Raw genomic sequence first — 72,089 nt, 5'->3', positions numbered from 1 at the left:
AGTTAAACTCTCTCTATTTATTGATCACACCCATTTCCTCTCATCTCTAGTTTCTGTCTCCTCTTTATAGAATTCCAACAGTTGGGAACTGATGGGATGATGTTCACATGTTTTTATCATGTGAACATCATCCCAGCATTTCCCAACTGTTCACAACTTGCCTCTAAATGTAATGTGTGGTTCCTTATAAACTTGTCCTTACCTGTCATGTAAAAAGTAACACTGTCTCTTTAATCAGTATACCTGTCAGGTAAAAGTGACATTTTTTCTTTAATCAAGTATACCTGCCAGGTAAATGTTCACCTGTTGTAATTAGAATGTACAATTTAATCCACTTAACGAAATAATTCTCTTTACCTGACATTACCTATTATCCTTCAATCAATATCAGTTTTACATTCTAATCTGACGTCATGTTATGTTGTTAATTAATTCTATTGACCAATCACAAGCCAGTATCACAGCCAATCAAAGATAGCACAGGTATCATTAAGCGTGGGAGACGTAAATGTAATATAATCTTGAAATGTCATATACTGTCGTCAACCCTCATCTGTTTGTCGCATGGTTTACCATTGTCAGTGATACGGACCTGACAAAGAAACAATGTGTAGTTGTTCGGATGGGACAAAAAAATAGGTCCCATATACGCATTGGTGTGCACGTAAATTTTGAAAAAGAGAGTTGGTGTATGCTCATTTTGTAAGCCCAGTCGGTGCGGAAAAGTAGAACGTTAAATTCCATTTCATTTCATTTGTTTGTTGACCACAACTGTAGACGAAAGGTGTCATAAATTGATTGGCAGATACAGTGTCTATGTTCAGGATATGAAGAAGCCTATTGATTTTACATAACTTCTGATTTTTACTTCTAGAGTTGTGGCCCTTGCTCACATAAAGATTGTCTGCATTCAATTCAGAGGCTCAGGATATGATTTGATAATTTTTTTATCTTTATGATGGATTTTCAAAGATGACCAGTTATTAACTTGGACACTCTAGACTTGAAATAATGCACTATGTTTTCGAAGTTTGATTCTTATTAGTAATTACTTTCAGACCAGCGTTATGGCCTTTGAACATTTAAGAAAATCTTTTGTATGCTCTATTAGGGGTTTGTCATTATTTATTTAACATTGACTGGAAACGTATACACAGTGTGTATTTTCAAGCCTATCAAAAATTAAATGTGGGCTTAATATGTCAGCGGGGGTTTGGATGGCCGAATGGTTAGCATCTGCTTGCAGTATTATAAGGTCTGTCATTGAGTCAACTGGTGTGGTTTTTCTCTGGGTTCTCCGGTTTCCTCCCACTACTAAAGACCCATATGTGCAAGCGAATTATTGAAATAAATTGAACCATATGTTAGTCCCGAAATGACCTAGTTTGAGTTAAGTGGACGTTAAACCACATTTCTCTCTCTCTGACTTCTCTAGTCCCGAAGTGACCTAGTTTGTGTCAAGTGGACATTAAACCCCATTTCTCTCTCTCTCTTCTCACTCTAGTCCCAAAATGACCTAGTTTGTCTTAAGTGGACGTTAAACCCCATCTCTCTGTTTAAAGATTTCTTGTAATCAATTTCAGAGTTACGGGACTTGATCACTTACAAATATTTTCTGCTTTCTCAAGAGACTGAATTTATCATCTGAAATGTTGATACAGTGTTTTATCAGCACTAACCAGTATTGATTTTTGTTCAAAGAATTTATTAATCAGCTGGAGGTACCAGGACTACTGGTGAAACTAATTACTTAAGATGATTAATAAAATAGAATATAAACTGTATTGGACGTCATGCTATTTAACTATAGCTTATATTAAAGTACGGTAGACCGGTAATCATTAAGACAATCCCAAGCATATTCTTATTTATTTTAAAGTAACATATAGATTTATACCATATTTCTTGGTGTATATTAGACACACTTTACCAATTAATTTTCCTGTGTGGTTCCCCCTTGTCAGTGATGCAGGACAAAGGTCCTGTGTACACATTGATGTGCACGTTAAAGATCCCTTGACAGTTGGAATTCGATATACAAGAAGGTCGTAGTGCCGCATTCCGGGCAAAATTTCCTTCATAGTGTATGCCCATCTTCATTAGCCCAGTTCGGAGCAGAACAGTAGGACGTTAAACCCCATTTCATTTCATTTCGTTACCAATTATTAGTATGTTTTCTAGAATGGGCGTGTCTTTTACATAATGTGGGAGGTTGGGTGGTCTAGGGGTTGAACACATGCATGTGAAATCATATGGTCTGTCATTGTACGTGACAAGGAGTAGAGTCACCTGTCCAACCTCATGGGTTTACTCCTGGCCCTCCGTTTTTCTCCCACTGCTAAAGACCCCTACGCGCAAGCGAATTATCGAAAAAAAATTGAACTATATATATGTTATTCCTGAAATGACCTAGTTTGTTTCACGTGGACATTAAACCCAATTTCCCTCTATATATATAAGGTATATATAATAATGTTAAAGACTCTTGGTTACCCTTCAGATTTTTCAGACAAAATTCAATTTTCTATGACTTAATTCCTGCTAAATTGTACTCAAAATGAATATTGAAAATTTAATTAAACATACATTATGCAAGAGCTGAATCTGCCAATTGCAGGCCTTTCTTTTGGCCTGAAATGTTATATAAACTATTAATTAGACATTAAATTAACATGAAAAGACCTTAATCAACTCTCAATGCCATCTTATATGTCAGATTTTCATTGGATTTGAATCCGATCTGCGGCTCAATGCTCATTGATGATTAAATCCAACAACATCATAGTATGATATTACTTGTTAAAAACATTACTGAAGTAATGTGTTGACAAGACATGCCCCATCCATTCCATTCCCCATTCCATGCCCCTTTCCATGTCATATTCCATCATGCCCCATTCTATGCCATATTCCATGTCCCATTCCATGTCCCATTCTATTCCATGCCCAATACCATTCCATGCCCCTTTCTATTCCATGCCCCATTCACTGCCCAATTCTATTCCCCAGTTTTCTCTCATAAATTTAACTTCTGTACCTCATGAGTTCAGTTGGTTCAGTGGATGGCCGCTGGTTTACTAACCTGCAGGTCCCAGTGTTTACTGAGAAAGTTTCTCAGGGATTTTTCACCTCAGTCTATTCTTCCATCCCGATTTTGTTTATAGACAATATCTCATAAATCATTCACAATATCTTTGTGAAACTTTGTACACACATCAAACTATATGAGTAGTTGTACCACTGCCTTTTGCTATTTCGCAAACATGTTGAAAGTATGGGATGTTGCATGTCCCTACAAACGTCTGGACATTGCTAGATTGTCTGCAATTCCCGAACTTATAGTTTTGTTATCTCCCTTAATCACTGACACGTGAACGATAGAGTCCAATCAAATGTTGTGACACAAATATACTCAAATCAAACTTGTGACCTCCACGGAAACTTTGACATTGAACAAACCTTAAACTTCGCAACTTGACTATCACAGGTAGACATTTTAGATGGAAAGCGCGAGACTTGTATTCGCTAGGATCGACAAATCTGATAGGCTTCCCAGCTGGGTCAGTACCCAATCGAAATTTGTGCCGAAATATGTTTTAGGTTTATGAAACTTTGTACAACATACATCAACCTATTTTAATAGTTGTAGTTGTGCATTTTGCTAATTGGTATTATCAGGGTTGATTATCTCTGTACACTTATCTTTCGAAAACATGCGATGTTAATGCTTGCATCATCTTGTTATGCTTCTTTGTTTCAGGTTTCGAGTGATGTCTTGTCAAGTAATTTAGTCATCTGGTTTTGCTTCTTTGTTTTAGGTTTCGAGTGATGTTTTGTCAAGTAATCTAGATTATTTTACCAATCATGCTGATAAATTGTGTCAGATATCGTCGTTGGCGGCCGCAAGCTCAACAAACAGTAAACGTAAGTAACACGTTACAAATTGGTTATTGTGTATAGTTGTTGGGATTTTCCGACGTGGTTTCCCCTTTTCAGTGGTGCAGAATGGAGGGCGTGACAAGGACAGCTGTCTAATCATTCGGATTATACGAAAATCTGAGGTCCTGTGTATACATTGGCTGGCAAGCACGTAAAAGATCCCTTGGCAAAATTTCCTTAATTGCACACTATATGACGTATATGCCCATCTTTGTTAGCCCAGCCAAAGCAGAACAGTAGGACGTTAATCCTCATTTCATTCAATATTGTGCAACATAATTTTTTTATAGGACCCCATTTAATGTGGTCGGAGGGGGGGTGGATGGCCGAATGGTTAGCATGTACGCGCTGTATCATAAGACCTGTCATTGAGTCAACTGGCGTGGTTTCAAATCCCAGGTTGTACGTGACAAGGAGTAGGGGTCTCCTGTCCAAACTTGTGGGTTTTCTCCAGGTCCTCCGGTTTCCTCCCACTGCTAAAGACCCCTACGCGCAAGCAAATCATTGAAATAAAATTAAAACCATATGTTAGTCCCGAAATGACATAGTTTGTGTTGAGTGGACGTTAAACCCCATTTCTCTCTCTCTTTTAATGTGGTCAGTCTGTCCAACTTTTCTTGTGAATGCTCTACTTACTACAGTTCTTGCCAGATTTCTAAATTCCGACAGAGATTAATTCATTTTGAATGTAAAATATCAAATTTGGTGCTGGTGGGCACGTCATCATTGGTAATCTCTACGTTTTTTTTATTTGCAGGTGTTCGTGAGATCCGATCTTCTGTTTATCGATTGGAGAAACTAGACCCAGATATTGTAGCTATTGTAGCAACAGTTGTCAAGGATACCAGCAATATGGCATCTGTTGAGCATCTGAAATTATTGGTTAAAAGTTGGAGATTAGAGTTATCCTCTCTTGTTTCTACATTAGATCAGATGTCTGATCCACGAGTTTTTCTCGATATATCAGGTATGTTGAGAGATAGAGAAAAGGATTTAACTTAATTAACGTCCACTCAACACAAACTAGGTCATTTTGAGACTAACATGGTTTAGTTTTATTTTAAGAATTTGCTTACACACAGGGGTCTTTAATTTTTGGAGGAAACCGGAGGAGTTTATAGACAGGCGATTCTACTCCTTGTCACATACAAGCTGGTATTTGAACCATGCCACTTGACTCAATGACACACCCTATTTTCTAACATGCATGCGTTCAACCAATCAGCCACCCAACTCCACAAGTATGTTGAAGATTTTTAGTGAGTTACTTACACAGATATTTTTGGTTAGTGAATAACCCCGCCTTTTCTTGTATTATAAGAATTGCATGTTCAGCATCATTTTCACTGTAACGTTTATATCATTGACTAAGCAACAAATAACTGTTATAAATGAAAATATACGACACTAATAGATCAAAGATGTCATTTTATATACATTATGTGTATTAGTTAGTTAAAATTGTTAGTAATCAGGCAGTTGCCATTAAAGGAGCTAAATCGCTAACATTTGGGACCTAGAAATTCACAAAAGTGGGTCGCAATGCATATAATACTGTAATATGAATGTATATAAACTGATTTACATTTAATGGTTTCCGTTTTTACTCCAATTTCAAATCAGTTATGTTCGGCGAAATAAGTCAGCAATCTCAATCGAGTTCAAATTTCTAGCGTCTAGTTATTCTAGTCTACATAACTCCATTTGATTTGGTGCAATGTGTCTAGCCTCGTCCTTCGAGTCTCTCAATACAACTGGGGCTGAAGCGCATTGTGGTACACGATTCGTGTACCAATGTTAAAAAAATTATTTTATCTTAAATATCAGATATCAGAAGCTCATCTTTTCCCGGTAAGTTTACATCATCAATGTTGATTTAAATTGACCAATAATTCGTGTTTTTGATGTCGAAGATTTTGGAGGATTTTGAGTTACGGACTTAGGTCCTTTAAGTAGGTGTTATAATGTCACTACGATGTTAAAACTGTGACTATATTGTCGATGTTGCTGTATTCAATAGTGATGGGTGTTATAATTTAATTATATGCTTTTACACAGCCAGTAGTGACATCATTACAGCTAGTTACACACCTGCTAATTAATGACTACTTTATAATTTTAACCACTTTCTATACATACTAAACATTAGTTTAGAATACTGACCACTTATATGATTTAATGACAAAAGTCATCATTACTAAAAGGCGCACAGAGAGAGAGAGAGAGAGAAAAGGGGTTTAACATCCACTTGACATAAACTAGGTTTCATTTTATTTCAATAATTCTCATGCACACAGGGGTCTTTAGCAGTGGGAGGAAACTGGAGGACCCGGAGAATAACCACGAGGTTGGACAGGTGACCCTACTCCTTGTCACTTACAAGCGGGGATTCAAAACCACACCACTTGATACAATGATAGACCCTATTATCAAACACACACGCATTAAACCCTTAGGCCACCCAACCCCTCTTTTTATAACCGAGAAGAAGGTACTGTTTCTCTCTTCCACCAGTACTTTTAATTATTTCTTCTATTTTAACAGAGAAGAAGATACTAGATGGTTTAGAAAAGTGTAAAATGTCTATAAGAATTCAAGATGTCCTGATGTTTAAACGCAATCTACGGGACAGTTTGAACTACAGTCGACGTGTCATAGAGATAACCAATCGAATCATTGATAATCATACAGATGCCCTATTTAGAAATGGTTTCTTGGTCTTCGTTAAAAAATTACAAACAGGTGAGTCATCTTCAATGATTAAAATTTAAAATGTTGGGTCTACGGTAGTCGAGTGAAAGGTCATTGGCCTAGCGACTAGAATATCATAGGTTTGAATCCCAGTGAAGGCCAAGTAAAACCTTCGAGAATTTGCAAGCCTGATTCTCATTGACATGTTGACAAGGAAGAAAAAAATTGAAATGCTGCTGTTTTGGAAAAATTCTTTTGCTTTCATTTGTATGCATAACCATAAAAATGAAAATTGCCTTACATTAGTCTCAAGGGGGGGTGGATGGCCGAATGGTGAGCATGTGCGCTCTGTATCATAAGGCCTGTCATTGAGTCGACATTGGTTTTTAATCCTCGGTTGTACGTGACAAGGACTAGGGTCGCCTGTCCAACCTCATGGGTTTTCTTTGGGTCCTTCGGTTTCCTCGGACTGCTAAGGACCCCTACACGCACGCGAACTATTGAAATAAAATTAAAAACCATATGTTAGTCCCGAAATAAACTATTTTGTGTTGAGTGGACGTTAAACCCCATTTCTCTCTCTCTCTCTCTCTCTCTCTCTCTCTCTCTCTCTCAAATTAGTCTCAAGACCAACGTATTCTACATAGACAAGACAATAACCCCATTCCAGATATGGGTCTTGTGGAGCTCTCTCTCTCTCTTAAATGTGAATAAGGAAAATGATTATTGACTTTGGGGTGCCATTAAAGATTTGTTGAATTTCAGCTCGATGTGATGTTAGTGAAGCAGGAAATAATTTGATGGCTGAATTTACCAAGCCTTTACTACAAGAGACAGCTGTTCGTAGATTAAACATACTGGAAGACTGTGTCACAAATGTCAAGAAAGGATTATCCAGTGAAAATCACTTGCCCCTGTCCCATCCAGATCGTCAAGTTGTTCGTAAACCAAAAACGAAGAAAAAAGGTAAACAAAGCGAATATATTAATTTACTTTTACACTGTAAAGTTGATATCATTTGACTTATGGACAAAAAACTTTTTAAATATTTGCCACAAACAGGGCCTGGCTGTTTGGATGGGACAAAAAACTCTGATGCCCCTCTTCACGAACAGAAAAGAGGACATTAAACCCCATTTCATTTCGTTTCAACAAGCCGTCACTCATCGTCTTTATCAAGCATTCCGTCATGGTTTCCCCTTGTCTGTTGTGCAGGACGGAGGGCTTGATAAGGACAGCTGTCTAGTCGTTTGGATGTGACGGAAAATCAAGGTCCTGTGTAAACATTGCCGTGCGTGTAAAAGATCCCTTGGCATTTGGAATTCGATATAAGAGTAAGCTGTAGCGCCGCTGTCCGGTCAAAATTTCCACCAAGTCACACTGCATGGAGTATGCCCGTCTTCATTATCCCAGTTGGTGCATAACAGTAGGAGGTTAAACTTCATCTTTATGAAGCAATAGCTTTCTGTAGATATTTCATGAGGCTACAAGCCATTGATTTGGTTGCCTGTAGAATACAAGGGGGGGGGGGTTGGATGGCTGAATGGTTAGCATGTCCCCGCTGTATCATAAGGCCTGTCATTGAGTCAACTGGCGTGGTTTGAATCCCCAGTTATATGTGACAAGGAGTAGGGTCCCCAGATATGTGTGACAAGGAGTAGGGTCGCCTGTCCAAACGGGTGGGTTTACTCCGGGTCCTCCGGTTTCCTCCCACTGCTAAAGACCCCTACGCGCAAGTGAATTATTGAAATAAAATTAAACCATATGTTAGTCCCGAAATGACCTAGTTTGTGTCGAGTGGATGTTAAACCCCATCTCTCTCTCTCTCTCTCTCTCTCTCTCTCTCTCTCTCTCTCTCTGTAGAATACAAAATGGTGATTGGTTTTAATTTACAGGTATACCTGTCGTTATTTTTGTGGTAATAACAAACACTAAAATACATCATTCTCCATAACATATTACCAAGAATTATTTTTGTTGATGTCTAGTTATATTAAAGGAAATATAAGCTTATAATTAACCCTGGCCGGTTCGTTTCAAAATGGGTTCAGAACCCTGATTATATCAACTACATTATTCTTATTTTTTAAACTTTTCTCAGGTAACAAGATGGCGCCAATGCCACCTGGAATGTCTAGCCTTAATCCACACAAAAAGATGGCCCCTATGCCACCTGGAATTTCTCGCCTTAATCCACAAAATAACCTAAATACAAAACCTAGTAGATCAGATCCACAACAGAACGGAGGATTTATTACATCAACAGGCAAAGAAAATACAGCCCCTTCGAACAAGATGCCAAAACCAACAACTAGTATACCCCAAATAAAAATATCTAGTTCTTCCTCGATGGTTCCGATAGAACAAAATTCAAAGCAGATAGTCCCAGGAAACCAAAATATTTCCAATATTTGTAGACAAATTGACCAAATTTCAGAAGTTCCGAGGGAAATCCAGAATGTGTCTACTATTTCTAGTCATATAGACCAAATAGCTCATGCTCCAAGAGAACTTCGAATTATTCCTAATCCTAGTCAGCCGGCTTTTAACAACCTTCCAAAACAATCAGTAATTAGACCTAATTTAAATTCTGCACGTAATCCATATCATGCGTCTGCAATGTGTGAAACTATGGCAACGACAAGTTCACAGTCTGCGGGAACAGCACAAATTCAAGATCGCGTTTCAGCAGCAGATTTGAAGCCCAGAAGAAATCCAAGGTTTCCAGTTCCGGATAAATCTGTTAATTTTCGTCTTCCTGAACAAACACAGCATCATCGAAAGTCTGATAAGCAAACTTCTGATGCACATTCTACAGAATCTCTTCCTCATGAATCAGAAGATAACCCAGATGAAGTCACATCTTTAAGAAATCCAGCCAAAAATCATGTGAAAGAAAGAAATACAGAAATTAATAGAGGTCAAAGTTCAGTAGATCCCTTAATTACTGACTCAAGTAAGACTTTTAAGGTTAACTTTCAGGGTTTTAATAATAATAATAATAATAATAATAATAATAATGTACATTTATGATTGCGCTCATTCCATCCATATTGCATGTTCTACGCCTGGAAGATAATAGCTAATCCTAGTAACAAACAAATGAGTTTTGAGTTTGGATTTGAACACAGCTAATGTTTGAGAACTCTGTATCTCCAATGGTAAGTTATTCCATAGGCGCGGTCCACAGACACTGAAGGCTTTATCCCCATAGGATTTCAGTTTAGCTTGTGGCATAACCAGTGAGGGCTTATTTTGTTGGCAAAGTGGTTGATATGATTGAATGAGATCCATGAGGTAAGATGGGGAAAGTCCATAGAACCAATTAGTAATTCTTTTAATCCTGCAAATAATATCAATCTTTAAGTGGCATTTAGAGATTGGGAAACACATTAACAGAACACAGTTTTTATGGGAAACACGACGTTTCAACAAGTATCCTCTTATCGTTATCAAAAGAATGCACCAGTGATTGTTTCCCATAAAAACTGTGTTCTGTTAAATAATATTAAGTTGAGTAAGCACAAGAGTTTATATCAATGCGTCTGCTTGGCCAATCACAGTAGCTGAAATAATTGATCATGTCACATTTCTTCTAACTCCTCATTATCCATTATCGTCACTGGAAGAATTGTGTCATGTCAGTTTCCATTCTGTGTTACTCGATTGCAATTTTGTCAATTGGTGGCAACAGTTTGTTAATTTGACTTGTTGAAATAAGACTTGTCAAATTAACCTAGTGAAATCGTTCAAATTAACCTAGTGAAATTTTTCAAATTAACCTAGTGAAATTAACCTGTTGAAAACAGTCAAATTAATTGTTGAAAACAGTCAAATTAACCTGTTGAAATTAGTCAAATTAACCTCTTGAAATCAGTCAAATTAACCTCTTGAAATCAGTCAATTTAACCTGGTGAAATCAGCCAAATTAACCTAGTGAAAACAGTCAAATTACCCTGTTGAAATTAGTCAAATTAACCAGGTGAAATCAGTCAAATTACTCTGTTGATGTTTATTTCTTAATTTTAGATAAACAAGATGATTTCTCAACTAAGTCAGTTTTACAAACGTTTATCACAGCAGCAGTAAATAGAGATAGGTCCAAGATGGACACCGTCACGGCAGATATTTTGAGATTGACCAATCATATAGTAGAATGTTCTAGGAATCTTATTAAACATTGTCCCCAGTTAGAGAGAAAACAGTAAGTAAATGTTTAATGTCTAATATGGGGAGCCACAGTGGCTAAGTAGGTAAGATGCTGGCTTGCTAGCCTGGAGGTCGCGTGTTCGATCCCTGTATTGGCCAAGAAAATTCATCAGTATTTTCCAACGTGGTGCAGGAAGGAGGGCCTGAAAAGGACAACTGTCTAGTCGTTGGGAAGATTTCCTGTGAATACATTGGCATGCACGTAAAAGATCCCTTAGCAGTTGGAATTCAATATAAGAGTAGGCCATATTGCTGCTGCCCGGGCAAAATTTCCCTCATAAAAACTGTATGGCATATGCCGGTCTTCATTAGCCCAATCGGAGCAGAACATATCATTTCCTACTGCAAGCTATGGATACATTTATAACCAAACATGCACGGCTGGGATCATCTACTTTAATTGTCCATTTGATTACAGGGAAATAAAGATTCTTTATAAGGAAATAGAAGAAGTGTCACCAAGGATGGTAGAGCAAGCACGATTTGTTAGCGCTGGGGATGGACAAGCGTTAGATGAGTTACATATATTAACAGACGATTGGTCAGCTAAGGTACGATAAACACTGCACAAGCTGCGTGGTTGTATTAATTTGTCTAATATTCCAGTAAGTTGAGGACGTCTGCAGCTCACTTATTTGCCATAAGTGTCCACTGCGCTGTGCAGACATACAAAACCTAATTCCCCAACATTTTAATTCTTTATTTAGTTGAAAACACCATGACCGCTCCCCTTTACACAAATAGTATAATACCAAGGTTGTGGTTCCTCTAGAGGTCATAATTTTTATCCGATTTTGATGAAACTGAAATTGTATGTTTATATCACAAATATTGACCCATGTCAGACCGTAACATCCTGGATTATGACCCCTGATTGTAAGAAAAATTGCTTTTTTTTTCTTTAGCTTTTCCTCCGTCCATCTCTTGTAAAATGTGAGTGTATCTTGCATAGCAACCGCTTGTTTAATTTGGTGACAATTCAGGACATAGATCTATTCTCGAAGTACATAGTTCTCAGTGTGCATGTAAAATAAAGTGCAGGAGGACTGCACCACACCTAACTAAATAGAAACCTGCATAAAATCAAGTTTACTGGATCTATAGAATATTCCATTACTTGATATTGTTTGATGCAATTTAGTTGATTTAGATATATTTATTGTTGTATTATTTAGTATGAGAGGTTGATATATTTATTGTTGTATTATTTTGTACGAGAGGTTGATATATTTGTTGTTGTGTTATTTAGTACGAGAGGTTGAGAATATTGATAGATGTTGCTGTTGATCGGTGGAGTAAATATACCTATAAAATCCACCAAACTCTACAAGATAAAAATAGACAGGCTCTTAAATTACAGGTAAGTTTTAATATTACACCTGTTTAAAGATAGGATAAAAATAGACAAGCTCTTAAATTACAGGTAAGTTTTAATACACATCTGTTTAAGGATGCATTATGTAAGATTTAGATGAGGAGCTGTCCGTTCTTGCTAAAATAGTCAAAAACATAGATAATGTAAAGGGAATAGATTGAAAACTTCATTCAAATTACTTTGTTATGTGCCAAGTTATTAATGTATCAATCGTTTTTTTATAGTTCAAAATTTCGTTTTATTTGTTTGTACTACACTAGGATCTGGAAGAGTTGTTATATAACCCGCGTTCTGGATTGCATGAGGGATTAGCCAGTGAAGCCATCTGTTGCGGCGACTTCTTGGCATCTGACGTCATAGGGTCAAAAGCCGCTCGAACGACCCCTAACTGGTCAGATCTTCATGTAGTGTAGGCCATCGAATGTATAAAAAAAAACTAAACTAAATATAGATCATATTTTAATCAGATTGTTAATGTATGAAGTTTTGACAATAATGGTGTAGTCTTGATTGTCATTGCTAAGATAATAAACAAAATTTTGATTTTCCATTTTAGCTTTATCCGATAAATGGGTGTATGAGTTCTAATCAAATTAATACCGCAGCCATCTGATGATCTAGAGAGTTTATTCTGGGTTTCTCATATAAATAAATGTCTAAATTATAATTTATGTAAGATTTTGTTGGTATTGCTTTATACAGTTATGCATTCTACATCACTTTTTTAATTTTACGTTAATATCTTAAGCTGCACGTGTGACGTTGCACTGTGGGACAGCTATGGCGGGATATTAGGTAACGCAGCTTTTATCTTATATATCATGTGTGTCATGAACTGTTGATGGCTGGTAATCTGTTTGTCAGATGTTTGTTATTATTATAATATACTTTCTCATTTGATGACCATGTTGTTGATGTTGTTAGTTTGGCCAAAACCCTACAATTTGAAGCCTGGAAAAGGCCTGCAATAGGTACATTTAGGTCTTGCATAATGCATCTTTTACTTTGTATTATGGTTAGATTTGGTCAAATGACAAGTGTACGTATGGGCTCCCATATAGTGAAGTCTAATTATAGACACCTTCAAGTTTTTTCAAGCACTGTCTTCACGTGGTCGGGGTGGCACCTGCATGGCTGACCAGTAAGATATGCAAGGTTATTTGAATGGGAAGGAAAATAAAAGTCTATTCATGTATACATGGCGTGCACGTTAAACAACCTTGACATGTGGAAATGAAGAAAAATAGTTGAAAGAACATTGCTTTACACACTAACCATAGAAATGAAAATAACAATGTTTGTCTTGAAATGACCAAAATATTGTGTTAATTTACTGAACACATAAATAAAATTCATGTTGCTAATGCTGTACATAGTACTTAAATTGGCGAGAAATTTGTCAAAAACTGTTTGATTGGACAATAGTGTTAATCTTCGACTACAATCTTGTCTGAACTTGGCACCATGCATCCATGAAAGAATGATGTTTAATGCCTTTCTTCTCTCGACTTCAACTACTTGAAAAAGAAAAGCGAAGTATGTCTGACTTGTTGGGGGGGGGGGGGGGGGACGAATGGTTAGAACGTGCGTGCTGTATCATGAGACCTGTCATTGAGTCAACTGGCGTGGTTTCGAATCCCCGGTTGTACATGTATGTGTCAAGGAGTAGGGTTGCCTGTCCAACCTCTTGGGTTTTCTCCGGGTCCTCCGGTTTCCTCCCACTGCTAAAGACCCCTACGCGCAAGAGAATTGTTGACATAAAATTAAACCATGTGTTAGTCCCGAAATGACCTAGTCTGTGTCAAGTGGATGTTAAACCCCATTTTCTCTCTCTCTCTCTATTTCTCTCTCTCTCTCTCTGTGACTTGTTGACTTGACTGTGCACATGGACCTATTGTCTCATAAATGTAAAATTGTTATTTGATAACTGTCTTCCCTAGCTTCAACAACTTGAAAAAGAAAAGCGAAGTATGTCGGACTTGTTGACAGTGGCTACCACCCTTCCATTTCAATCGTCCAGTAATGAAGATGTATTAGACTTTTTAACAGAACAAGGTAAAGATATGGAGAACCTAACAGCAACAATCAACACAACCTGTGATATCATCTTACAGTCAGGTAATTTGCTAATTAAAAAAGCCATTCATCTAAAAAATTGGGGAGGGAGATGATATAAATGAAATGGGGTTTAACGCCCTACTGTTCTGCTCCAACTGGGCTAAGGAAGACAGGCATATGCAATACAAATGTGCTATGAGGGAAATTTTGCCCGGACAGCGCCACAATGCCTACTCTTATATTGAATTCCAACTGCCAAGGAATCTTTTACGTTCACACCAATGTGTACATGGGACCTTGGTTTTTAGTCCCATGTGAACAACTATACATTGTCCCTTGCTGGGGGGGGGGGGGGGGGTTGGATGGCTGAATGGTTAGCACGTGCGTGTTGTATCATAAAGTCTGTCATTGAGTCAACTGGCGTGGTATCGAATCCCCGGTTGTATGTGACAAGGAGTAGGGTCGCCTGTCCAACTTCGTGGGTTTTCTCCGGATCCTCCGGTTTCCTCCCACTGCTAAAGACCCCTACCCGCAAGCGAATTATGAAAATAAAATTGAACCATATGTTAGTCCCAAAATGACCTAGTCTGGGTCAAGTGGACGTTAAAACCCATTTCTCTCTCTCTCTCTCTCTCTTGTCCCTTGCCAGGCCCTCCATCCTGCACCACTGACAGACCAAGCCGAAAATCCCGATGAACTTTCTCTGCCAACAAATGGATTGAACACAGGACCTCTAGTTTAAAGAGCCCAAATCTTACTGACTGAGCCTCTGTGGCTTCCGGGAGAGATGGAGAGAGTTATTATCCGTTCTTCGAATCTAGACTAACACATTGCAATCTTTCGATTAGGAGGAAACCAGAGGGGGTTGGATGGCCGAATGGTTAGCATGTGTGCACTGTATTATAAGGTCTGTCATTGAGTCATCTGGTGTGTTTTCAATTAACCGATTGTACGTGACAAGGAGTAGGGTCGCCTTCCTACCTCGTGAGTTTTCTCTGGGTCCTCCGGTTTCCTCCCACTGCTAAAAACCCCTACGCGCAAGCGAATTATTGAAATAAAATCGAACCATATGTTAGTCTCGAAATGATGACCTGGTTTGTGTCGAGTGGACGTTAAACCCCATTTCTCTCTCTCTTTCTCTCCATATTCCTTTTTGCGAGCAAGTGTGGGATCACAATCTCTACTTTTGACTATAGTCCTTATGATCTCAAACAGCTTACCTAATTATTACAGCAGCTAACTTTGAAAAGAAATACTGCCTGGATAACCAGGGCTATATTTACATGTGATATATAGTTTGTCTTGATTAACAAGACCCTGGTGTGGTCACATCAACAAATAGGTCACTGGATAAGGTCTACAATCGGAATCTGGGCCTTTTTTCATAAACTGGTTGAGAATTAAATGCAATGAAAATTCTGCATTCTTAGAAAAATTGAGTGGAAGATTTCGTGAATAAAAGGCCCAGGATGATAAACCTATATTTACCTTGTTTTGGCATCCTATCGTTGGAACATATTGACCACCAAAATCGTAAGTTTTTGTCTCCATAGTAAATTGCATTTAATATTAAGATTTTGTTTTCTTAAGGTTCTTCTGATGAGACGAATAAAGATGAAATATTAGAATTATGTCGGGAGTGGAATGTCTGTATGACTTGTATAACCAGTGAACTAGAAACTTTAACCCAGGGTATAATATCCATTGGCAGTAATGCTTTACCCACTTTAAGGGAGATAACTCAGGGAACAACGGCCAAAATCAAACTGAAGTTGACGAAGGAAGCTGAAGTCTTAAAAGAGCTGTTACTGATGGTAACACAGGGGTATGTGATTGTAATGTTCTTATGTATTCAGGGGGTTGGATGGCCAAATGGTTAGCACATGCGCGCTGTATTATAAGGTCTTTCATTGAGTCAACTGGCGGGGTTTTGATTCCCCAGTTGTACGTGGTTTTTTTCTGGGTCCTCCGGTTTCCTCCCACTGCTAAAGTCCCCTACTCGCAAGCGATTTATTGAAATAAAATTGAATCATATGTTATTCTCGAAATGACCTAGTTTGTGTCGAGTGGTGGTTAAACCCCATCTCTCTCTCTCTCTCTCTCTCTCTCTCTCTCTCTCTCTCTCTCTTTTTTGTATTCTGTGCACCAGTTTTGTTTCTGGAGTGTATGATTTAGGGAAAAGCAAGGCTTACTATAAGACTTGGCGGGGGGCGGGTGGCGAATGGTTAGCACTTACTATTTATTTATATATTTCATGTCCCCATGCTTATTGTTTTATACATGACTAAAGTATAGCTCCATGAATATTGAACTTAAAATCGTATCTAACTTAAGTTATTAAGTACTTTTCAGCTCCTGTTATTGTTAAATGCGCCTGTCCAACCTCGTGGTTTTCTCTGGGGTTAAATGAGCTTTTTATTTCAGAGATGCTACAGAGACAGAGAAGGCGAATGACTTAGTGTTTGATATGTCTCATATACCAGAAGAACTGGAACTAGACGATAGTCCCGCTAAAATACGAAACGCTGATATATACAAACAATTAACTACAAATATCATCATCTCTAAATGGATTCTAAAGGTAAAAACCGGGAGACATGGTCCCGAGTTCACAAAGCATTCTCAGACTTATGTTAAGAATTTACTCAAAATTGTGGTGAGTGGCGGGGTGTTAGTCTAACGGTACGGAACTGGCCTCTCGACCGAGAATATTCCAGATTTTAATCCTGGGTGGGTCAAGTAGAACCTTTTGGAATTTTAAATCAAGGCACTGGTTTCACAAAACATTCTCAGACTTAAGATAAGAATTTACTCAAAATTTTTGGCCTTATCTTAACAAAAATATATCCCTTCATAAAACTTTTGTTGTTTTAATATATCAAATACATCAATAAGAAACTATGTGCAAGTTTTGTGTTTCTGGATCAAAGAAATGAAATGAAATGGAATGGGGTTTAACGTCCTACTGTTCTGCTCCTATACTGGGCTAATGAAGACGGGCATACGCCATACAGTGTGCTATGAGGGGAATTTTGCCCGGGCAGCGGCACTATCGCCTACTCTTATATCGAATTCCAACTGCCAGGGGATCTTTTACGTGCATTCCAATATATACACGGGACCTCGGTTTTTTTCGTCTCATCCGAAGGACTAGACAGCTGTCCTTGTCAGGCCCTCCTTTCTGGACCACTGACAAGGGGAAACCACGTCGGAAAATCTGGATGAACTTTCTCGGCCAATGCAGGGATCGAACACCCGACCTCCAGGCTAGGGAGCCACCCTCTTAACCACCCAGCCACCATGGCTCCTCTGGATCAAAGATATTTTTCATAAACAGTGATTGAAAGTTGAGTAAATTTCTTAAGTACAGTCTTAAGACAAACAATTTTGAGTAAAATCTGAACTTAAGTCTGAGAATGCTTTGTGAACTCGGACCTGTTGTTTCATATGATTAATTATTTGATGTCTTATACAGGTGGGTGTATTAAGGGGTGTGACAAGCACCTTTGGTATTTTCTATGATTAATTATTTAATTTTTTATGCAGGGTTTACAGTCTGTTCGTGTTATAACATCAGCTACATCTGATTATACGGTTCTTATTGATGATCTACTGGACTCGACCCACGATACAACAACACAGGCAGATAGTAAGTTCATATTTAAACTGCACTGGCATGATTACAGATCCCTCATCGACAGTAATGGCTGTTTCAATGTGACATGGTTGCAAAAAATTGTTGCACGTTAAACCTATTTTGACAGAATATGTCATTATCCAAATTGCACACTGCATATCGTATTCTCAGCCGACTTCATTAGTCTGGTTGATACAGAAAAGGCAGTGAGTTCAGAGACCCCCGATTATAGGTGAAAATGGATATGGGTTTCTTCACCTTTTATGTTTATATCTCTTTTCTGTAAACTGTCTTCATTAGCCCAGTCGGGGCAGAACAGTAGGACGTTAAACCCCATTTCATTTCATTTCTGTCAAAAAATTAACTGTGAATCTTTTTGTTTCAGTGAAGAAGAAAATAAATGATTTTCAATCCAAGATGGCTGCCATAAGACAAAAAGTATTACAAGGCATAGTTCTCTCCCCTGATTTAAATCAGCGAGCTGTTGTTAGAAAGTGTCTGGATGATATTACTGATATTCTACCATCTCTTGTAGACACTATCCACCAGTCTGTAGATGATGAAGGTAGGTTAATCAGTTTTTTGTCTTTTTTTTGTGTTCTTTGCGTTCCTAACCCTTGTATATCTAATCTAGATAGACCATTTTATAACACTACAATTTGGGTATGTTTAGTTCTACTGTTTTAGGTGGGGTTGAGGGCCGAATGGGTAGCACGTGCGCGCTGTATCAGAAGGTCTGTCATTGAGTCAACTGGCGTGGTTTCGAATCCCCGGTTGGATGTGACAAGGAGTAGGGTTGCCTATCCAACCTCATGGGTTTTCCCTGGGTCCTCCGGTTTCCTCCCACTGCTATAAAGACCCTATGCGCAATCGAATTATGGAAATAAAATTAAACCATATGTTAGTCCTGAAATGACCTAGTTTATGTGAGTGGACATTAAACCCCATCTCTCTCTCTCACGTCAACCAGAACGAGGGATATATAACAACTCTTCCAGATCCTAGTGTAGTAAAGACAAGGAAAACAAAATTTTGAACTATAAAAAAAGGAAGCGAAATAGAATCTGTGTTTTAATCGGATGGGACAAGATTATATTGGTTCTGTTATATTTCAGATGAGAGATCTACGTCTATTATTTGGCCATTAAAACATAAGATTGGTGCGAGATTACGAAGAATTGTTTGTACATTAGAAACGATGACAGAAGTTAAACACAAACTATTACAAGGTAGGGTGTCTTCTCGTAAGGATCTTCTCTCTTGTCATTTGGAGCCACGGTGGCTAAGTAAGTAAGACACTGGCTCGCTAGCCTGGAGGTCGCATGTTCGATCCCTGCATTGGCCAAGAAAGTTCATCAGGACTTTCTGATGTGGTTTCCCCTTGTCAGTGGTGCAGGATGGAGGGCCTGACAAGGACAGCTGTCTAGTCATTCGGATGATACGAAAAACCGAGGTCCCATGTATACATTGGCGTGCATGTAAAAGATCCCTTGGCAGTTGGAATTTGATATAAGAGTATAGGCCTCAGGGCCACTGCCCGGGCAAAAGTTCTCTCATAGCACACTGCATGGCATATGCCCGTCTTCAATAGCCCAGTCGGAGCAGAACAATAGGACATTAAACCTCATTTCATTTCTCTTGTCATTTGTTTTTCAGACATGGAGGGGGGTTAGCACGTGCGAGCTGTATCACGAGGCCTGTCATTGAGTCAACTGGCGTGGTTTTGAATCCCCGATTGTACGTAGGATCGCCTGTCCAACCTTGTGGGTTTTCTCCGGGTCCTCCGGTTTCCTCCCACTGCTAAAGACCCCTACGCGCAAGCGAATTATTGAAATAGAATTAAAATCATATTATGTTAGTCCCGAAATGACCTAGTTTGTGTCTAGTGGACGTTAAACCCCATTTCTCTCTCTCTCTTTCAAACATGGAATACAATTACTGCTTATTACTGAGCGATGTTTCAACTTGGCATCTATAGCCATTATTATCTTGTCATTCAGTTGATTGAATTTCATCAATTTCTGTTGATTACTTGTGAGCTTATGGCCCTTGTTGGACATTGTGAATACTAAAACAACAAAAGTTATCATCTGATCTGTATGACTTTTATATGCATCATAATGAATTTCAGCAATTTTCGTCGATTACTGCTAGAGTTATGGCCCTTGTTTTATTTTTTTGAACTTTGTGAATGACAAAAATTATAAATCCGATCAGTATGAAAATTTATACACATTATTTAAATTTGTAAAATCCTGTCCAATTTCAACAATTTCTGTATATTACTTCGAGTTAAGGCCCTTGTTTCATTTTGTAGAATCGGGTGAACCCTCAAACGATGAAAAATACCATTACCTACAAAAGAATAATTATGCCACAACCCTTGTTGACCGCTCAGATGATTTAGCTGGTATGTTGCATTGCCTGGCAACCTATCTTTTGATACAAGAGGTCTGAAATCCTCATTAGTTGTTTGCCTCAGGATACTTAATTTGAAATAATATTATCATTGAACGGTTTAATTATTAGTGCGTTTTTTATTTTCAGAGCTGAAAAAACTTCTTGATCCATCAAGTGATAACTCAAGATATCAATCCAGAACAAGTTTGAGTTTGACACCTTCCCACCTTAAATCACCCTTTTCCACACCCTCATCTTCTAAAAAGACGACACCACTGAAAGTCTCTCCTTCCACTCTGTCAAATCCGAAATGTCCACGAGTTGCTGGGTCAACGCTGAGAAAGAAATCGTATGGAGATAACGATACATCCTACTCTATGCAAGCATTACAACCAATTTATGATGATCAAGACTCAAAAAGTCCTGGACAATCTCCATACCTGTTTAAAAATTTACGGTGAGTTTATAAAAATAAGCTGAAAATGTTATTTTGTCTGTAGTTATTGTCATGCTATGTAGACTTACAGAATGTTTTCCTTGGGTGATTTTCATGCTATATAGACTTACAGAGTGTTCTCTTTGAGTGATTTTAATGCTATAGAATGTTTTCCTTGAGTGATTTTTATGCTGTAGACTTACAGAGTGTTTTCATTGAGTGATTTTCATGCTATAGACTTAAATAATGTTCTCTTTGTGTGATTTTCATGCTATAGACTTACATAATGTTCTCTTTGAGTGATTTTCATGCTGTAGATTTAAAGAATGTTTTCCTTGAGTTATTTTCATGCTCTAGACTTACAAAATGTTTTCCTTGAGTGATTTTCATGCTGTAGACTTACAGAATGTTCTCCCTGCGTGATTTGGATGCTGTAGACTTACAGAATGTTTTCCCTGCGTGATGTGAATGATATTGACTTACAGAATGTTCTCCCTGTGTGATTTTCATGCTATACTATTACAATGTGGATGCTCGATTGTCAGTCGAGAATGCTATCAATTGAGATCCTGTACTATTGTAATATTTGAGATGTTTTATAATTCAGGTCAGAACAAACATCTACACCTAAAGATGACATCAACAATTCCTTTGATCAACGTAGAATAACACTAGATTTAAAGGTACTCTATTTATAAATTGTTTAACCAGCAATGAGTAACTGACTCAAAATAAAACATGACTCAATTATATGGAATACAATTTACTTGGATGTTTATATCTGTCGAGGAAGGGTGGATGGCTGAATGGTTAGCACATGCATGTTGTATCCTAAGGTCTGTCATTGAGTCAACTGGCATGGTTTCGATTCCCCAGTTGTACGTGACAATAAGGAGTAGGCTCACCTGTCCAACCTCGTGGGTTTTCTCCGGGTCCTCCGGTTTCCTCCCACTGCTAAAGACCCCTACGCGCAAGGGAATTATTGAAACAAAATTGAACCATATGAAAGTCCCGCAATGACCTAGTTTGTGTCAAGTGGACATCAAACCCCATTTCTCCCTCTCTCTCTCTCAATCTGTCAAGGTTCAACAAAATTTACCTTATCTTTATCAATTGTAAGCATGATATTATGGTTTTAAGAATGCTATTATAGCGGGAACTGTCAGCTTATTATCTAACCTTACCTAATGCCCTTTTTAGTAGCCTACCGTACACACCTCGCAACCGCCAGTTAACTATTATAGCGAGAACTGTCAGCTCTTTGTATAAACCTTATCTAATGCCCCTTTTAGTAGCCTACCGTACACACCTCGCAACTGCTAGTTAACTATTATAGCGAGAACTGTCAGCTCTTTGTATAAACCTTATCTAATGCCCTTTTTAGTACCGTACACACCTCGCAACCTCTAGTTACCAATTATAGCGAGAACTGTCAGCTCTTTGTACAACCTTACCTAATGTCCCTTTAAATAGAGGGAATGGAAAGACATGACTTTTTATGTGAAATTATACGATGAGTCTTTTCACCAACATTGAATATCAACAAATTACTGCTGATTTTTAATAAAATTTAAAATATTTCTATTTTTAGAGTAATGTAAATTACATTGAAAGACAGATAGAAAGATGGAACGAGAATAACAATCCTGTTGTTATGGTAACTGTAGAGTTAACACATTACGTTACTAATATGGTGAAATATTGTGTCGGAGAAGGATTAATTGCTGTAAGTTGATCAGATCTGCAGTATAATGAAATAAAATAATGTTTAACGTCCTACTTTTCTGTCCAACCTCGTGGGTTTTCTCCGGGTCCTCTGGTTTCCTCCCACTGCTAAAGACCCCTATACGCAAGCAAATTATTGAAATAAAATTAAACCATATGTTAGTCCCGAAATGACCTAGTTTGTGTCGAGTGGACATTAAACCCCATTTCTCTCTCTCTCTCTCCCTACTTTTCTGCTCGTATTGCAGTGTCCTATGAGGGAACTTTAAGGCGCTATGACCTACTCTTATCTCGAATTCCAACTGTCAAGTATTCCTTTACATGCACACCAATGTGTACAAAGGACCTCAGTTTTTTGTCCCATCCCGAGGACTATACGTTGTCGCCTCTAGGCCCACCATCATACACCATTGACAAGGGTGAACCACGATGGAAAATCCCAATGAACTTTCTCGGTCAACACTGGGATAGAACAGGAGACCTCAAGGTTAGCGAGCCAACGTCTTACTCACTGAGCCAACGCAACTCCCACATATACAGCATAATTAAGATAAGACCCTACTTTCATTTTACAATCAGGTCTAACAACATCTTTAAGATCATTTGCTTGATAAAGACGACAGTTTCCTTGTCGAAGCGTCACTTAGAAATAAACTCAGTAATTGTGTATCCATGAAATTGTGTCTATCGTTTCTGTTAAACTGATCTAACTTGACCCGTCAATCAGCTAATGAAAAAAGGATCATCATTGAGCAATAATCATTTTAGACAATCTCATTGGCTTAAATCAAACTTCACAAAGTGAACAGAAAAGTGGTCAAGCACTAGTTAGATCTTATATATGTAGCAGTGAGAGGAAACTGGTGGACCCACAGAAAACCCATAGAAAACCCATAAACAGGGGATTGCAATCACACAACTAGGCTTAATAACAGACTTTATTGATTTAAAGCATGCACATTAGAACTGTATGAAAATTATAATTAAAGGCTGCAGGGAGCATAGCACGGGACCCTGGGCCTTTAAGATGACTATCAGACAGATTTATTATGGTTGTAAATATCTATTTATTATCAATCATATACAGAATATTGAAGAAAGGATAGAATTCTCTCTCTCTCTTTTTTTTTCTCTCTCCCCCCTCCCCTCTCTCACTCTCTCTCCCCCCCCCCCATTCTCTGTCTCTCTCTCTCTTTCACACATATTATTGTAAACATCTGTATTATAATTATACAGAATATTGAAGAAATGATAGAAGTCGCGGGTCGTGTTGTAGATTGTGGTGTTAAATTACGAGATTTTGCTGTCACCGTTGCTAATTTAGCCACAGATTCAAGGTAAGGGAATTGAATTAACATCTTTTAGGAGGCTGTTATTTTCTCATTTCAAGCACTATCTGATAGAGTTGGTTTTATTCTTCAAGATATACTGGAGGTTTTTCCATGGGTTTATTTTGTATGACTTAAAGAACTATAGCTACTAACACAAACTGACAGGGACCATAGATACTAACACAAACTGACAGAACAATCATAGCTACTAACACGAACTGACAGAGCAATCATAGCTACTAACACGAACTGACAGATCATAACTACTAACACAAACTGAGATCATAGCTACTAACACAAACTGGCAGGGACCATAGATACTAACACAAACTGACAGAACAATCATAGCTACTAACACATACTGACAGAACAATCATAGCTACTAACACAAACTGACAGATCATAGCTACTAACACAAACTGACAGAACAATCATAGTTACTAACACGAACTGCCAGAGCAATCGTAGCTACTAACACGAAGTGACAGAGCAATCGTAGCTACTAACACGAAGTGACAGATCATAACTACTAACACAAACTGAGATCATAGCTACTAACACAAACTGCCAGGGACCATAGATACTAACACAAACTGACAGAACAATCATAGCTACTAACACAAACTGCAAGGGACCATAGATACTAACACAAACTGACAGAACAATCATAGCTACGAACACAAACTGACAGATCATAGCTACTAACACAAACTGACAGAACAATCATAGCTACTAACACAAACTGCCAGGGACCATAGATACTAACACAAACTGACAGAACAATCATAGCTACTAACACAAACTGACAGATCATAGCTACTAACACAAACTGACAGAACAATCATGGCTACTAACGAAACTGACAGAACAATCATAGCTGCTAACACAAACTGACAAACTGACAGAACAATCGTAGCTACTAACATGAACTGACAGATCACAACTACTAACACAAACTGACAGAGCAATCATAATTCTAAAATGGATTCTTAGCTACTAACATGAACTGACAGATCACAACTACTAACACGAACTGACAGAGCAATCATAATTCTAAAATGGATTCTTTTGTTCATTGGTGATATTTCATTACATGTTGGTTTTTTTATCATGTTCATTTTTGTTCCTTTTTTATTCTCATTATTGTGTATTTTTAAATTTTTAGTCATGCAGATGATTTGATTTTATCAACCAATCAGATTACTACATCCTCACACCAGTTGAAAATGATTGCAAAAGTTTTTGTTTCCGCAACAAAAAATCACCAGGTAACAAATATAAAAAGCAATGTTTTGTTGGGTTTTTTTTTTAAATAACTAAAATGAATACCAGTATCCATTTGAAAGGACCCCTTTCTGCTTCAACAAAAGTGTGGTGACATTACATTCAGGCTTTCTGTCAAGGACAGCTGTCTAGTTGTTCAGATGGTACGGAAAACCAAGGTTCAGTGTACACATTGGCCTGCACGTAAAAGATCCCTTGGCAGTTTGAATTCGATATAAGAGTAGGCCGTAGTGCCACTGTCCGAGCAAAATTTCCCTCATAGCACGCTGTATGGCGTTTGCCTGTCCTCATTCGCCCAGTCGAAGCAGAACTGCAGTAGGACGTTAAACCCCATGTCATTTCATTTTCATTTCTTTTACCTTCAGGATTTCTGTCCTCTTTCTCACACTCCTTGAAAGAAAGACAGTATGACTATTTCTAGTGAATGGATTTTAATAAAACTGGCATTATAAGGTGATACAAAAAAATATCATGGTTCCAAGACAAACATTCAAAAAAATCTGATGCTGGAGGGATTTTTTCTTATTTTTTTTTTTTGTGTTTTCTTTTGTCAAAGGATCAAGTCACATTTCAAGGCACTACATGTATCTCATCATGTCCTTTATAGAAGGGTGGTTGAATGGCCGAATGGTTAGCACGTGCGCGCTGTATCATACGGTCTGTCATTGAATCAACTGACATGGTTTTGAATCCCCGGTTATACGTGACAAGGAGTAGGGTCGTCTGTCCAACCTCGTGGGTTTTCTCTGTGTCCTTCCACTGCTAAAGCCCCCTACGCGCAAGCAATTATTGAAATAAAATTAAACCATATGTTAGTCCCGAAATGACCTAGTTTGTGTCCAGTGGACATTAAACTCTCTCTCTCTCTCTCTCCTTTACTCTCTCTCTCTCTCTCTCTCTCTCTCCTTTATAGAAATGTATGATTATCTATGATTATATTTGTTGAAACCTTTCTTAGAACTGAGAGTATTTAATTCAGAAACTTCAACATGTCCTAACTGTCTTAATTCTATATATGTCTTGTTTCAGACAGAGAAAATCTTGACGCGTAATGCCCGAGATTTAATGCAGGGTGTTCGTGATATGTTTGAACTTGCTGAAATCATGTGTATAAAGGTAAAACTAACACATTAAGAACATTGTGTACAGAAATTTCATATTAGGCCTCGGAGCCACGGTGGCTAAGTGGGTAAGACACTGGCTCGCTAACCTGGAGGTCGCGTGTTCGATCCCAGCATTGGCCAAGAGAGTTCATTAGAACTGACATGGTTTCCACTTGTCAGTGGTGCAGGACAGAGGGCCTGACAAGGACAGCTGTCTATTCGTTTGGATGTGACGAAAAATCGAGGTTCCATTTATACATTGATCCCTTGGCAGTTGGAAGTCGATATAAGAGTAGGCCATAGTGCGGCTGCCCAGGCAAAATTTCCCAAATTATATACTGTATGGCGTATGCCCGTCTTCATTAGCCCAGTCGGAGCAGAACAGTAGGCTGTAAACTATAAATTTAAACTGTTTTTATTGTATTTTAAGTTTCAATTATTTTTTTTTAAATCTGTCAAGTGACCAGTTGTATACCAGTAGTAAAAGTGTGATAATCCGATTGTAGTATTGTATAGTAAAAGTGTGATAATGTGATTGTAGTATTTTATAGTAAAAGTGTGATTGTAGTATTTTATAGTAAAAGTGTGATGATGTAATTATAGTATTATATAGTAAAAGTGTGATAATCTGATTGTAGTATATATTTATGTTTTAAGGGTTTATCATTAACGGGAGAGAAAACCAGAGAAGAGATGGATGCGTTGGCGCTGTTAAAAAGTTGGCAACGAAGATTATTAGAACAACGACATGAAGAACTGAACAGTACAGAGTTGGATGAACTCGGTTTACGTCGTGTGGAGGAACATAATCCTCCACGCCTGACTCATTTATTAGATAATGGATATTATATCTAATCCTCTCTCTACCATAGCGCCGCTGCCCAGGCAAAATTTCTCTCATAGCACACTGTTTCCTTTATGCTTGCCTTCAGAAGCCCAGTTGGAGCAAAACAGTGGAATTTTACCGCCCCCCCCCCCCCCATTTCATTTTTTATCTACAGGACGATTGACATTTTGTTTTATGAGGTTAGCAAAATAGAAATAGTTAGTAGCTACTGTATATGTGTGAATAGTGACATTAATTTTGTTTTGAATATGTGTCCAACATAGTTTCACAAGATGATGAATATAGTGGGGGGTTTCTGACTAGATTAAAAATAGCCTGTTCCTATTATAAAGACATTTTTTAGTAGTGAAGCTTATTCTGCCATTAAATAGGTCCATTTTATGGGGTTGAAAACTATAGACTTTGATAAAAGATCCCCTTGATGAAGAAAAATGGATGGAATTGTCATTGTCTGGACACAATTCAACTGATAAGTGATAATAAAGCAGTCTGTGACTTCTGAATACAAGTACATTCCTATATAAATCTTTTTGCTATGTCCGTATTCATTATCTCGGTCGGCGCAGAAAAGTAGGAGTTAAATGTCATTTCACTCTTCACTTATAATGTTTTAGTTTATCTTATTATAGGAGTTATTATGCTATATATATATATATTTAATATATATATAAAATGAAAGTTGTTTGTTTGTTATATTATACCGAATGGTTATAAATTCTAAAATAACTTCATAATAATCAGATATTTTAACATATCTATTCTGTATTTGGTTATGTATTTAATGATGAAATTGACAATGAGGGCTAAATCTGCATATTGTAAGTCTTTAATTTGGCTATCAACACTCTAGACCAGTAGTTCCCTTCCTTTGGTAGGTTATGACCCCATTCAATAAACCAGCATGTGGTTGCGACCCCTTGAAGAACAAAGTTACCTTTTACTATGAAACATCATTATTAACAGATCAAAATGTTCATAATAAGAGACTGAGGTAACACATCGTAAGCGTGAGAGAGGAGTGACGGTTGACAATTGTGGCAAGAGGTTTATAGATCAGAGATTTCTATGTTTTTCATGAAAACAGTGCTCAGCGACTCCTGAAGTTGGGAAAGATAATAAAATGAAATGGGGTTTAACGTTCTACTCCTATACTGGGCTAATGAAGACGGTCATACGCCATACAGTGTACTATGAGGGAAATTTTGCCTGGGCAGCGGCACTATCACCTACTCTTATATCGAATTCCAACTGCCAGAGGATCTCTTACGTGCATTACAATATATACACGGGACCTCAGTTTTCCGTCTCATCCGGAGGACAAGACAGCATTCCTTGTCAGGCCCTCCGTTCTGCACCACTGAAAAGGGGAAACCACGTCGGAAAATCTGGATGAACTTTCTCGGCCAATGCAGGGATCGAACACCTGACCTCAAGGCTAGCGAGCCAGCGTCTTAACCACCTAGCCACTATGGTTCCCCTGAGGTTGGGAACCCAGGCTCTAGACCAAATAGATCGAAACACAACCGCCATTTAATGATTTAATTTTAAAATGGTGAATCATGGCTCAGTCTCTATTAACAAGTACCATGGTTATGATAATAATCAATCTATGCCACATCTTGTCAAAATTTCAAACATTCATAACTTCGCTTAGATAAAAGTAATTTGAATGAAATTTTCACTATATTCATTTTGAACTAATATTTTTGAACTAATATAATAAGAACGGCCAACTCTTTACCTAAATCTTATAATGTATCCTTAAAGATACATTCTGGGAGATTAGATAAAGAGCTGGCAGTTCTCATTATAATAGTTAAAAACTAGATAATGTAAAGGGAATTTGCTGAAAATTTCAGTCAAATTGATCCACTCTGAACCAAGATTTTAGTGATTGAATTTTCGAACTAGCCTCGATCATCATTACTAAAATCGGTAAACATCGTCTCGATTATCCATTTCATGATTGAATCATGAATGAAAGATGAGCAGCAAATCGGTTCCTAATCCAGTAAACATCGTAGGCTAGTGATGACATCTGACATCGAGAGATGATTATGGTCTGGATAAGTTAATTAATGTCTAATTAATAGTTTATATAACATTTCAGGTCTAAAGAAAGACCTAAAATAGGCAGATTTAGCTCTTGCATAATGTATGTTTAATGATTATTATTGAAGTATTATATGCAAGCAAGAATATATCAGTATTACTGACAAGGAAAGCTGTCTAGTCGTTCGGATGGGACGAAAAACCGAGGTCCCGTGTACACATTGGCATGCACGTAAAAGATCCCTTGGCAGTTGGAATTCGATATAAGAGTAGGCCGTAGTGCCGCTGCCCGGGCAAAATTTCCCTCATAGCACACTGTATGGCGTATGCCCGTCTTCATTAGCCCAGGTTAGGAGCAGAACAGTAGGACGTTAAACTCCAATTCATTTAATCAGTATTACTGCACAAACAGTATTTGTTTTTGACAACTAATTTAAAAATTAGTAATCTAACGCAACGTTATATTTAAGAAATGTTTTTAACAGTGCGAGGTTCCTTTACATTCCTGTACAACTGTCATGGCTTGTTCAGTATTTTTTGTATTCCATTCATTCCTAGTCTCGAACAATTGTCATGGCTTGTTCCATTATATTCCTGTACAACTGTCATAGCATTTTCAATATTTTTTGTATTCCATTCATTCCTAGTCTTGTACAGTTATCATGGCTTGATCCATTATATTCCTTTACAACTGTCATGGTATTTTCGATATTTATTGTATTCCATTCATTCCTATAGTCTTGTACAGTTGTCCTGGCTTGTTCCATTATATTCCTGTACTACTGTCATGGCTTGTTCAAGATTTATTGTATTCAATTCATTCTTAGTCTTGTACAATTGTCATGGCTTGTTCCATTATATATGCCTGGCATTTTCAATATTTTTTAGTCGTGTACAGTTGTCGTAGCTTGTTAAGTATTATTTTATTCCTTTAAGACTTTGGTAAAACATGCCTTATAATTAACTAGTCTTATATATACTGTATTAAAGATTTTTACTACAATGCTGTTGTTGTCCAACTTGATCCTCAAGACAAAACAATTCTGCTGTCATTGGTGATATAAAATACTTTTACACATTTCAAGTTTTAATTTTCCAATTTCTTAAAACAGATTTAACAAAAACATCCAAATATCCATTTATTCTGAAGTATGTGTATATTTTGTTGCCTGGCAGCCATTTACGAAATAGACTGGTTCCATTTTCAGTATGAAAGACATTTTGAATGTCAAATAGGCCTAATAATGTCCACTGAACACTAACACTACTAAGTAGGTCAATTCAGGACTGATATGGTATATTTTATTTCAATAATACCCAGTGGAACAACACCGAAGAACACCCGATGAGGTTAGCCGATTCCTTTGTCACTTCTGAGCATGGAACAGTCTGATTAAACCACAGATCCTATTTCGTTTCGTGTTTTATATTCAAAATTTTGTTTTACTCGGCGTTCTGGATGATGTGAGGGATTAGCCAATGAAACGGTCTGTTACGGCAAGAGGTGCATGGAACTGTGAGTAAACCACTAGAAACATAAACACTGATTGATTCATCAATGGCTGGCGTCATAAGGTCAAAAGCCGCTTGTATAACACCTGAGACGACGACCTTCCATCGAAAGTATAAAAAACCGAAACGAAATATAGATCTGTATTTTAATAAGATTAACCCTCCAACTGGCATATATAATGGTATGAGAGAGATACAGGGTTTAACGTCCACTCGACACAAACTAGGTCATTTCGGGACTAACATATGGTTCAATTTTATTTCAATAATTCGCTTGCACGTAGGGGTCTTTAGCAGTGGGAGGAAACCGGAGGACCTCGAGAAAACCCACGAGTTTGGACAGGCGACCCTACTCCTTGTCACATACAATCTGGGAATCGAAACCACGACAGTTGACTCAATAACAGTCCTTATGATACAGCACACTCTCGCTAACCATTCGGCCATTCAACCCCCTATAATGGTATGACCTACAGCATGTTTGCTCCCATTTTCTTCAACAGCCCGAACAAGCAAAGTATGTTTCCGTGCAGGGCTGGATTGACCATTAAGCAAAGTAAGCACATGCTTGTGGGTTTTCTCCCGCTGCTTAAGTCCGCTGCGCCAGCGAATGTCCTACTCTTCCATGTCGATTACATTAATCTCTCTCTCTCCTGTATGTAATTCAGGTAATGTCTTTTACCTGTATTAGCTATACTCAAAAAAACAAACAAATTTTGGATCAATAAATATTAATTATTTTCGGCGGAAAAAACACCAAGATAATCAACATATCTTCGATCAATGAACAACCATAACAGAACAATGTTGGATTGGACAACCATATACCCCAATAGAATATCAACAAGTCATGCAAGGACATCAAGTAACAAAAGTAATCAACTGATATGTTTCAGTATATAAAAACAAGTGTCATTGTATAATTAAGCATAATCCAATATCTTTGAGTCATAATTCACACATTCGACCAAAACTGGTGAAAAAGAGTTTTATTTTAATAACACAGTCCAGGATCAAGGTTATTGTTTCAGTTTTGACTGACTGGCAGGGAAAATGACCAGCTGCAGAACCTTAAAACAAGACCCTAACATTGACGAAATCATTGATCATTTGTGTATTTCATAAGAATGGTGTCTAGTTTTAACTGTAAATACCTAATGAACTATTGTACATATCATGTAACTTTTCATTGTTATTTTTTCCCCTTTGAAAGTGTACAATTAAGTACGAATAAAGATATTATTATTATTATTATTATTAAATTTACATGCAACAAGAATAGTGGTCTGAACCCTTGTAAATGAGTTGCTTCCCTTGAAAATGGGCTCTTTTTAAGTCCTATCTACCAGTCTTGATTGACTGGTGAACTTATACCTGTCAGTTAAATGTATATGTTATAAAATTATAAGTTCAGAAAATTTAAGCTTACAATGCAAAAAATATAGTAAAGTTTCTCGATCACCCTATATGTATTAGTTTGATTCAAACTGACCTCTTGGCATTATAATGGCAAACTAGATTAAGCTGAAACTAAACATAATAATCAAAGTGAAGTTACCAAAATATACATATAGCACAGAATTATTGAAAGGAGAGAGAGATGGGGTTTAACCTCCACTCGACATTGAAAGTAGAGAATTGGCACCATAATTAAAAGCTATTATTAAAGAAAATTACTATCACATACATTAATAAAACAAATTTGATAGAAGGCAAGACACCAACTTGAATTGTTGTTCTATGGAAACATTTTTTTTAAATTTTGCTTTTTATCTCAAGTTAAGGGATGCAAACCTACTCCTCGTTATGTACAATCGTTATGGGATCGAGTCTATGACTAGGTTGACGACAACTGCCTGCACATGTCTGCAGACATTTGACCATCAAACCAACTCTAGTACTTCTAGAACTAGCAAGAGTACAATGTTCAATCAAAGAATCATGCCTACGAACATAATACTCCATAGTGACAACTGCTGCACAACTCTAGATCTGCAGATACTAGACCATCAAATCAAACCAACTCTAGAACTTCTAGAACTAACAAGAGTATAAATTGCTACTAGCAACATTCTTTAAATATAAGATGTTATTTGACCTCTTAAAACAATAAAATATAAAAACTCACAACAAAAAAAATAGCAATACCAAATATACAGATTATAAAATTTAACAAAGCATTCATTAATCTTAAAAAAAACATGGGCGTTCTAGCTGCTTAACAAGGACATTTAACAATTCTAAATAAAACATAATTCATTCAGTAGGTTTTAAGGTATGTTCACACTTGTTCATGAAATGTTAGAGTATGTCCACACTTGTTCATGAACTGTTAGAGTATGTCCACACTCATTCAGTAGCTGTTTATTAACATGAGAGGGATCATGTTATCACTTGTTACACATGTTCAGTAGCTCTGAGGTTATGTTGTTCCCTTTGAGCAGCAGCTGAAAGGTTATGTTCACTTTGTTCTGCTTATAGAAGGTTATGTTCGGTAGTTTTGAGGTGATGTTCAGCAGCTGAAAGGTCAATACTTGTGGGGTTATCCTCACTTTGTTCAGAAGTTTTGGGGTGATCTTCACTTTGTTCAACAGTTTTGAGGTTATCTTCACTTTGTTCTGCAGTTTTGAGATTATCTTCACTTTTTTCAGTAGTGGAAAGGTTATATTCACTTTGTTCTGTATTGGAGAGGTAATATTCACTTTGTTCTATAGTGGAGGAGTTTTGTTCACTTTGTTCAATAGCTGTGAGGTTATATGCTGTGACCACAAGGTTATCATTTATTTGTTCCACAGCTGCGAGGTTATGTTCACTTCCATCTATAGCTGAAAAGTTATGTTCACTTTGTTCTTTAGCAGAGAGGTTAGATTCACTTTGTTCTTTAGCTATAAGGGCATTAACTGCAACGTTATGTTCACTTTTATGTTGGTTATTTACAGTTTGTTCAGTGCCCAGACAATAGTCTATGGTAGAAGAATTACAAACATTTCTGTGGGGATAAACATGCCCTAAGTTGATGCTCTTGTGGTTCAAATGTGGAGAACAATTTTCATTTGATTTTAGTCCTAAATCAACACATTCACTATGTGAAACATAGTTATTCTTTTCTAACATATCTTCATTTTGTTCTGTAGAATCAGAGCCTTTATCTAGGCAAAGTTTACTGGGTTCTGAAACTGATGTGTGGACCTTTCTATCACCTTGTTCTGCCATAGAAAGATGAATGTCTAAACTGAGTTCAATTAGCTCTGCTATAACATTTTTAACCTCTTCTTTACCTTGGTCATTTCCTGCAGCTTGAGCTCCAGAGAGGATACCTTCTTGTTTATTGTCATCAAACTCAGAAGGGTTGAGTTGTTCTGCAGTAGAGGAATTCTGTCTTTGCCCAGTTTCAATAGCACCTGTGATCTTGGGTTGACTTGTATCGGAAACATTTGGTTCTGGCCTACACTGAGGTGGTTCTGTAGTACACACAATTTGCTCTAGAATATGTCCACTTGCTTCGCTAATACTGAAATTTGGTTCTTGGCTATGTTCATTTAGTAATGTTTTGGGGAGATCTGGATCTATACAAAGTTTACTAGGTTCTCCTATGGACGCATTTGTTTCTATGTTACAAACATTTGTTATGTTTTTGGGTGGATGTGCTTCTAGGTCATGTTCAATATGTTCTGTTGTGGGTAAATTTGGTTCACAGTCAGCTTCATTTGTTTCAATTGTACAGACACTTTGTTCTGGACCGTGTTCATTTGGTTCTGTATCACGTGGATTTGGTTCAAGGCCATGTTCATTTGGTTCTAGACTATCTTCATTTGGTTCAGTTGTTATTTCTAGATCACATTCATTTCGTTCTGTATTACATAGGTTTGTTTCTAGATCATCTTCATTTGGTACTAGATCATTTTCATTTACATCTAGTTTATGTTCATTTTGTTCTGTATTACAGTCATTTTGTTCTAGATCGTGTCCATTTGGTTCTAGATCATGTTCATTTGGTGCTAGATCATGTTCATTTGGTTCCAAATCATGTTCATATGGTTCTGTATCAAATACATTTGGTTCTAGCTTATGTCCATTTGGTTCTGTATTAAATATATCTGGTTCCAGAACACATTTATTTGGTTCCAGCTTAGGTTCATTCTGTTCTGTTTTGAGAATATTTATTTCTACACTACATTCCCTGGACCTTGTTTGTTCAGATAAATTCAGTTCTAGATGGATATCTTCCATTGGATATGCCTTTTCAGTTGGTTTTGCATGAAATAGGATGGGTTCCAGTTGATGTGCCTGTTCAGTTGGTTTTGCATGAAATAGGATGGGCTCCATTTGATGTTCTTGTTCACTTGATTCTGAATAATGTTCACATTGTTCTGTTGTTAAAAGATGGACGTTTAGACTATGTTGAATCAACTCACCAATTAATTGTTCAACTTCTAGGCCAAGTTCACATGTTTGAAGTTGAGGTGGCTTTATGCTTTGTTCACCTGGTTGTGTATCCATATGATCTGGTTCTAGGCCTTGTTTAATTAATGCCATATTTGGTTCTAGGCCTTGTTGAGTTAAGGCTGTATTTCGTTCTAGGCCTTGTTGAGTTAATACTGTATTTGGTTCTAGGCCTTGTTGAGTTAATACTGTATTTGGTTCTAGGCCGTGTTGAGTTAATACTGTATTTGGTTCTAGGCCTTGTTGAGTTAATGCTTTATTTGGTTCTAAGCCTTGTTGAGTTAATACTGTATTTGGTTCTAGGCCTTGTTGAGTTAATACTGTATTTGGTTCTAGGCCTTGTTGAGTTAATGCCATATTTGGTTCTAGGCCTTGTTGAGTTAATACTGTATTTGGTTCTAGGCCTTGTTGAGTTAATGCCATATTTGGTTCTAGGCCTTGTTCTAGGCCTTGGTGAATTAATTCCATATCTTGTTCTATATTTGCTTCTGGCCTACCAGATTCTGGAAGTTCATTTGATTTTATTATCAGACAATTATTGTCCTCTAATGTAAGGTGGATATCTTCAGTAGAGATATCAGATTCCAGTTGATCGATAACCTCATCCCTGCGAAGAATTTGTATGTTACTTTCTGGGACGGAATCATAAAGTACCGGTGGATTCTGTTGATCTTTCGTTGAACACACTTGATTCTGTGATGGAGCAGACTTTCTAATCATTTCATCAGCTATAGCTCGCTCAATAGAACAACAATTTTCAAGATGGTTCTGAAAAATAAGAGATATTTCTGAAGCAGTGATCATAATGTCAAATTTTCAGCTAGCACATTGGTCTCAGTATTCAGAAATCGTGGTGACTGCCATATGCTAACCAATCTGCTTCAGAATTGTGGCCAGATTTTACGACACAGGAAGCAATTTCATGGCATCATAAGCAATTTAATACATCAATTTTTAAAATGATACTTAAACAGGCATTATGGGGAACTAAATCTGCCTATTGCAGGTCTTTCTTAAGGCCTTAAATAATATATAAATTATTAATTAGACATTTATTTACAAGACAAAACCATAATCAACTCTGATGCCATCTGATGGGTATGATTTTAACCAATTTTGAATCTGATCTGCAATTCAAAGGCTGTTCATGATTAAGCGTAAATATGGATAATCAAGACTTTGTTTATTATTGTAATAACGGTAAAAATGACAATCAAGGCTACAGTAATTTGACTGAAATTTTCAGTACATTCTTTGTTAGTAATTTATTTTTTAACTTCTATAGCGAAAACTGCCAGCTCTTTATCTAATATCCCATAATGCCCCTTTAATGTAACAGATCATTAAATCAATACAACAAAAAGCCTCTTAAATTGTAGTTGGTATTCAAATCAATCAAAATAAATGAAATGAAATGGGGTTTAATGTCCTACTGTTCTGCTCCTAACCTGGGCTAATGAAGACGGGCATACGCCATACTGTGTGCTATGAGGGAAATTTTGCCTGGGCAGCGGCACTACGGTCTACTCTTGTATCGAATTCCAACTGCCAAGGGATCTTTTACGTGCACGCCAATGTGTACACAGGACCTCGGTTTATCGTCCCATCCGAACGACTAGACATCTCTCCTTGTCAGACCCTCCGTCCTGCATCACTGACAAGGGGAAACCACGCCGGAAAATCAGGATGAACTTTCTCGGCCAATGCAGGGATCGAACACCCGATCTCCAGGCTAGCGAGCCAGCATCTTACCCACTTAGCCACGTGATCCCCAAATCAATTAAATTATTATTATCATTATCATACTTAAGTACATACATGATGTAAAGCTTGATGAACAGTTAACAGACAGTGTTTCAAAATGGCGTCTTCTTCTTCATGGATGAATTGTCGACACAGACGACAAAAGTATCCAGTTATTGGTTCAACATAATCCTCACCTAGAAATAGAATAAACAATACACAGAAAATATGTCAAATATATTAACTTTTTAAAACAGCATTTCTGATTTTAAAAAAAAAAACAACAGGCTAATTAAGATGAGCCTACTCTTTATTTCAAATGTCAAGGATTCTTTTATGTGCTCCCCAAAATATTAGACACTGTCCTTGCCAGACCCTCCATCCTGCATCACTGACAAGGGGCAACAACACTTCTCTGGAACTTTCTTGGATAAAACCCTGGACCTCCTTTTAGCCAGACAAGGTTAAGATTAGGTTTTCTGGAAAGAGTCAACATAGACCTAATAACCCTGGGCTCCCTGGGATTCAATTTATATGTTGTAAAATTAGAATTCAAACTTATCACACAATAAATACAATTAAATCTACAGTTTTTTAAAAATAAAAAAACAATTGAGAAGAGTTAAAACAGCATGGTTATTTGCTAAAACATACATTATGCAAGAGCTAAATCTGCCTATTGCTGGAGTTTCTTTAGGCTTTAAATGCTATATAAACTATTAATTAGACATTTATTAACATGAAAAGACTTTAATCAATGCTCGATGCCAACTTATGTGTCCGATTTTCACTGGATTTGAATCCGATCTGCAGCTCAATGATGATTAAATCCAAAAATGGATAATCGAAACTATGTTTTTTATCATACTGACTTTAGTAATGATGATCGAGGCTAGGCCTAAAATTCAATCAGCATATTCCCTTTACATGATTTAGTTTTTAATTATTATAGTGAGAACTGCCAGCTATTAATCTAATCTTATATAACCCCATTTTAAGATTATTATAATGAAGGATGATTTAAAATAAAACAAACCTAATTTTGAATCAAATTTCGGATTTATTTCCATGACAAGTTCCTGCTGCAGACTCTCAGATTTCTAGAAAATAAAAATACAACCATTAAAAGAAAATAGAATGAAATAATTTTAAAAGAAATGAACGCATATGCTTTACAATATCCAATCAAACAAGCCGAGATATATCCCGTGCTTTTACACAACAAATCCACAGTCACAATTCTATGGAGTGGTTCTCATTAAGACTAAAGAAGCTTGGTTGAAATATCGCTGAGTAATAATAAGCAGTAATTATATTCTATAGAATTGTGACCTGTATATTCCAGTTCAATTACTAAATACCATTGAAACGACATAAAAAATAGTAAGGTTACCTGCCAAACCTCAAGAAAGTAAGAAAGGAAATTCACTACCAGCGGTTGCCAGGCTAGATACACCCCACATTTTGCAAGAGATTAAAAGAGAACAAGCTAAAGAAAAATTTTTTTCTTTTTTCGTAAAATCAAGGGGCATAATCCAGGAAGTTATGGTCTGAATATCGAAAGGGACTGAGATCTTTGAGATATTTAAAGTTTCATCAAAATTGGACAAAAATTGTGACATCTAGAGGGTCCACAACCTTCGTATTGCATACTTTTGCAAAATCAGATAAAAAAACAAGATATTTTGTACAATCAGGGGCTGTATCTAAAAAGACTGAAATCTTTGAGATATTTGAAGTTTCATCAAGATCGGACAAAAATTGTGACCTCTAGAGGGTCCACAACCTTCGTATTACATACTGCTGCAAAATCAGATAAAAAAAATCCCAGATTTTTCGTACAATCAGGGACCATAATTCATGAAGTTACAATCCGATATTGATAAACGTATATCAAGTTTCTTTAAAATCGGATAAAAATTGTGACCCCTAGAGTGTCCACAAATAAATTGTTGACGGGTGGACAGGTGCAATGACAATATATTTCCACATGAAAATGTGAGTGTATAAATTTTTTTTATTGAATAACAATCACTGGTTTATTAACATGCAACGTTTCAACAATGATACTTTTATCTAAATCAAACGAATGAGAGAGAGAGAAAGAGAGAGAAATGGGGTTTAACGTCCACTCAACACAACTAGGTCATTTCGGGACTAACATATGGTTTAATTTTATTTCAATAATTCGCTTGCGCATAGGGGTCTTTAGCAGTGGGAGGAAACCGGAGGACCCGGAGAAAACCCACGAGGTTGGACAGGCGACCCTACTCCTTGTCACGTACAACCGGGGATTCGAAACCACGCCAGTCGACTCAATGACAGACTTTATGATACAGCGCGCGCACGCTAACCATTCAGCCATCCAACCCCCCTTCAAACGAATGATAACATGTATGTTCATTACCTTTTTAGCTGGGGGTTGGATGGTCGAATGGTTAGCAAGTCTGCGCTATATCATAAGGCCTGTCATTGAGTCAACTGGCATAGTTTCAAATCCCCGGTTGTACGTGACAAGAGTAGGGTTGCTTGTCCAACCTTATGGGTTTTCTCCAGGTCCTCAGGGTTTCCTCCCACTGCTAAAGACCCCTACGCACAAGCAAATCATTGAAATAAAATTAAACCATGTGTTAGTCCCGAAATGACCTACACTGTGTCGAGTGGACGTTAAACCCCATATCTTTCTCACCTTTTTAGCTAACTTCATGATATCTGAATGTGATCTCTCAAGTATGTGATGGCCAAATTGATTAAAATTATTGAACTTTGTTACAAAGCAATATGGACATCCTTGTTCACATATCTCCACTTTTATCTGTAAAATATAAAATTCATTGAGTCCAAAAAATATAAAGAATCCAGGGGAAGAACGATCTAAGTCACATTTTTGTCTTTTCGCATAAAAGGCAAAACAGACTTTTGGATGAGAATGCTTGACACGAACAGAACAACAAGTGGGTTTAATTACAACTTCAAAATGATGTTTAATACGAATCATAATTACCAGTACCACAACTGACTTCCACTTTTAAGCCAAATTAAGGTCAAATGAAGGGTATGATGGACGTATTTGTCCAGGAGGACATTTCAGAAGGACCTTGGTTCAATGTGACTCCGTTCGTTTTTACCTGAAATTGATTGTTCCACAGAAAGCTTATACAATTTGCTACCAGATGGCGCCATTACCTGGGGTTCGTTGAAAAAGTGAATTAGATTGTTCTTCCCAGGGGCTCTTCATATGTAAAGCCACAAAATAATTATAAATTGGCATTTCAAAACTTCCTTAAATTAGTAGGATATAGTTTCCTCATTAAAGGTACATTATGTAAGAGCTAACTAAACCTACAACAGGCCTTAATTTTGGCTTCAGATGATTTATAATTGATCGGTAATCAACTCTCTAGACCATCAGATGGCAGAGATTGAAATGGATTTAAATGTTATCATTAAAGTTCTAGTAGCACATGTGTGTCTAGATAAAATGGAAACCCCATTTCATTTCATCCCCTTACTCCTTGGCCAACCTCGAATACTATTTCAATTAATCGAAACATTTCATTAGATGAAACATACATACCATATGAAAATCATTCAGATTATGTTCACTGAGTGGCTCATCAACTTTTACACAACAAACATCACAATAAGATCTGTAATATAAAAATTAAAATATTTATAGTACTTACCCAATCTGGTTAAAACACAGATCCTATTTCGTTTTGTTTTTATAGTTCAAAATTTCGTTTTACTTGTCTTTACTACACTTGGATCTGGGAGAGTTGTTATTTAACTCGTGTTCTGAATGGTGTCAGGGATAAGCCAATGAAACGGTCTGTTACAGCGAGCTTTAGGTGTGTTTTTCACGGAACTGTGGGTAATCCTCTAGTAATATCAATACTGATTGGTTAATCAAATGTCTGACCCCTGACGTGACCTATCGCTATAACTTGTCAGATCTTCATGTAGTGTGGGCCATCGAAAGTATAAAAAAACGAAACGAAATATAGATCTGTATTTTAATCAGATTGAGAACTTACCGGTAGTCAGGGAAAAATGTCTGTTTGAGAGACAGACAGACAGATAAAGAGAGAGAGAGAGAGAGAGAGAGAGAGAGAGAAATGGGGTTTAACGTCCACTCGACACAAACTAGGTCATTTCGGGACTAACATATGGTTTAACTTTATTTCAACAATTCGCTTGCGCGTAGGGGTCTTTAGCAGTGGGAGGAAACCGGAGGACCCTGGAGAAAACCCACGAGGTTGGACAGGCGACCCTACTCCTTGTCACGTACAACCGGGGATTCGAAACCACGCCAGTCGACTCTATGACAGACTTTATGATACAGCGCAAGCTAACCATTCAGCCATCCAACCCCCCATAAAGAGAGAGACATCCAAACACACAAACTAGGAAATTTTAGGACTAACCTATAGTTCAATTGTATTTCAATAATTTGTTGGCACATAGCGAAGTGGGAGAAAACCGGAGAATATACACAAGCGGGGAATCAAAACCAACCATCTTGATTCAATTACAGACCCTCCAATAAAAAGCGCACATGTTAAACAATTCTGTCACCTGACACCCTCAGAAGAAGAGATGAACTCGAGCGGTGATTAGACACTGTACGAACTAGGAAATTTTAGGACTAACCTATAGTTCAATTGTATTTCAATAATTTGTTGGCACATAGCGAAGTGGGAGAAAACCGGAGAATATCCACAAGCGGGGAATCAAAACCAACCATCTTGATTCAATTACAGACCCTCCGATAAAAAGCGCACATGTTAAACAATTCTGTCACCTGACACCCTCAGAAGAAGAGATGAACTCGAGTGGTGATTAGACACTGTACGATACAAAAGAGAGGGAGACACACAGAGAGATGGGGTTTAACGTCCACTTGACACAAACTAGGTCATTTTGGGACTAACACATGGTTCAATTTTATTTCAATAATTTGCTTGCGCATAGGGATCTTTAGCAGTGGGAGGAAACCAGAAGGACCCGGAGAAAACCCGCGAGATTGGACAGGCGACCCTTCTCCTTGTCATGTACAACCGGGGAATCGAAACCATGCCAGTTGACTCAATCACAGTTGGCCCATAAATTTTATCATGATTTTTTTCGGTGTGATTCCCCCTAGTCACTGGTGAAGGACACAGGGATTGGTAAGGGACAATGTATAGTTTTTCAGATGGGACAAAAAAACCCCGAGGCCCTGCTGTGTACAAACTGTACACATTGGAATTTGATTTTAAGTGTAGACTGAAGTGCCGCTGTCTGGGCAAAATTTCCCTCATAGCACACTGTATGGAGTATGCCCATCTTTAATAGTCCAGTTGGAGCAAAACAATAGGATGTTAAACCCCATTTCATTTCATTTTTTTGTTACCTAGTGTTAGTATCTTCACTGTAGTCTCCATCGTCAAAATTCCGATTTCTTTTGGATTTTTTTTTTGATTTTCTCTTAGATTCTTTCTTAACAACTGGTTCTTTATACATGCGACGGGTCTCATTTTGATAAAATGCCTCAGCCTAAAATAAAAATAAACAATGACATGTATAGTCAACCATCAAACTGATCTGGTCATCTAATGGACTACGCTAAAACTTATAACATGCCAAGGGTAATTTCTTTGCACCACACTGTATACAATGTATCTCAGTTTTTGTACCATCCAAAAGACTAGACATTGTTCCTTGCCAGGCCCTCTGTCCTGTATCAAAGACAAGGGGAAACATAGCTTGAAAATCCTGTGTAACTATCTGAGTCAGCACCAGAATCAAACCCAAGACCTCATTGTTGGTATGTGTGCATATTCCTCACTAAACCGACGTCATGGCTCCCATTAAGGACAATATATTCTTAAAACAAAATCTTTAAAATGAAAAATTACTGAGAAATGGAATATTACTGAGAAAAGGAATGATATTACTGAGAAACGGAATGATATTACTGAGAATACCGAGAAAAGGAATGATATTACTGAGAAACGGAATGATATTACTGAGAAACGGAATGATATTACTGAGAAACAGAATAATATTACTGAGAATACTGAGAAAAGGAATGATATTACTGAGAAACAGAATGATATTATTGAGAAACGGAATGATATTACTGAGAAACGGAATGATATTACTGAGAAACAGAAGGATATTACTCACGAATGGATGGAATGGATCTAACGCCTCGTAGGTTTTCCTCATCATTCTTCGATTCAACATTCCTACTTTTCTTCTTCTTAACTCGATCTCTTCTTCTTTCAAGCGGTCCAACATATTATCGATACCATGTGGAGTCTGGTACTTGGAACTATCAAAGTTTCTCCAACTCCTTTTATAATCTAGACTGGCGTCAAACCAACTGTAATAGGAATCTTGTTGATCTGGGTTGGCGTCAAACCAACTGGAATAGCGATCTTCTTGATCTGGGTTGGCGTCAAACCAATTGGAATTGCAATCTCGTTGATCTGGGTTGGCCCCAAACCAACTGGAATTGCAATCTTGTTGATCTGGGTTGCCGTCAAACCAACTGGAATAGTGATCTTGATTCCCGTAATGGTCATCCATATGTAACTCAAGTAAACGTTCTTTAGAATCATCGTCGATGCAATCGAGATATCTATCTGGGTTGTATCCACGGTTCTCAGGTCGGCAAGCAGCTTCACCTTCGTACCTTAATCTTTCATAACACCGAAGATTCTCGTCCAATTCTGTAGGAGGAACATTCCAGGAAGATAAGACATGATCTTTTTCCAGGACTCTTCCACCAGTCGCACTCTGAATTTCTCCCAGTGTGATGTTTTGTCGTAAGATTCCTCGTCCACGAGATGGTCCATGTCCAAATTTTCGGTACACAGAATTATAACTGGCAAATTCACCATTACCAGTAGAAATCTGCGTGTTGGGATCACAATATTCTGGTCTTTTTCTAATTCTGGGCATCTTGAAGTTTTACAGTTCTGGTACTCAGAAACAGTATTCAAGAGTTTACTAGTAAGATCTGAAACATATAAAAATAAGCATGTGAAAGACAGCATGGAAATAGACATTTGCGTATTATGCGAGGGAGTTTTTTTGCCTGATCAAAACAACTAGACTCTGTTCTTCCATCACTGACAATCACAGTGAAAAATCTTCAGGAAATTTCTCAGCAAATACAGGGCTTGAGTCCAAGGCACTTTTTTTAATCGGCTGCTTAACAGGGGTTTAACATCCACTCGACGTAAACTAGGTCATTTTAGGACTAACATCAGGTTAAATTTTATTTCAATAAGTCGCTTGCGCGTAGCGGTCTTTAGCAGTGGAAGGAAGCTGGAGGACCCAGAAAAACCCCCCGAGTTTGGACAGATGACCCTATACTCCTGGTCACGTACAACTGGGGAATCGAAACCACACCAGTTGACTCAATGACAGACCTTATGATGCAACGCATGCACTATCCATTCAGCCACCCAACTCCCCTCGATTCACTTAGATATGTTTTTTCTTGCTAAGTGGGTAAGACGCTGGCTCGCTAGTCTGGAGGTCGGGTGTTTGATCCCTGCATTGGCCGAGAAAGTTCATCCATATTTTCTGGTGTGGTTCCCCCTTGTCAGTGATGCAGAACGGAGGGCCTGACAAGGACAGCTGTCTAGTCATTTGGATGGGACGAAAAACCGAAGCCCTGTGTGCACGTAAAAGATCCCTTGACAGTTGGAATTCGATATAAGAGTAGGTCGTAGTGTCGCTGTCCGGGCAAAATTTCCCTCATAGCACACTGTATGGTGTATGCTCATCTTTATTAGCCCAGTTCGGAGCCAAACAGTATGACGTTAAACCCCATTTCATTCTAGCCACTTGTTTCCAATATTTACATTATTTTCGATCGTTAAAATTCGTCACCGACTCCATGCGCTGACGTCACACAAAACCTAACGAGAGAAAAACTGTGGATTGATTTTTTGTGACGTCGGCACATGGAAGCCATGACAAATATAACGAGCAAAAATCATATATCAATTTTTCATTATCTATTTTTGAAGTATTATATAGTGACTTATCTGTCAGCTCTTTAAAGATACATTATGTAAGATTTAGATAAAGTAAAAGAGCTAGCCATTCTTACTATAATAGTTCGAAAATAGATAATGTAAAATGAATAATTTGAAAATTTCATTCAAATTACTCTATTGCGAGTAATAGACGTGTGCAATAATTTCAACCACCGTACTGGTTGTTCGAAGCTAAGTCTCGCGCCTCCATTTTTAACTTAAATCAAAATATGGCTGAACTGTTCTAATCTATTTAATATCACAGGCTAGTGATGACATCGAGAGTGGATTATTGTCTGGATAAGTCAATTAATGTCTAATTAATAATTTATATAACATTTCAGGCCCAAAAAGAAAGACCTGCAATAGGTAGATTTAGCTCTTGCATAATGTAGGCCTATGTTTTAGTAAATCTTACATACATGTAATGCATCTTTAAAAAAAACATCAACATACTAATATTTGTGATTGTCGTTTATCTGTCTGTCTGTTTATTCAGGGTTGGCGTCTACACTGTAGAGCTGTCCCGAGGCTTTGGTGTATTGATTGGGCTAGTTCAGACCAGGGAGTAACACAGGCTAGGCGGATTGGCCTACCGCTTCCGGTTTTCGGAGCTATGGGCACAACCCGGGCAGCGGTGGGTTATTCAATAGTGTTCATAACAACATCATGAACATGAACAATTAATTCTGAGTTGGCCTACCAGGTAGTAGGCCTACTTTTTTAACTTTTTAGTAGGCTACTTCACCGAGTACATGTCCACCACATTATTCTTACCGGTACCTGAAGTAGTCCGGCCCTAAAAACATTCATACGGCTAATCTACATAATGGGCAATTTATTTTTTTTAAAACCATCACCCCAACACTTATTATCATTATTCAATGAACTATATCCTGCGCATCAAGCCCCTGTGATGGTCGCCATGATTTATTTCTGTTGCAATTGCATTTTCATTTTTTTTCACAGGACAATTGTGACATTAGCCAAATCACCAATGTTTCTAATCTAACAATATACGACACCTTCTAGCTTAATCTTCGACTAGAGCAATCAGTCAGTAAATGTCACACACTGCGAGTAGGTTTATTTCTTCTTTCAATTCTGTTGTTTTGTTCTCAGTTCAGACCGATGCCGACAACCAACTGAGAAAAGACATCATACATTTATGGTGTCAAAGGTCAACTTACATTCGGCCAGCTTCATTTCTAACAATCTGACTATGAATATTGGGGAAGGGCGAAAAAATAACACGAGCACTACCATGTGTGAGGTGTGTTAAATTTTAAATTAAATGTTCGTTTGTTTTTACTACAGTGTGAATTCGAATTAAATTATATGAAAATTTAAAATATATAAAGCAAATACAAAAAAACCCAACCCCAAACAGATTTACGGGTTATCGGTACCCAACCAAATCTTTAAAAGCAACATAAATAAAATTTAGCAAACAGTCAGACTAATTTTCCAAAACTTAACCCCCGTACATAGCTTATATTACTAATATTTTAACTGAATCAAAGGGGTTTACCTTCTTTAATAAGTTTCTTATTTTGAGCCTGGTCACGGCACCAAATGCGCATTATAATAACTGCCATAACGATAGACTGGACCTACTGGTCCACACTGATCAGCAGTGAATAGACCGCAACAAACACTGAAAAGGGCGACATCCGTGCGGATTAATTAGCACGCAATATTAACCCAACCCCTTTCCTTCTGCAAATTGAATTTGAAGTTTTAGACAACTAAATAATGATGTTTGAAGTAATATCTGGATAAATCATATATATATTTCCGATTTAGTGTAAATGGGCATATAAAATCAATGAAAGGTACCATTTTTCCAAGACCAGTTTACACTAATACTACGTTTTATGTAAACAATTCCCGCACCGTGGAGCCCATGATCGACGCCGTAGATGTGACGTCACATGTAGAAGACATACTTGAACTTGTAAAGGTCGGTCAACTTATAATTATTTAGTTTTAAGAAGGCTTGAGTACTGGTACGCCAAAGCCTCCATGTCTCTTATTCCATCACTGGATGGTTGGGGTTGTATATATTTTCCTTTAAAAAATTCTCAAGGACATAGATATATTTGAATAATATGCCTGGCAATAACCATGCATTTACTATTTTATATTTGAGCTTTTGTTTCAACTCAAATCAGTAATTGAATAAGTATAACATTTTGATCTATTTTAGTGAAATAAACGTTGGTTTACTTGACAAGACGCGTGGACCCAGTTGGGAGCAGTTAGTCAAAAAAAAAGACGGTCATTAATATAAACACAATTTAATTTAGTCAAATGATTTATTGTCATACTCTAAAAGACTAAAGCCTGTTTTCCACGTGGACGTTTAATCGCGGCGTTTGCATGTGCGTTTAATTCAGCCGGTGACATTAAAAGGATCCCATTACAAAAAATACATTTGCATTAGACCGATCTTTTCGTCGGCAAAAACGGTCGTGGTAACGGTGCAAATACATAATATGGCAAACGGGCCTTATGGTGTAAGTATAGTCCAACCATAAACCCATGACCTTCGCTGGATACTGCATCTTGCTGTACGCGGTGAGATAGAGATAACAGGCCCCGTTATAATCGCAAAGTTCGCAGTCTCAACCGCTAGCCATTCGATAAAAAAAAAACACACCCCAAAACAACAAAAAACAAGCGGCCTTACGTCATACTTTGATTCTGGTATTAATTGTTCCGTCATATTCACTTGGTACACCAATGGATATGTATACATGTAGATTTCAACATATGCAAGCTCATGTGACCAGTTTCATAGATTTTAAATGCCACTCATACACACAAATCACCAATATTTATTTTGCCCAATCTTACGAATAAACAATTACTGAATGTATTAGTAAGCAGCATTTAAATGACCAATCAATTGTGACAAGTATCAATTCTATTTCAATATTATTGTTGTTGCATATTCTGTATATTTGTCTTCTATATCATGTTCTTTCTAGAGACAAGTGAATTCCCCTCAAAACCTTATAATTAAATAAGTAATTTCCAGAAAATTCTACCTTTTATCAAAATAGTTTAAGTAAACTAGGTTAATTCAGGATTCATATGGCAGGGATGGTATAACTGCAGTGGAAGGAAACCAGAGGAAACACATGGGGTTAACATAATATGTATTGACTCCTAGGATTGGCAAGAAATAAATAAAAGTAAAAATCCAATAAAGATAAAACAAAATATCAAATTATGATGTATTTCAAAAATCGAGGGGGTTGGGGGGCAACACAGAGGCTGGACAGCCCAGTAGATCTTTGTAGCTGCTGGATGAAGTAAAACCCAGCTATGATGGAAGTTAAAGATACAACAAAATATCAAATTAAGTATTTGTATAATATTTATTCCTATTATAAAATAAAATAAAAATATGTATAAATAGAATGAATATATCACAGTAATATAAAATTATTAAACATTCAATTTATAACAAATAATAAAAAAATATTATACATTAAGAAAGTTATAGGTGCATTGAGTCTGTGGGTGAAATGATGGACATTATCATATCAACAAGGGCTTTAATTGTCGGTAAATTCTAAATCCAATTGACTGCTGACTAAGCAAGGATGTTGAATTTTGTGGCACCACTTTTAAGCCTTTTAACTATGCTCTGGGTTTCACAGAAATTTTTTACAATCAAAATGGTGGTAATGGTTTGGACAGAAATTATTATATATTGCAGCTTAAAATGCAAATTATTTTGGCTTACTGTTTATAAGCCCACTTCCACAAAAAGAAAGAAAGAATGATACAGTAATACCAGAAATAAGCAAATCACAATAATACCTCCAATTTACTATGAAATTAGGGAACCACGCGACATAATATACAGTAACAAGTCACAGTAACAATATACTAAAATATACAATAACAACATATTCTAATATTCACTAATAGTACCGGTATACTGGTACTAAAATATTCAGCATACTGTAACATACGGTACTGTAACAATATACTAAAGTATACCATATACTGTAATATACAGTAACAGTATGGGTATACTAAAATATACAGTAACAATATACTAAAATACAGTAACAATATACTAAAATATACAGTAACAGTATGGGTATACTAAAATATACAGTAACAATATACTAAAATACAGTAACAATATACTAAAATATACAGTAACATTATACTAAAACAATTTTATAAATGTACAGTATTAATATACTAAAATATAAAATCCCTGAAACAGTTTATAAATCAAATCAAATCAACAAAACAAACAAAAAGCAGAGTAAAACCCTGAATTACCATCTTTTATAGGTCATGAACTAGTTAAAGCCGCTGATCTTCATTTGAGGGTTTTTTAATCCCTTTCAAAGTAAAATATTGTAAATTCTCTAAAAGGAACATCAGCCTGAAAATGGTTCAGTTCAGTTCCGTTTAGTAAAATATATCAAAATTCCACAACATTTGTTGTATTTATTAATTTAAAACATTTAGCATTCATTGCAATTAATATAAACTAGGCAACACCATCTAGAATCTTTGGGTAAAGTTTTTTAATGAGTATTTTGTTAATTCAATTAAATCCAACCCGGGAGATTATCAGCTACTGTTGATATTTTGGTTTCTTAAGTAAATTATGTTAAAGGGGAATTATGGAAGATTTGATAAAGAGCTAAACAGTTCTCGCTGTAATAGTTAAAAAATAGATAATGATCAGGAATATGCTGAAAATCTCGGTCAAATTACTTTACCATGAGCCGAGAAATACTCATTTTAATAACATTGTAGCCTTGATTGTCATTGTTACGATAATAAACAAAGTCTCGATTATTCATTTTTATGGTTAATCATTACAGCCTTTGAATGTCAGATCAGATTCAAATCTAATGAAAACTGGACACATCAGATGGCATTGTGAGTTGATTATGGTCTTGTCATGTTAATAAATGTCTAATTAATAATTTAGATAACATTTCAGACCTAAAGAAAGACTTGCAATAAGCAGATTTAGCTCTTGAATAATCAATATAAGTATTTTTATCATGAACGAAGCTGTGATATTATTTGAAAATGCAATTTTTTTTAACATAAACGAACGTGTGACATTCATAGGCGTAGGAGTCGGGGGACTGCAGCCTCCCCATATTCAGTGAACCATCCATTTTGCGGACAATGTATTTCCATTTTTCGGGAACAAACATCAGAGAATGGGGAACATAAAGTTGTTTTTTGCTTAACATATTGTAAATTTATATTGTTGTGTAATTGTGTAATTAATTATAAATAAACAACTATCACAGCTGTGTGGAAATTACAGGAGGTCTATATTTTCGACTTTGAGTGAAGATAGCTAAATTACTTTTAATCAGATTGATGTGAACTTGCCGTAAAGTGTATGTAGTAACCACTGGCTATAATGCAGATTCTACTGTACATGCAATTTAGTTTTCTCATCTAATGTGCTCTTTGATTCATTCTGAAAATTCCAGTGGAAAATTTCCGGTCAAACAGACTCAGCCCCCCCACCCCCACCCAACTGAGATTGTCCTCCTGTGCCTATGGTGATATTGTCCCCCTTGTGCCTATGGTGATATTGTCCCCCGGTGCCTATGGTGAAATTGTCCCCTTTGTGCCTATGGTGATATTGTCCGAAAAATACAAACGATGATCAGCAGTCTTAACCCTGTCCAGAACAATTACAATTTCATAAAGGATTCGGACATTGAGCACTAAATTTGTATATTTTACAAAAGATGGATTCTAATCCTGATGGAAGGCTTGAGAATTGTGAAATATGTTTTGCTTAGTTGTAATGCAAAGTAGGAAAATTTGATTTCAAGAGCAGCATTTACGCCTAATCGTCTCCACCTTCCAAATGCCAAGGATTCTTTCACGTATATGCCACTGTTATATACCCAGTTCAGTCAAATAATATTGGAAGTTTGAATATTATTCATGCATTCAAGGTCGGACATTTGGAAAATAGTGGAGTACTTGTCCGGAATATACAGGCAAAATAGCATCCCTGAGGTGGACCTAGGTATTTTATTCATCCAGCGAATAAGCAAGCATCACTTGTCAGCTAAGAAGATCTGTTTTATGCTTGATAGGTTGTACATTTAGCCTTTAAAAATCGATCTATTTGTTCTCAAGTGCAATTAATAATTTACAATACAATGTAACTAAATATACATTTTTAACAAACCCTGTATATACAGAAAATATATCAGCAATTTATATTTTTATTTATATATAAATATACAATTAATACGACTAATTTGAAAAAGATTTATGTACATTTTGATGATGATTACCCAAAAGGCTAACTATACAATATAATAGGGATCCATTTTCTGGACGTCACTGATTTAGACACCTCTACGTCTGGACATAAATATTTAAAAATAAATTATCAACAGTCATAAAAATATATCTATCATATTAGATTTAAGTGTATTTATATGGTTATAATCCATAAATTTAACAATACTTTTACATACAGGGAGCAGGGCTTTACATACGCTACAAGCTTCTCAATCCCATTCAGATACGCTGAATCAAATATTGTTTATTTTATAAGAACTCAATCTGGTAGAAAATTATGATGATAAACAAGTTAGTTAGATTACAATGTAGTGTACTAATCAGAAATAAAAACGAAAAAATTATTTCTAATCCGATTTTAATAAGATTGGGCAATTTAGGGTCTATTTAATAAAAAATTGCTCCAGTTTTACGCTAGATGTATTGCTTATAATCCATTTTACAAAAAATCACTCAAGTTATGCTGGATGAATCGCTGACCTTGAGATTTTAATAACCTTTTTTAGAATCCATCTTCATCCTCTGATTCCACATCATAGTAAGCTGGTTTTGGTGTCCGTGAAAAACGCTTCTGTTTGTTTTTGTTTGATCGAGTAAGTTCTGTTGCATCACCATATTGAAGACTTCCTATATCTGATCGTGATCTTTGATAACCTGAAAAGATGAAAGGTTTTACTTATAATGATATTTCTCTGTTGTGGAGAGAGAGAGAGAGAGAGAGAGAGAGATGGGGTTTAACGTCCACTCGTCACAAACTAGGTCATTTCGGGACTAACATATGGTTTAATTTTATTTCAATAATTCGCTTGCGCATAGGAGTCTTTAGCAGTGGGAGGAAAACGGAGGACCCGAAGAAAACCCACGAGGTTGGACAGGCAACCCTACTCCTTGTCACGTACAACCGGGGATTCGAAACCACGCCAGTCGACTCAATGACAGACTTTAAGATACAGCGCGCGCACGCTAACCATTCAGCCATCCAACCCCCCCTCTGTTGTGGACCCTTTTTTCTTGCATGAAAGGAATAATTACATATTATCCTACTCTTCTTCTATTTCCAACTGTCAAAGGTTCATTTACAGGCTTTTCGGTGTGGCTCCCCCTTGTCAGTGGTGCAGGAAGGAGGGCCTGACAAGGACAGCTGTCTAGTCATTCGGATGGCATGAAAAACCGAGGTCCTGTATACACATTGGCGTGCACATAAAAGATCCCTTGCCATTTGGAATTTGGTATAAGAGTAGGCCATAGTGCTGCTGCCCTGGCAAAATTTCCCTCATAGCATGTATGGGGTATGCCCGTCTTCATTAGCCCAGTCAGAGCAGAGCAGTAGGACGTTAAACCCAATTTCATTATTCATTTACGTGCACATGTCATTGTGTACACAGCTTTAACTTGTTTTTTGCCCCATCTGAATGACTAGACACATTTTCCTTGTACACCCTCAGACGCCACACCTAACAAACAGAGACCTGGCTTAAAAACTCCTGACGGTCTTTTTGTAGCATGCATACTAATCGAAAGTCTAGCGCTCCAAACACTGACCCTTCCCAACAGGAACATGATGTCACATTTTTCATCTCCATCTGTACAGTAATTTCTACCTATCCTATATGCCACGCCCTGTCTTCATTTGCCCGGTTGGAGCACAAAAGTAGGACATAATGTCCCTATTCGTGATGCAGGACGGAGGGGCTGACAAGGAAAGCTGTCTAGTCGTTCGGATGGGACGAAAAACCGAGGTCCCGTGTACACATTGGCGTGCACATAAAAGATCCCTTGCCATTTGGAATTTGGTATAAGAGTAGGCCATAGTGCTGCTGTCCGGGCAAAATTTCCCTCATAGCACACTGTATGGCGTATGCCCGTCTTCATTAGCCCAGTCAGAGCAGAGCAGTAGGACGTTAAACCCAATTTCATTATTCATTTACGTGCACATGTCATTGTGTACACAGCTTTAACTTGTTTTTTGCCCCATCTGAATGACTAGACACATTTTCCTTGTACACCCTCAGACGCCACACCTAACAAACAATGACCTGGCTTAAAAACTCCTGACGGTCTTTTTGTCGCATGCATACTAATCGAAAGTCTAGCGCTCCAAACACTGACCCTTCCCAACAGGAACATGATGTCACATTTTTCATCTCCATCTATACAGTAATTTCTACCTATCCTATATGCCACGCCCTGTCTTCATTAGCCCGGTTGGAGCACAAAAGTAGGACATAATTCCCCTATTCGTGATGCAGGACGGAGGGGCTGACAAGGAAAGCTGTCTAGTCGTTCGGATGGGACGAAAAACCGAGGTCCCGTGTACACATTGACGTGCACGTAAAAGATCCCTTGGCAGTTGGAATTCGATATAAGAGTAGGCCGTAGTGCCGCTGTCCGGGCAAAATTTCCCTCATAGCACACTGTATGGGGTATGCCCGTCTTCATTAGCCCAGTCAGAGCAGAGCAGTAGGACGTTAAACCCAATTTCATTATTCATTTACGTGCACATGTCATTGTGTACACAGCTTTAACTTGTTTTTTGCCCCATCTGAATGACTAGACACATTTTCCTTGTACACCCTCAGACGCCACACCTAACAAACAGAGACCTGGCTTAAAAACTCCTGACGGTCTTTTTGTCGCATGCATACTAATCGAAAGTCTAGCGCTCCAAACACTGACCCTTCCCAACAGGAACATGATGTCACATTTTTCATCTCCATCTGTACAGTAATTTCTACCTATCCTATATGCCACGCCCTGTCTTCATTAGCCCGGTTGGAGCACAAAAGTAGGACATAATTCCCCTATTCGTGATGCAGGACGGAGGGGCTGACAAGGAAAGCTGTCTAGTCGTTCGGATGGGACGAAAAACCGAGGTCCCGTGTACACATTGGCGTGCACGTAAAAGATCCCTTGGCAGTTGGAATTCGATATAAGAGTAGGCCGTAGTGCCGCTGTCCGGGCAAAATTTCCCTCATAGCACACTGTATGGCGTATGCCCGTCTTCATTAGCCCAGGTTAGGAGCAGAACAGTAGGACGTTAAACTCCATTTCATTTCATTTCATAATTCCCCTATTCATAACATGGATTTTTCAAGTGGTGAGAGAGAAATGGGGTTTAAAATCCACTTGACAAAAACTAGGTGATTTGGGGAATAACTTCAGTTTTATTTCCATTAATCGCTTTCTGTAGGGGTCTTGACTTGTGGGATGAAACTGGAGGACCCAGAGAAAACCCTTGAGGTCGGTCAGATGACCTTACACCTTGTCACAAACAAGCTGGGAATCGAAGCCACACCACTCATGACTCAATGACAGACCTTGTGATACAACATGCACACATTAAACTATTCACCTACCCAACCCTCCTCAATTGAAGTTGAGAGAGAGAAATGGGGTTTAATTCAAATCAACACAAACTAGGTCATTTCGGGACTAACATATGGTTCAATTTCATTTTAATAATTTGCTTGCGCGTAGGGGTCTTTAGTAGTGGGAGGAAACTGGAGGACCCGGAGAAAACCCACAAGGTTGGACAGGCGACCCTACTCCTTGTCACATACAACTGGGGAATCAAACCACACCAGTTGACTCAATGACAGACCTTATGATACAGCGCGCACGTGCTAACCATTCGGACAATCAACCCCCTTCAATGAAGTAGGAATCCAGCATGTCCAACTGTGAAATATAGATATCCCAAATCTTACCATAATCCTCCTCTTCTTCATCCATTCCTAAAGATGTTTTGGCACGCTTGATTTCTTGTCGTAAATCTTTCACTAACTTTTTCGCTGTTTTCTCACTTTCTCCTAAGTCTTTAAACAAATACAAAAATACATCATAAAACAAGTATAAAACAAAACACTGTGTCCTGATATTTTACAGAAATTATAATTTATATATCATTGTTAATCAAAGATTATTTTGACCTTGACTTTGTAAGTGCAAAAAAAAAAAAAAAGGGTTGGTATTTATATAGTCATAAAGTAATGGTAATTGATTACCTTGTTAAAAATGAGAAACTAATTGTAATGATTACATTTTAAATGTAACTGTAATGATTACATTTTAAATGTAACTGTAATGATTACATTAAAAATGCAATCGTACTGATTACATTAAAAATATAACTGTAATGATTACATTAAAAATATTATGGTTACATTTTAAATGTAATTGTCTTGGTTACATTTTAAATGTAATTGTTATATTTTAAATGTAATTAATGTAATGTAATTAATGATATTGGGAATGTAGTGACCACAGCTCTGATCTGTGGGAATTATGTGTTATAAACGTACCTATAACAGCATGTTCTACAACATTCTGTATTTCACTGGGTGATAAATTACTGATAGCAGCTAACTGGGTTAATAACTGTTGTTTCTGACCCTAAAAAATAAATTAATAAACAACATGAATCAAATATATACTGTACAAGTAAATCATCAAATGAAATGAAGTTTAACGTCCTGGGCAGCGGCACTATGGCCTATTCTTATATCAAATTCCTACTGCCAAGGAATCTTTTACGTGCATGCCAATGTATGTAGGGGACCTCAGATTTTTGTCCATCCGTACGACTAGACAGCTGTTCTAGTCAGGCCCTGCACAATTGACAAGGTGAAACATTGTCGAAAAATCCTCATGAACTTTCTCGGCCAATGCAGGGATCCGACATGCGACCTCTAGACTAGCAAGCATCTTACCCACTTAGCCACTGCGGCTCCCATTATCAATAAGGTTCGTCCTCTCATGACCCCAATGCTTCAAACCAAATTTTAAAAAAAAACCTTATAAACTATAGCTTCTCTCGCATTCACAAGATTTTCAGTAAAAAATGTAAAGACTTTTATTTTGTTATCCAAATATAAAGAATGTGCCGAGTTGTACAAAAAAAATGAAATTTGGTTTAGTTTAACATCCTTCTTTTCTGTTCCGACTGGGCTAATGAAGACGGGTATATGCCATATAGGGTGCTATGAGGGGAAATTTGCCAATGGAATCCTACCATCTACTTCAAATTGTATTGGGGGAAGGCTTACCTTTTGACAACCCACAGACAAGATACACATGAAGTCAATCGGATTAAAACACAGATTTTATTTTGTTTCGTTTTTTATAGTTCAAAATTTCATTTTACCGGTACTTGTCTTAACTACACTAGGATCTGAAAGAGTTGTTATATTATCGGCGTGAGGGATAAGCCAATGAAACAATCTGTTACGGCGAGGTCTTGTGGGTAAACCACTAGAAACGTCATCGCTGTTTGATTAATCAATGTCTGATGTCATAGCGTTAAAAGCCACTTGTACGACCCCTGACACGACCTTATTGTAAAACTTGTCAAATCTTCATGTAGTGTAAGCCATCGAAAGTATAAAAAAAACTAAACGAAATATAGATCAGACTGACATGAAGTACATGTAATATAGATTACAAAAACTCTCAATCAAATGAATGGATCCAAGGAGCATTGTGGTTTACAGTTTCAGACATGCAGTGATATAAGATTCCCACTGCGGGAGGGGGGATATGAGCGTGTGGTTTACAGTTTCAGACATGCTGTGATATAAGATTCCTACCTGCGGGAGATATGATCGTGGTGTATTTACCTTTAATTCTGTTTGTAATTCGGTTTCCATCTGTTGATTGATATCATCTCTGTTTTTCTGTAACTCAACTTTCATCTCCTGTTCTAGATCACCCATCATCTTACGATGTCTCTGTTCTAACAATGACTTCGTTAATACATGACTCGCAAATCTACAAATAAAATCAAGCGTAATGGTTAAACATGTGAAATTTGAAATTTCGTTAAATCAAGAGTGAGATGAGAGAGAAGTTAAGGCTAACATATAGTATATCAATATTTCAATCAATTAGATTCACCCCTTTCCATGAAGACCTTGTATTTCTATCATATTTATCTCTTTCCTTGTATTTTTATTATATTTACCCCTTTCCATGAAGACCTTGTATTACTATTATATTTACCCTTTTCCACGAAGACCTTGTATTACTATTATGTTTACCCTTTTCCACAAAGACCTTGTATTTTTATTAAATTTACCCTTTTCCACGAAGACCTTGTATTACTGTTATATTTCCCCTTTTCCACAAAGACCCTGTATTACTATTATATTTACCCTTTACCATGAAGACCTTGTATTGTAATTATATTTACCCCTTTCCATGAAGACCTTGTATTTTTATTATATTTACCCTTTTCCATGAAGATCTTGCATTACTATTATATATACCCTATTCCACGAAGACCTTGTATTTTTTTTTACTATAATTAACCTTTTCCATGAAGACCTTGTATATTTATTATATTTACCCCTTTCCATGAAGACTTTGTATCTTAAATTCTTCTTCTGCTTCGTCTTCTAATTGTTCTTCTAATTCTCTAGAAAATAAAAAAAATTATAGAAAATAATCCCAATTCGGAGTTTATATTCAAATAACTGGACCTCTTTAATTGGGTCAAAAATAAAACTGTTGATTTTATTTGCTGTTTATATGTTCATTTGTTTTACGACATAACAATCTGTCTCTGATGAGAATTTTGTATATATATATATATATATAGGTAAAGCCAGTGTTGAGGTATAATCACTTTCACAATGACCATCTATAGTCTTTGTCGACAATTTAAACATGCATTATGTAAGAGGTAAATCCGTCTATTGCAGGTCTTTCTTTAGGCCTGAAATGCTTTATAAACTATTAATTAGATATTTATTAAAATGAAAAGATCATAAACAACTCTCGATGCCATCTTATGTGTCTGATTTTAATGGGGTTTGAAGCCGATCTGCTGTTCAATATTAGCAATTCAGTTTTAAACTTGCCTCGATTATCATTACTAACGTTGGTATGATAATAAACAAAATCTTGACAATCCATTTTTACGACAAATTATCCATCACAAAATGTATTCAAATCCATTAAATATCGCAGGCTAATGGCGGCATCGAGAGTTGATTATGGTCTGGATAAGTTAATTAATGTCTAATTAATAATATATCTAACATTTCAGAACTAAAGAAAGACCTGCAATAGGCAGATTTAGCTCTTGCATGATGTATGTTTAACTGACAGAATAGTTGCCATACAGACAAGACTAGCAACTATGTGTGAAGCAGGTGCCCTGCATGTAACAAATCTATACCTTTCACGTTTATATTTTTTTGCTTGTATTTTTTCTCGTAGATTTTCTTCCTGCTCTTCACGAGATCGTTGTATTTGTTGGTTGAGGTAAGAGACCTGATTATAATGTTCTTGTATCAGCTGATCTGTCATTGTTTTAGGTAAATCTCCACCTTCGATCACCTTACGTTCCAACTGATCCTGGAGAAAAAATCAAATCAAATCAATTCATAAATTTTGCGGTAGCAGAATCAGAGCAAGAGCATCAAAGAGAGAATGATCATTTCGGGACTCTAGCAGTTGGAGGAAACTGGAGGACCGAAGAAAACCCATGCGATTGGACAGGCGACCCTACTCCTTGTCCCGGAGAAGCAGGCAATCGAAACCACACCAATTGACTCCATGACATAGAGAAATGAAATGAAATGAAATGAAATGAGGTTTAACGTCCTACTGTTTTGCTCCTAAACTGGGCTAATGAAGACGGGCATACGCCATACTGTGTGCTATGAGGGAAATTTTGCACGGGCGCTATGGCCTACTCTTATATCGAATTCCAACTGCCAAGGATCTTTTACGTGCACGCCAATTTGTACACGGGGCCTCGGTTTTCCGTCCCATCCGAACGACTAGACAGCTGTCCTTGTCAGGCCCTCCATCCTGCATCACTGACAAGGGGCAACCACGCCGGAAAATCGGGATGAACTTTCTCGGTCAATGCAGGGATCAAACACCCGACCTCCAGGCTAGCGAGCAAGCGTCTTACCCACTTAGCCATTGTGATCCCCCATGACATAGAGAGGAGAAAGATCATGAATGAATGGGTGAGTGATATGATGTTTAACATCCACTCAAAACTGTTGGACCAAACTGGAGGACCTTGGGAAAACCCACAAGGTTAGACAGGTGATCCCAATCCTTGTCATGTACAAGTGGGGAATTAAAAACCATGCGCCGCTCCTTGATTTAATGGCAGACCTTACGCTCTAACGTGCACACATAAAACCATTCAGTCCATACAAATATAAAACAAAACTTTATATTTGGGGCTATACTATATACCAGAAAACACCGAAAAACAACCGGAAAACAACGGAAAAGAACCGGAAAACACCATGTTATACTGAATACTGGAAAACACCGGAAAAACACTAAATAACGGAAAACACACTAAATACTGGAAAACACCCTAAATAGGTAACCTGGAGAAGGGCTATATTATAAACCGGAAACTAACCCTAACCCTAAGCCTAACCCAGGCACACAGGGGACCAGACTCCCGGTTACCTATTTAGGGTGCCAGTCTCCGGGTTACCTATTTAGGGTATTTTCCAGTATTTAGTGTGTTTTCCGGTATTTAGTGTTTTTCCGGTGTTTTCCGGTATTCAGTATAAAATAGTGTTTTCCAGTATATAGTATTGCTGTATATTTGGATAAAATAAAAAATGTTAATTTTATGTTATTGCTGATACAAAACATAAACCGCCACTGGAATAGCAAAACCTCATATTGACCAATAGTTCACTTGAATTATTCTTTATTTATTTACGAAATCAAAACCTCTAAATTAGCTGAATTGACGTATGAGTAAATAATACACTGCTGAATAAAACCGAAATTGGGCATTCTGTGTTTTTGTAATTAAATAGTTTATTATACAAACCTGTAGTTCTTGTAATGTTCTGTCCTGTTTTAATAAAATGGCCTTCCTTCTTGCTTGTCCCACCTAATAACATTTGATATAAATTTAAAAATTTATTTAAGTTGCAAAAGATTTGACCTCATAAATCAGCCTTTATAATTCTAACAGATTAGGCTCTTTTAAATAAAATCCCTTTTTATGAATCGATAACATTTTTAAATGTAAACAAACATTAAAGGGGAAGACCAACGATTTTCAATAAGGTTTCCATAAATAATAAATATATATTTAGAAATAATCCCTCCTATAACATATGCAAAAAATAATTTGCAAGCGAGAAATTAATTTTTATTAATACCGGAAGTGACGTAGTTGGTTCGACACGTTCACTGGTCACTATAGTAAACATACAAATTTGGAGCAAGTTTAGCGCTGTATTTTGTGATCGTTTCGCCGTTTGGCAGAAAATCTGATGAAAGGTAATCTTTATTAGGATATTAAGAACAAGAACTTACGGTGTTTTGAAGGTATAATATACAACGCGTTTGTGTAAATTAAGTTTCTAAACTGGACACTGTGACACAATTTAAGCCACATGGCTAATTGTTTACATCACGTGATAGCTGGCACGTGACAGATATTAACCGAACACAAATTGGCGACCTATTCGGCTAGCGACCTATTCGACCGATCCAGCTGGCAACCTGTTCGTTGGCAACCTATTCAGAATGAGAGCGCACCCCTTTAATATGATTGTGCCAACTTTTACTAATAATATTTCGAAAGCTTATTTAATCAGCTTTCGGAATATATTTAGTTGGATGTCCAGAATTTTGTAAGATAATGCGAAATTACATCTCTATTCTGAGCTAAAGGAATGGATAAATGATAATATATTCTACTTTCATTTGATAGACGTTACGTTGGATTTTATTGGTTGATAAAAATAGATGAGTTTGGGCGACTGTTGAATTTATTCTGAATAGGTTGCCAACGAACAGGTTGCTTAAATTGTGTCACAGTGTCCAGTTTAGAAACTTAATTTACACAAACGCGTTGTATATTATACCTTCAAAACACCGTAAGTTCTTGTTCTTAATATCCTAATAAAGATTACCTTTCATCAGATTTTCTGCCAAACGGCGAAACGATCACAAAATACAGCGCTAAACTTACTCCAAATTTGTATGTTTACTATAGTGACCAGTGAGCGTGTCGAACCAACTACGTCACTTCCGGTATTAATAAAAATTAATTTCTCGCTTTCAAATTATTTTTTGCATATGTTATAGGTGGGATTATTTCTAAATATATATTTATTATTTATGGAAACCTTATTGAAAATCGTTGGTCTTCCCCTTTAATTTGGTTGCAAAAAGGGAAGTTTTCAGACACTCTTATTATCTGGGAGGTTTACAGGGGCTGGTGTAAAGGGTCTGGGAGGTTTACAGGGGCTGATGTAAAGGGTCTGGGAGGTTTACAGGGGCTGGTGTAAAGGGTCTGGGAGGTTTACAGGGGCAGATGTAAAGGGTCATGGAGGTTTACAGGGGCTGGTGTAAAGGGTCTGGGAGGTTTACAGGGGCTGGTGTAAAGTATAATCAAAATATTTAAACATATTTCCTCGTAATTTTACCTGAAGTCTGCCAATTAACTGACCAACTTCTTCTTCCTGTAATTTCAGAGCTTCCTCCGTTTCTGCTGCTAATTGTCGTTTCAGATCTTCGATAGCCTTTTCACGATGTTCTTTTAACTTTTTTTCTTCTTCACTTATTTCTGTATCCTATGAATATTCATTATTCATTGTAATATCAACAGTAGTTTTAATAAACATTCTTAAATTCTACTGTCTTCTCATAAATATTCATTAATCACTGCACAATCAATCAAAGCTTTCATAAATATAATTAAACAGTATATTTCTTTTCAACTCTTTTATACCTATTTCATAAATTTTCATCAAAATCAATCAAGTTTTTAGCTTGAAAGGTTCCAAACATCCTTCTGATGTTTGTCAGAGACTTTTAAGAATGCTAACGTTGGATAATTATTCTTTCGACTTAAACATACATTATGCAAGAGCTAAATTTTCTTATTGCAAGTCTTTCTTTAGGCCTGAAATGTTATCTAAATTATTAATTAGACATTAATTAACTTATCCAGACTATAATCAACTCTCGATGCCATCTGATGCTTCCGATTTTCGTTAGATTTGAATCCGATCTGCCGTTCAACGGCCATTGATGATTAAACGCAAAAATGGATAATTAAGATTTTTTTTTTATTTTCGTCACAACGGCAACAATGACAATCGGGGCTATAAAGTTTTTAAAATGAGTATTACTTGGCTTAGACTAAAGTAATTTGACTGAAATTCTCAGAATATTCCAGTTACATTATCTATTATTTAACTATATAAAGTGTGAACTGTCAGCTCTTTATCTAATCTTCCATAATGTATCTTTAATATTTCAATATTATTTTCAATTATCTAAAATTTCTAAAGTAAAATGATTTTCATCTTGCAAAAAACATTAGAGCATCCACCCAAATTCTTCAAATAAATATGCCTTTCTGATGACCAGTGGATCTTGCCAGTGCAAAAGCAACATTTATTTGTATGTACAGGTCACAAAATCTGAAAAATCCCAAAGTGTTTCCAATCCATGCCACAAAACATTGCCTAAGAATATGTATTTTAAAAGCCTAAAGTTTTCTTTAACCCATGCCACAACACATCGCCCGAGAACATAATATAGTACGAAAGAATAAGATTGAAAGTTGATGTAACAACGTACAAGTTTATTGAGCAATTTGTCTCGTTCCTTGCTGCTCATATCACGTGGATGATGTCGAATATCCGCCTCTTTTTTCTCCAGTTCCGCAAGTTTGGTTCTTCTCTGACACAGCTTTAATTCCAAGCTAAAATAAACAAATTATATCAAAGTGTTACATAACTATCGAACCAGGAAGGAGAAAACTATGCTCTATTCTTTATATAACAAATCTACAAGATTTAATTGATCACAAATTATTCTTCGTGCGAATCCAATTATAATGGGAGAGAGAGAGAAATGGGGTGTAACGTCCACTCAACACAAACTAGGTCATTTCGGGACTAACATATGGTTCAATTTTATTTCAATAATTCGCTTGCGTGTAGGGGTCTTTAGAAGTGGGAGGAAACCAGAGGACCCGGAGAAAACCCACGAGGTTGAACAGGTGACCCTACTCCTTGTCACGTACAACTGGGAAATCAAAACCACACCAGTTGACCCAATGACAGACTTTATGATACAGCCATCCAACCCCCCCAGGAGAAAATGGATGCTCCTTTCTTTATATAACAAATCTAAAAGAGTTAATTGATCACAAATTCTTCTTTGTGTGAATCCCATTATAATTGAATAAAGGACATTATGTACTGATGAAAGATGATGAGAATCAATAGTTGGAGAAGAGTAAGCTATTTATGTTTTTATGAATAAAGGCCCATCCATATTGCTAATCAAATGATCCTGGATGTCTAACAAAATAAATCAAGCAATCCTTACCTTTTCATTTGTCGTAGTTTACTCTGCTGTAACTGGTTATTCATGGCTTCCATATTTTGATCATGTTGATCCAGTACTTTCTGCTTAGCTCTGTGAAAACAATAAATAAGACAACTAATAAGTGAATGAATCGATGCTGATTAATGCAGAGAGTAATGTGCATTGTGAGCCGTGTTAGCTCAGTAAGTAAGTCCTTAGTCCACTAACCTGCAGTTCCTGTGTTCAATCCAGGTGATGGCCGAGAACATTGGTCTGGATTTCCTGGGCGTGGTTCTCTCTTGTCAGTGGTGCCGGACAGGGGCCTAGCAAGGGACAACGTTTAGTTGTTCGTATGGGACAAAAAAAAAAAAATAAACAAGGTCCCGTGTACACATGAGGGTGCACATAAAAGACAGATGGAATTTGATTTAAAGTTTGCGCTGTAGTGCCGCTATCCGGGCAAAATTTTCCTCATAGCACACTTTCTTTGTTAGCCCAGTTGGAGCAGAACAGCAGGGTGTCAAACCCATAATATTTAAATCCCGGGAGTTATCTCCCCTTTAGTCTACAGTTATGATGGAATAAACAACATTTTACATTGGATATGCTATGACCAAATTTGAATGCAAGCATAATAAACAGTATAATGAACTTATAAGTGTACTGTTCAATCAAATTGTCCACAAACATGCCTGAAGTTGAATAAATTTTGAAAAAGTAAAAATTGATTTTTAGAATTATCTCCCCTTAGTGTTCAGAAGCTGATTGCATGCACTTTACAACTTCTTGTATTATAATTAGAAATCATTTATTGTAAAATTATAAGTTAAATATATAGTCTAGAAGCATGTGGTCGAGTGGTCTATACAATCTTAAGATACAGACTTGATACAAAACACATATGCAGCGTAAAAATATAGGTTACTCATATAGGCCTTTATATCTTATTAAAGATACATTATGGGAGATAAGATAAAGAGATGGCAGTTCTCGCTTTAATAGTTAAAAACTAGATAGTGTAAAGGTAATTTGCTGAAAATTTCAGTCAAATTGATCCACTATAGAGCCGAGAAAGAAGCAGGTGAAATTTTTGCATAGTCTCGGTCATCATTACTAAAATCATTAATATAAACAGCATAGTCTCGATCTTTTTTTGATTTAATTATCAGTGGCCGTTAGCGGCATATAGGAATCTAATCCAGCCAACATCGAAGGCTAGCCTTGACATTGAGAGTTTATTATGGTCTGGATAAGTTAATTAATGTCTAATTGATAATTTAGATAACATTTCAGGCCTAAAGAAAGACTTGTAATAAGCAGATTTTGCTCTTGCATAATGCATGTTTAACATTGAGTTTTATTCACAATTACTTAACTATTCAGTAGAGTGATGCCAACAAAGGGAGATAATCTGGTTATTAAAGGACTATAACATCAAGATTAATCCTTGGCCTTTATTACCAGTTAGAAAATCAATGAAATTGACTGATTGCGACTGTTGTATTCTGTGTTACCAAGCCAACAAATATTTGATTCTTTCTAAATATGAACCACAGTACTGAGTTGGTTAATGAGCATGATTTAAAGCTATCCCCCCCAACCCCCATCCCCACCACCTAATCTAAGCTTTATGTAATATTTGCTTGTAATTCTAGTATTGCAACATTCTATTCGATGCAACTTTTCAACCAACAATTTTACAGAGAGAGAGAGAGAGAGAGAAATGGGGTTTAACGTCCACTCAAGACAAACTAGGTCATTTCGGGACTAACATATGGTTTAATTGTATTTACATAATTCGTTTGCGCTTAGGCGTCTTTAGCAGTGGGAGGAAACCGGAGGACCCGGAGAAAACCCACGAGGTTGGACAGGCGACCCTACTCCTTGCCACGTACAACCGGGGATTCGATACCACGGCAGTCGACTCAATGACAGACTTTATGATACAGCGCGCGCAACAATTTTACAGGAAATGGCTCAGACTGTTTATGTCATGATAACTTGAACTTACTCCTGAGTTAATTCTATATTAGATGAGATGGCCATTTCCATCATGTGAGATTGTTGGTTTCGTAATTTCTGTTCCTCAGCTCTCTCTAGCTGTTCTTCTTCTTCTAATTTCTGATTGAAAAATGAAAACATAAAACAACAATTATAATTCAATTCTCTATCTGGATAACAATGTCTATAATTTTCCTGAAGTTCTAGTGGCAAGTAATCATCTCAATTATCAAGTCCCTCTTATAACTGAACAATGAAATTCCTTATGAGCGATCATTTCCAAACTGGCTCAATATTCTTATTTGAAACTGTCAGACAAGGTAAAAGGCTATAGTCATATTTTCCTTATATGAGCGATCATTTCCGATATCGCCCTAGGAGGAAGTGGAAGTGGGCGTACAGAGAGAGAGAGAGAGGCCATTTCGGGACTAACACATGGTTCTATTTTATTTCATTAATTCGCTTGCGTGTAGGGGTCTTTAGCAGTGGGAGGAAACCGGTGGAACGGGAGAAAACCAAGGAGGTTGGACAGACGACCCTACTCCTTGTTACATACAACCAGGGAATCGAAACCAAGACAGTTTACTCAATGACAGACCTTATGATACAAAGTGCACATGTTAACCATTCGCCCATCCAACCCCCCAAGAACGTTGAGACAGTCTAGAGAGGAGTAGTTTTGGTCAGTTTTCAAAATGAGCTACAAACCTCTGAATAAAAAAAAAAGATAACTTTTCTCCGATTTTTTTCATGGAACTGGGTCAGTCAATATTTTATGTACCAAGTGTTAGATTTGTAAATTAAGTATAATATTTTGAAAATACAAGGACAACTTACCATCATTCTTTGAGCTAGTTTTTGTTGCAACCTGGATATCATGGCTTGCTTCTCATGCTGCTTTTTTACTATAAATAGATTAAAATTTTAATTATTTAGTACATAATATTATAATGAAGAGGCCAAGAGGGAGATGCTGGCGATATCACTTACTGTTTGGAGAGGGAGGGAGGTTGGACAGGCGACCCTACTCCTTGCTTGTCATCTACAAGCTTGGGATACAAACCACATAGCTTGACTCAATGAAATGGAATGGGGTTTAACGTCCTACAGTTCTACTCCTACTGGGCTAATGAAGACAGGCATACGCCATGCAGGCTTTGTATGTAACATATAATTTTACAATAAATAATTTCTAATGGTCCAAATGGAGAATATTGTCATAGGTACATGTAATTATAATACAAGAAGCTGTAAAGTGCATGCAATCTTCTTCTGATATTAAAGGGGAGATAATTCTAAAAATAAATTTCTAATTTTTTAATTTAATCAACTTCAAGCATGTTTGTAGACAATTTGAGTAAACAGTACACTAATAAGTTCATTATACTGTTTATTATGCTTGCATTCAAATTTGGTCATGGATTATCCAATATTGTTTATTCCACTATAACTGTAGACTGAAGGGGAGATAACTCCTGGGAATGAAATATATGGTTTTAACACCCTGCTGTTCTGGGGCCTGTTTCACGAAATTTTAACTAAGATAAAATCCAACTTTTATTACTTTGATTGGGTAATATTAGATTGATTTTAGTGCTTAGCCAATCAAAATTGAAGTATCTACTAAAATTTGGATTTTATCTTTAGTTAAGATTTCGAGAAACAGGGCCCTGCTCTAACTGGGCTAATAAAAAATATGTGCTATGAGGGAAATATTGCCTGGGCAACAGCACTACGGCCTACTCTTATTTGACTGTCAAGGGTTCTTTTATGTAAACACCAATGTGTACACCAATGTGTTTTTTCATCCCATCCAAACGACTATACATTATCCCTCGACTCAATGACAGATCTTATGATTCAAAGAGCATGCGTTAGACCACTTGACAATCTACCCCCACCCACCGCTACCCACATATTTTGAAAGCAGATGTTATACTTCAATACGCAAACAAAGGAGATGGTATTGAAAGGATTTTGCTGCATTGTGCACAGCTCATTAGAAGTAGATAAGACCCACAAAGCCACGGTCAGGCCCAGATCTAGTGGACTGAGAAGTATTCTGAATGCAGAATTAGGTATAAACCATGCAAACAGACGGCCTCACGTACACTGTTTATATTTCAAAAGTTTGTCTATATTAAGCATTCACACCTCATCAGCGAGCTTCGGTTTGTTAGGTCACAAGTGAACAGTCTACAACAAGAGAGAACACCAAAACAAGAACGCCAAAATGAATGGATATCAGACCCTGTTTGGTCCTAGCTGTTTACGGTAATATATGAGGACTTAAAATTATCAAGTTCCAGCAGTTTACGGTAATATATGAGGACTTACAATTATAAAGTTCCAGCTGTTTACGGTAATATACCAGGACTTAAAATTATAAAGTTCCAGCTGTTTACAGTAATATATGAGGACTTACAATTATAAAGTTCCAGCTGTTTACGGTAATATATGAGGACTTACAATTATAAAGTTCCAGCTGTTTACGGTAATATACCAGGACTTAAAATTATAAAGTTCCAGCGGTTTACAGTAATATATGAGGACTTACAATTATAAAGTTCCAGCTGTTTACGGTAATATATCAGTACTTTTTCTACTTCTTTTCTGGTTAATTTGGCCTCTTCACCAATCAGACCAGCCATCTTCTCTTCCTCTTGGCTAACAACATCTGTTAATGACTTGACTGTGTCCTGTACAAATAAATTGAAAATAATGTCATCATTCACTTACTGCTATTTCTTTTGTGAGGGGGTTGGGGAGGGGCTGGGCGTTAGTCTAACGATACGGAAGTGGTCTCTTGACGGAGAATATTCCAGATTTTAATCCTGTGTGGGTCAAGCAGAACCTTTGGGAATTTTAAATCGAGGCACTGGTTTCACAAAACATTCTCAGACTTAAGAATTTACTCAAAATTGTCACCTTATTTTAACTAAAATATAGCCATTTATAAAACGTTTGTTGTTTTAATGTATCAAATACATCATTAAGAAACTACAGTATGTGCAAAGTTTTTTTTTTTCTGGATTAAAGATATTTCTCATAAACAGTGATTTAAATTTGAGTAAATTCTTAAGTCTGAGAATGCTTTGTGAAACTAGGGCCGGGTTCTCATTTGCAGGGATGACAAGGATAGTGTGACTAGTCATATGTGGGATACTAAGAAAGATGTTCAACCGTATACACATTAATTCCAAGACTGCGAAGAATAAACTTCTTACTCAAAGTAGTAGTAGTGTGTGGAAAAACCTCTAGAACAGAGCAGGTTGGCGTGGATCTCAGTGATACCGTAGGAAATTAATCCCAAAATATAATCTCTTAACAACAGGAAATTAATCCCAAAATATAATCTCTTAACAACACACTGACAAGAATCTCGTAGAAGTCCTTAAAGTTTTTGTTCCTGGACATAAGTGTGCCCATAGAAAACTTGGCAGTCAGAATTGAAAGAGTAGGCAAAAGAGCTGATATCCAGGCGAAATTCACCACCTCACATTGCACACATAAAAATTTGCACACTGGACACAATAACCATTGTACACATAACCATTGCACACATAAACAGTGCACACATAACCATTGCACACATAAAAATAGCACACGTAAAGATTGCACTTAAAAATAACACACATAACCATTGTACACATAAACATTCCACCCATAAACAGTGCACACATAACCATTGCACACAAAAAAATAGCACACATAAAGATTGCACTTAAAAATAGCACACATAACCATTGCACACATAAACAGTGCGCACATAAACATTGCACACATAACCATAGATTATACACTGATCCACCAAACATGTCTAGATTCTCGAGAAAGCAGTTGCTACACAGATTACTTCCACCTACCTCTTTGTTTAGTGGTAAGCAGTTTTTCTCAAATCCATTTAACCTCTTCTCAGATAACAAATCAATCAACCACATGCATAAAACGTAATTGTGGATAGATTAACGGCTTCAACCATTCCGTTTTAACCTCTTATCGGATAACAAACCAATCAACCATATGCAGAAAAACTTAATTGTGGATCGATTGACAAATGTCCAAAACAAGCTGGATCTCGATCAAACTAGGATGTGCTTCTAGCTTGAAAGAATAAAATAAATTTTAAATGATTACCTTTTTAAGATTTTCTAATTCTTGTGTTTCCGAAAGATCAAGTTCTGATCCGAGATCTTCTAGTTCTATGTGTTGTTTAGTTATCATATCACTATATACCTGGTAAATATAAAACAAGTTACAACATGGAGGAGAGAGGGAGAGAGAGGAATGGGGTTTAATGTTCACTTGACACAAACTAGGTCATTTCAGGACTAACACATGGTTCAATTTTTTATTTCAATAATTTGATTGCGCGTAGGGTGGGACAGGCGACCCCACTCCTTGTCACGTACAACCGAGGATTTGAAACCACGCCAGTTGACTCAATGACAGGTCTTATGATACAGCATGCACATGCTAACCTTTCGGCCATCCAACCCCCCTAAAACATCGAGAAATTGTGTAGTGGGTCAAATTACACATTAGAACATGGACGAATTGTGTACAGGGTCATATCCTTTAAGAATTCTATATTTTTCACTCGGAGCCCCGATGGTTCAGTGAGTAAGAGAGAGAGAGAAATGGGGTTTAACGTCCACTCGAGACAAACTAGGTCATTTCGGGACTAACACATGGTTCAATTTCATTTCAATAATTCGCTTGCGCGTAGGGGTCTTTAGCAGCGGGAGGAAACTGGAGGACCCGGAGAAAACCCAAGAGGTTGGACTGTGAGTAAGAAGTTAACTCGTTAACCTGGAGGTCCCCATGTTCAATCCCTGTGTTGACTTAGAAAGTTTATAGGGATTTTTTGACGTGGTTCCCCCATGTCAATATTGCAGAATGGAGGGCCTGGGAAGGTACATTGTATAGTCTATCGGATGGGACGAAAAACTGAGGTCCCGTGTACACATTGGAGTGCATGTAAAAGAATTCTTGACAGTTGGAATTCGATATAACAGTAGGCTGTAGTCCTGCTGTCCGAGCAAAATTTGCCTTGTAGTACCCTGTATGCCATATGCCCATCTTCATTATCCCAGTCGGAGCAAAATAGCAGGACCCAGTCGGAGCACGACAGTAGGACCCAGTCAAAACTAAGAAGACTGGGGGTTCAGCTCTTCAATAATCTAAATGAATCTGTTCTTATTTGATTTGTTATACTGCCACCCCACCTGACCCAATGAGGAATTTCTATCAAACGGGACAGAGAAGACAAAAAACCTTTTCCAGAAACTGTTACTGCTTCAATTTGGGCATTGACCTTTAACATTTGGCATCACAAAACAATGCCCAACATGGCCTAAAGAATTTCCTGACAAAACCATTGGCTATGAGTCTTTGCGTCCCAGACTATCTTCAAAAATTAGTTTGTTATCAAGTACCTCCAGAAAATCAGCAGTGCTTGTACTTTTTTCAGCAGTTTTCAATAAAATGGCCTCCTCTTTCATTTGTTTTTCAGATAATTTATAACATCGCTTTAATCGTCTCAATCGTAACTTCTCTGCTAAACTTAATTGTTGGCGTAAATTTTCTGTAAGTAGAAATTTAACAATAATTGTACCCCATTCTGAATCATATCATATTTCTATAGCACTCTTACAAAGGATTAAAGATACAACAATGTTGACATTTGTTAATTTAGATAATGTCTGTTTCCAATTTAATGAGGGGTGTAGGTGGTCTAGTGGTTTAACATGTGCTCGTGAAATCACAAGGTCTGTTATTGAGATTGCAATTTCGACAAATCAATAAAAAAAAAATTACTGCTGAGTTTCAGAAGGTGCACCCTTGATAAAAATGGTGTCCCAGGTGGTCCTCTATCAGAATCAGGTGAGAAACTTAGAGGCCCTTTTTATGCATGCACAAGCCCTTTGGCTCTGGGACTATATGTTGTTTTCGGTAGACTTGTTTTAGTTTAGGAAACCCCAGACATGACTAATGAAACTCCATGTCTCCCAAATATTGAAACAATTCTTGCCTCTGGCTCAGTGAGTAAGACATTGGAGGTCCTATATTCTATCCCTGTCTTGGCCAAGAAAGTTTATCGTGATTTTCCTGCATGCTTCCCCCTTGTTATTAGTGCAGGACAGAGGGCCTGGCTAGGGAGAACATATAGTCATTCAGATGGAGTGAACAACCTAGATCCCCTGTACACATTGGTGTGCATGTAAAGATCCCTTGGCAGTTGAAATTTGATATAAGAGTAGGCCATAGTGCCACTGTCCAGGCAAAATTTATCTCATAGCACACAGTATGGCATATTCCCGTCGGAGCAGAACAGAATTACACTAAACCTGGCCCTGTATCATTTCCTACCTTTGTTCCAGTTATGATGTAAATCCTGTAAATTTTGTTGATATTGTTTTAACAGGTCATCTTTCTGACGTTCGACCATTTTATTATCTTCAACATACTTGGTTAATAATTCATCGAACGCTTCCGTCTGTGATTCTATGTCTTTCATTTCTTCCTGTTGTAGCATCGTACGATATTCTACAAACTGTTTTCGTTTAGCTAAACGATCTTCTAAAGACTGAAAGGTAAAGTA

General features: G+C 37.1%; 3 protein-coding genes and 1 long non-coding RNA gene across 4 annotated transcripts; 1 reads left to right on the top strand and 3 right to left on the bottom strand.

Annotated features, from left to right (window-relative positions):
- The first annotated feature begins 12,240 nt into the window (after positions 1-12,240).
- On the top strand, positions 12,241-30,089 carry LOC126816944 (uncharacterized). Its single transcript, XM_050543737.2, has 14 exons — positions 12,241-12,262; positions 14,155-14,332; positions 15,863-16,097; positions 16,697-16,853; positions 17,819-17,921; positions 18,295-18,474; positions 19,025-19,138; positions 20,457-20,766; positions 21,353-21,428; positions 22,337-22,471; positions 23,707-23,807; positions 24,967-25,069; positions 26,115-26,201; positions 26,846-30,089. The coding sequence occupies exons 2-14, from the start codon at positions 14,185-14,187 to the stop codon at positions 27,041-27,043; spliced, it is 1,947 nt and encodes a 648-aa protein (XP_050399694.1). The 5' UTR covers positions 12,241-12,262; positions 14,155-14,184; the 3' UTR covers positions 27,044-30,089.
- A 1,089-nt stretch (positions 30,090-31,178) lies between these two features.
- On the bottom strand, positions 31,179-37,881 carry LOC130010492 (uncharacterized). The gene is made up of 3 exons (XM_056099274.1): positions 37,822-37,881; positions 36,861-36,982; positions 31,179-35,810 (listed from the first exon to the last, which is right to left on the bottom strand). The coding sequence occupies exons 1-3, from the start codon at positions 37,853-37,855 to the stop codon at positions 33,075-33,077; spliced, it is 2,892 nt and encodes a 963-aa protein (XP_055955249.1). The 5' UTR covers positions 37,856-37,881; the 3' UTR covers positions 31,179-33,074.
- A 1,599-nt stretch (positions 37,882-39,480) lies between these two features.
- Positions 39,481-43,131, bottom strand: LOC126816947 (uncharacterized). Its single transcript, XR_008787402.1, has 4 exons — positions 42,957-43,131; positions 42,181-42,323; positions 40,363-40,435; positions 39,481-39,600 (listed from the first exon to the last, which is right to left on the bottom strand). It is a non-coding gene; the product is annotated as an uncharacterized LOC126816947 (long non-coding RNA).
- A 5,060-nt stretch (positions 43,132-48,191) lies between these two features.
- On the bottom strand, positions 48,192-67,846 carry LOC126816962 (trichohyalin). The gene is made up of 13 exons (XM_050543772.2): positions 67,823-67,846; positions 66,323-66,390; positions 65,496-65,605; positions 63,506-63,595; positions 62,750-62,873; positions 61,588-61,734; positions 59,976-60,038; positions 58,335-58,513; positions 57,501-57,569; positions 56,773-56,923; positions 55,459-55,549; positions 54,865-54,972; positions 48,192-51,811 (listed from the first exon to the last, which is right to left on the bottom strand). The coding sequence occupies exons 2-13, from the start codon at positions 66,362-66,364 to the stop codon at positions 51,660-51,662; spliced, it is 1,326 nt and encodes a 441-aa protein (XP_050399729.1). The 5' UTR covers positions 66,365-66,390; positions 67,823-67,846; the 3' UTR covers positions 48,192-51,659.
- Between the last annotated feature and the right edge of the window lie 4,243 nt (positions 67,847-72,089).

This window comes from Patella vulgata, chromosome 3, assembly GCF_932274485.2.
Source record: "Patella vulgata chromosome 3, xgPatVulg1.2, whole genome shotgun sequence".
In the NCBI taxonomy this organism is placed as follows: domain Eukaryota; kingdom Metazoa; phylum Mollusca; class Gastropoda; family Patellidae; genus Patella; species Patella vulgata.
Note: the sequence above shows the minus strand (reverse complement) of the source record. Positions and strands in the feature narration are given on the sequence as shown.

Bases quoted from the DNA above. Each gene is read 5' to 3' on its own strand.
- LOC126816944 (XM_050543737.2), top strand. From the start codon at position 14,185: ATGTCGGACTTGTTGACAGTGGCTACCACCCTTCCATTTCAATCGTCC. The intron at 17,922-18,294 runs GTAAGTTCATAT...TTTTTGTTTCAG, and splicing joins TACAACAACACAGGCAGATA to TGAAGAAGAAAATAAATGAT. The intron at 18,475-19,024 runs GTAGGTTAATCA...GTTATATTTCAG, and splicing joins CCAGTCTGTAGATGATGAAG to ATGAGAGATCTACGTCTATT.
- LOC130010492 (XM_056099274.1), bottom strand. From the start codon at position 37,855: ATGGAAATAAATCCGAAATTTGATTCAAAATTAG. The intron at 36,983-37,821 runs GTTTGTTTTATT...TTCTATTTCTAG, and splicing joins GAAATTTGATTCAAAATTAG to GTGAGGATTATGTTGAACCA. The intron at 35,811-36,860 runs GTATGTACTTAA...CTTATTTTTCAG, and splicing joins TTCATCAAGCTTTACATCAT to AACCATCTTGAAAATTGTTG.
- LOC126816962 (XM_050543772.2), bottom strand. From the start codon at position 66,364: ATGATATCCAGGTTGCAACAAAAACTAGCTCAAAGAATGATG. The intron at 61,735-62,749 runs GTACGTTGTTAC...GAATATTCATAG, and splicing joins ACAAATTGCTCAATAAACTT to GATACAGAAATAAGTGAAGA. The intron at 55,550-56,772 runs GTAAATACACCA...TTTATTTTTTAG, and splicing joins AATTACAAACAGAATTAAAG to GGTCAGAAACAACAGTTATT.